The 72,089-nt window shown below is 38.1% G+C and overlaps 3 protein-coding genes and 1 pseudogene across 3 annotated transcripts; 2 read left to right on the top strand and 2 right to left on the bottom strand.

Moving 5' to 3' along the window:
- Positions 1–299: 299 nt before the first annotated feature.
- On the bottom strand, positions 300–2,000 carry LOC121766480 (annotated as a pseudogene).
- Positions 2,001–28,257: 26,257 nt separating this feature from the next.
- Positions 28,258–29,830, top strand: LOC121766445 (ferruginol synthase-like). The gene is made up of 2 exons (XM_042162728.1): positions 28,258–29,052; positions 29,115–29,830. The coding sequence occupies exons 1-2, from the start codon at positions 28,630–28,632 to the stop codon at positions 29,715–29,717; spliced, it is 1,026 nt and encodes a 341-aa protein (XP_042018662.1). The 5' UTR covers positions 28,258–28,629; the 3' UTR covers positions 29,718–29,830.
- An 8,502-nt stretch (positions 29,831–38,332) lies between these two features.
- On the bottom strand, positions 38,333–40,023 carry LOC121766433 (ferruginol synthase-like). Its single transcript, XM_042162719.1, has 2 exons — positions 39,111–40,023; positions 38,333–39,048 (listed from the first exon to the last, which is right to left on the bottom strand). The coding sequence occupies exons 1-2, from the start codon at positions 39,975–39,977 to the stop codon at positions 38,446–38,448; spliced, it is 1,470 nt and encodes a 489-aa protein (XP_042018653.1). The 5' UTR covers positions 39,978–40,023; the 3' UTR covers positions 38,333–38,445.
- Positions 40,024–68,543: 28,520 nt separating this feature from the next.
- LOC121766435 (ferruginol synthase-like) lies at positions 68,544–70,290 on the top strand. The gene is made up of 2 exons (XM_042162722.1): positions 68,544–69,539; positions 69,602–70,290. The coding sequence occupies exons 1-2, from the start codon at positions 68,673–68,675 to the stop codon at positions 70,175–70,177; spliced, it is 1,443 nt and encodes a 480-aa protein (XP_042018656.1). The 5' UTR covers positions 68,544–68,672; the 3' UTR covers positions 70,178–70,290.
- Positions 70,291–72,089: the final 1,799 nt, after the last annotated feature.

Here is a 72,089-nt window from a genome sequence, read left to right as displayed (position 1 = left end):
TAATTTTATTTATTTAAACTGTTAACAAAGTAATTAAAGCTCCGATTTCATTCATGCGAAAGAATGACATTAATCTCTGTAAGTGAGATATAAAATTAAGATAGGTGCATAATTCTTGGGAAAATGTACAATATTTTTCGAAATGTCTCAATTTAGTTGAGTAGTATTTCTTTTTTGACAAAAAACAAAATATCTAATTACTCTTATTTTATCCTCTCTCTTATATTATTTCTTTATTCTTTCTCCTGTTTTAGCTTATCTCCATGTCCAAAAGATATATTTCAGCTAATTGGGATGGATGAAGTACCAAATAGTAATATGATTGATAATTTTCAATATACATAATACACAACATGGGTTACATTATTGGAAGCATGGGCTATTATTGTCCATTTATAAAGATGAGAAAATCTTAAATTTTAAACGGAAAAGCTCTAAGTGGAGTTGCTTTGCTCAAATTTATCCGAAACATGGCTTCTTTATGGTCCGGGTGATCCTTGTCTTTCTGAAGTTTCCAGTCAAAATTATGAACCAAAACAGCGGTGGTCATCTGCAGAATACGAGTTGCCAAGGGTATTCCGGGGCATATTCTCCGGCCCGCCCCGAAGGGTATGAGCTGGAAATGCTGGCCTTTGAAGTCCAGTTTGTTGTCAAGGAATCGTTCTGGCTCAAAAGATTCCGGATCAGTCCAGATGCTCGGATCTTTTGCCATTGACCACGTATTGACGACTATCTGCGTCCCTTTTGGAATCATATAACCATTCACCTCTTGATCGGCTTCTGACATCCGGGTAACCGCAAGAGGCCCTGGCGGGTGATAACGAAAGGTTTCTTTTATCACTGCCTGCAGATACGGGAGGGACGCGATGTCCGCCTCCTGGATTTTCCCATTCTCTCCCACTGCGCTCTTTATCTCTCGTTTTAGCCTCTCGAGTTTGTCCGGGTTGAATAGTAGCTCAGTCATGATCCACTCGACCATGTTCGAGTTGGAGTCTATTCCTCCCACGATTAATTCCTAGTATATTTATAGATTTTTTTAGAAAAAAGGTAGACCAAATCAATGAAAATAGAACTTACGAGAAGTAAATAAGGGATATCTTGTGTGGTAATGTTGTAGTCGTTTGCTTGGGTGATATCGATGATTGCCTCGAGCAGATCCTGCTTCTTGTTGTTGGGGTTGTTCCTTCTGTGGTCCAACCTGTGGTTAAGAAAATCACGGAATTTGGCCAAGAGTTTACCCAAGCTTAACTCAGCCTTGCGCTTCATCCCCTGCGGATCCAAGACTTTTAGAATGGGGAAGTAGTCGGTGATATTGGGAGGTGATGGAGAAGATGGTGGTGAGCAAGAGGTTGAGGTTGGCCATGAATACCACATTGTGGAGGTTGACCACATCCCTTCGGTCGCAGTGGCCCCCGACGTGATCCACCAGCTTCTGCAGCATCTCCTAGCGGAGGGCCTCACTTTCTTCGAGGCACCGCTCCGAGAACAGAATCTCCTTGCACATCTTGCGCTTGTCGCGCCACTCCTTCCCTGCCGGAACGAAGAAAATACTGAACTTGTTGAACCCGCCTACATCAATCGCATGGGGGACGGTCCGACCGGAGAAGACCTGGCCGTGGCGTTGGAGGAGCTCCATGGCCATCTCCGGTGTGGACACCACCACCGTGTACACGCTGCCTATGCGGATTGACATCAGAGGGCCGTACGTTTTCGCCAGCTGTCTCAGTGTTTCGGTCTGATTTTTACCTAGTTGGTGAATGTTTCCGATGATCGGGAGGGGTCTGGGTCCCGGAGGAAGCCGTTTCCGTGGACCCTGGAGGTATACAAACCACCTTAAACCCAACAACATTACACCCCTCACAACACCAATCAAAACGCAATCCATTTTCCACTGCTTTTTCTTCTCCCTTGCAACCTTGTATGCTAATATGCCTCCTTTTATAACCCAATTCAACTACTACTAATATTTTTATATTTTAATATAATGCTAGTATACTAAAATCAAAATATACAATATGGGACCTGGAATTAATTAATGATCATATGGTATATATATATATATATATATATAGCAAATTTACGATATTTATTTCAATTTATCATAAGAAATAAACGTGGAATATAGGACTTCTTTTTTCTCAAGTAGACAAATTAAAAAAATAACAAAATACTGGGAGTATTATTGAGTAGAGGAGGTTGTGGACCAAATTAGTAAAAATTAATACACTCAAGGCTAAAATATTGATTGGTCCTTTATCGTATATGTAATCAAGAATGCTTGCATGATTTTTTAATTTTATAACTATTTCAATTTCCCTTTGGGGGTAGACTAAATAATAAAATACTAACGTGGCGGGAGAAATTGGAGGTGTATTATCCACTAATGTAAATGCTCTTACACATTTTGGAAATGCGTTGACTCCTTTGGTAGAATTTTAAAAAAAATTGTCACATTTAGGGACATGATTTTTTAAATACGATTACTTACACATTTTGAGAATACGTAACTCTTTCTGTAGAAGTAAAAAATGTCATATTTAGGGATATGATTTTCTAAATACGATTACTTCAAGAATTTCGCCCAAAATTTATACATCAAGATATATTGATTTCACTTCATCAAAAAAAGACACTTGGGTTGGTACAATGCTGTTTTGTGAAATAAATTACCATTGAGTGGAGGCTGTGGACCAAATTAGTGAATATAATGTAGTTAATTAACAAGGAATTTTGTCACTCACATGCCTTGTCCAATACGGCAAAATCGACAACTATTAATTATTAGACGAAAATATTTGTTGATACTAACTAAATTAGTGAATGTAATGTAGTTAATTAATAAGGAATTTTGTAACTCACATGCCCTATCCTATACGGCAAAATCGGCAACTATTAATTATCAGACGAAAATATTTGTTGATATACTATCCAAATTAGTGACTGTAATGGAGTTAATTAACAAGAAATTTTGTCACCCATGCCTTTTCCTTTACGGAAAAATCGGAATACTACTAATTATCTGGCGGAAATATTTGTTGATACTATATTCACCCTTCATCCTATACAAGTATCGCCATATTTTTTTGTCCTTCCATAAAAAATGGTCTATATCCATTAATAATAATCCTTTTTTTAATTTTCTTTTAGAGTGAACTACATAAATGGTACTTGATCTTTCACTTTCGCACATAAATGGTACGTGATCTTTATTTTATTTCGTTTTTGGTACCATATAACAAAAATAACTCTGGCTACCAAACATGTGATTTTTTAGTTATGGATGATATTTTTGGAAATTTTAATTAAATAGTACCAAACATGTGATTTTTTTCTTCCTTTCTTATTTCTTTTTTCCTTCTTTAGTTTCTTCATTTTCTTCTTTCTTTTTAGTATTTTACCTTCCTTTCTTCTTACTTTTTTTCCTTAGTTTATGTTTCCTCTTTTTACTTTTCTCTTCTTTTTCTTCTTTCTTTTTAGTGTTTTATACATACATCTAATTGCATTCATAATATAAATCAAGAAAAAAAATACCTAATCAAATTAATTATTTAAAGTAATTAAATCAATTGAATTATTTATATTAAATTATTTCATACTCATTTTAGGGTTGAAACACCTAACTAAAAATATTCAAATTTTTACCATTATGAATATAATTAACAATTTTAAATTTTTACGAAGACTATATTGATTAGTTATTAATTTAATATTAAATAATAATAAAAGTAATAATTATTATATAATTTATAATTTAAATAATTATACTATTGGTATTTATTTATTAATTATATTATTGGTAATGTAAGATAGAAAGAGAACAAAAAATTATTACACTTTAATTTTGTTATTTTTATTAATTAAAAAATATTATAGTTTGATTTTAAGTAACTAAAAAAATATTATATTTAGTTTTGTTAATTTTAAAAATAGTACTAGTAATTAATTTTTTATAAATTAAAAAAATATTATACTTTAATTTTATTTAAAAAATAATTATTTTAATTATTTAATTTTGTATAGATATAATATTATTGTACTTCAATATTATACATTAATTTTATTATTTTGATTTAAGAAAATAATTTTTCTAATTTTGTAACATCTCATTTAATCGTGTAATATCATGTTTAGTCGTTATCGTGTCGTGTCAAGTTATATTGTATAGTAACTTACTATCATTAATAGAGTGTTAACTTTTTTTTTGGATACACGATAATCCACACGAATCCGACATGAACCCGTTGGGTTAGAGCAACCACAACCGTGCTCTTGCCAATGAGCACGATTGTGGGCCCGGCCCCACTTTTTCTGCCTGCTCTTAGGCAAGAGCACAACAACCACAGCCGTGCTCTTCCGCAAGAACGAGCACAAGAGTCCCATTTAATCGTGTAATATCATGTTTTAGTCGTTATCATGCCGTGTCAAGCTATATTGTATAGTAACTTACTATCATTAATAGAGTGTTAACTTTTTTTTTGGATACACGATAATCCACACGAATCCAACATGAACCCGTTGGGTTAGAGCAACCACAACCGTGCTCTTGCCAACGAGCACGATTGTGGGCCCGACCCCATCTTCATCAAAGAATCTAGTATTCGTGAAGATTATAGAACCTGTACCTTTTCTATCATTTGGGACAACCTTAAAACATACCTCAGTACACAACTCCAATTACTTGGATACCTTTTCCAAAACATGTGTTGGAATAACTCCACACCTTGTGATGTGCTGGACTAGACTTGCCTCTAGTCCACAACTCGCGTGTTGTAGAAGGTACTGATGTTATAGTAGTTTCTTTAAGGTATAACTCATTGTTTCCAACGTATATCCCATCAATGATAAGGTGTTATTGAGTAAAACTGTTCACTTATCGAACTTGTCTTCGAGAGACTTCGATATCTTCTTATATGACTATCCCATTCTTTAGAAGAATGCTTGGAGTAGTAAACTAGGATTTAACTCCCACTACTGATCTTAACTCATTGCTCGTCTCCTATGGTATAAACCATTAAGACTTGCTAGTCTTTCTATTTCGTACCTATATAACTATTCTGAATCCCCTGAACCACCAAAAGATTCTAACTTGTTGTGCATCAACCAGACTTACCTGACTTTCAAGCTATTTAACAAGTAAGCTGTTAAAATCTCGATAGTCACTTGAGTTAGACAAAATCAGTTTGAACAATTACTAAGTACTTTCTTGGCCTTATGATTAAGTACCATAAAAACTTTATCATTCATTATTTAAGAAGTTGAACTGTGGTGTTAAACTCAATCTTTTTGCAATTATATTGTTTAGATACTATGATGTATAATTTGTTTTTCTATGGCACTATGATAGATATTCGATGAACATTTCTCAATAATGCACGCATTATCAAATGACATCGAACATCATTTAATCATTAACTAGTTTAGAAACTGAAACTGAATTCTTTCCAAACTAAACTGTACCAATAAAACAAAGTCTTATACATCAAAACAAAACAATAAAGTGAGCATAAATAAATAGCTCCAAGTGCAACAACTGCCCAACTAGATGTAGATCTCTTCTTTAGAAGTTGCATTGTTTTCTAAGCCATTGTCCTTCTATATAAGAGGTCAATCCGACTTAAAATGCATCTTCTCTTTGCCTTTTTCACCAAATTTTTCTTGCCTTTCTTGCTTTCAGCAGGCATTGATGACAATTCAGCTCTTCCCTCTTTCCATTGCTAGTCTTCTGTTCGATTGAACTAAGACATAAGAAAGATACAACCTTAATGAATTCGTCAAGTATCATGTTATCTTCCTCCAATAGTAATAAAGTGAATATAATGCCAAAGGTTTCCAACTTTTCAGTAACAACCTTCATATAATCACTTCCTATTACATTTGGCGATGAACTGAGTGTAGAAACTATTTGAGTAACTGAATCAGAAGATTCATGAAAACTTTCTATCTCTTTTGGATGTTCCAATAGAATCTGGACAACGTCCTCATTGGATATTCCTTTATCATCGGTATAAACCAAGACTTGTCTCACTACTTAAAAGAAAGTAGTTTGACCTTCTTCCTCAAAGAACTTATCGAGTACATGCATAAAATGCATTCTCAAACTTTCTTTGTAGAATTTTGTCGAGGAAATGGAGGACATGAATTAGTGAGTACAAACTTTAAGTTTTCAGCAATGAGAATCTTATCCATTTAATATTTCCAGTCTACATAATTTTGGCCTTCGAGTTTGATTTCTTTAAGGTTCGCAGACATTATTAAGAATTTGGCTGAGAAGAAATAAAACTATTTATCACATACTATGCTTAACACATAATCGCAAACAACCATAAAACAATTTATGTATCTCACAACCGTAAAAACCAAAATAAGTACGCCTTTAGAGAGGTCATACAAATTCGGATTCCAACAATTTCCTGGTCACAATACCGACGGATAGTCCAGAGACCACTAAGGTGGCATGGCCGCCAAATATTGCCTAAGCATTTACCATAAAGGGTTTTTTTTTTTATTTTTTTTTCCAATTAACTTTATATATTTATATCATATATATGAAGGAGGAAATTACAAATCAACTCCTATAACAAGGAGGAAATACAAATTGCGCCTCCCAGGGTTCGAACTCGAGACCTCCAGGATGGACGCGGTATCCAACGCCCTTTACCGCTAGGCCAAGGGGCTTTTTTTTTTTTTTTCCTCAAGCACCATCACGGCGGGGGGTTAAGGCGGACCCCCAACCTGTATATATCAAAAATCACCAAAAGAACATACATCAGACGAGCCCAAAAGTGACTCGGTCCGCACGAGAGATACAAAACACAAGAGCTAGCAAAGCTACTATGGTATCCCCACAGACCGGGTACTAACCATCTAACTAAAGAGAGAATAAACATAACAAAGCTATACACCATAAAAAGGACAAGGATGATGGCCAAAAGCGGGCCAAATCCAAAGGAAATCAAAAAACCATAAATCAAAACCACGAACCAAGTGAAGTAGTCATCCATCTCGATATCTGAATCTGAAGTTTGGATAGCCCAACTGGTCCATCCTGACGAGCGACTTCAAATACCGAGGCGCTGAATCCGCATCAAAGAAGGTGATGGCAGGGGTCTGGACCCCCCTACATGCAAAAAAGTCTGCTGGCCGGTTGCCCTCTCGATAGATGTGAGAGAACATAAACTGTATCTGAGCGAGCAAAGTGCGAATGCGAGCCATGTGATGTCTCACATCCGCTGCTCCTCCGCGTCCTGAAGTGAACACCGTGACCACTGCTGCCGCATCCATCTCGACCCAGACATGCGAGGAGAACTGCATAGCCAGTGTGAGCCCGTGAAGAAGAGCTAAAAGCTCCGCCTCGAAGGCCGACCCAGTTGTGAGAGGCGTACAAAAGGCCCCAAGAGAGAACCGTCTGAGCCCCGAACCACTCCCCCAACACCTGCCTGTCCCGTCGAGCTAGTAAAGGCCCCGTCGGTGTTCAGCTTCACCAAGGATCGTCGGGTGGATGCCAAAGCACTTGCAGGGACCTCAGAACTCGCCGGCGAGGAGGAGCCAAAGGCATGAAGTCAACGGCAGGGGTGCAACCGCGCCAATGAAGGGGGACTAGCTCACCCGCTGCCACCAAGATCCGCAAATGCTGAACAACCTGCCAAATAACATGTGAAGAACGAAAAGAAATGCCGCGGTGCTTGCAGCTATTCCTCTCCGTCCAAATGAACCAATATACCAAGCAAGGAATGATAAAACTGATGTGCAAGGTGGGAGCCCTGTGAGAGGACCTCCACCAAAAACCTAATCTACGTGCAATATCAATGCACGTGTGAATGTGTGTGCTAATATAGGGGAACCAGCCATCGAAGTAGTCCCAAACAGATCTCGCCAATGGACTCGACACAAACAAATGCTGAAAAGACTCGACTGAAAAAGAAGAGACACAACACAGACACTTGGATGCGAGAGAGATACCGCGGGTCTGAACATAGCACTCAACAGGGACCCTCTGGAGGAGGAGGTTCGAACTCGAAACCTCCAGGATGGACGCAATATCCAGCGCCCTTTACCGCTAGGCCAAGGGGCTTGGATTTAAGGGTTTAGGGTTTAGGGTTTTTTTTTTTTTTTTATAAATTAACTTCATATATTTATATCATATATATGAAGGAGGAAATTACAAATCAACTCCTATAACAAGGAGGAAATACAAATTGCGCCTCCCAGGGTTTGAACTCGAGACCTCTAGGATGGACGCGGTATCCAGCGCCCTTTACCCCTAGGCCAAGGGGCTTGGATGGTTTTTTTTTTTTTTTTTTTAAATTAACTTCATATATTTATATCATATATATGAAGGAGGAAATTACAAATCAACTCCTATAACAAGGAGGAAAGACAAATTACGCCACCCAGGGTTCGAACTCGAGACCTCCAGAATGGACGCGGTATCCAGCACCCTTTACCGCTAGGCCAAGGGGCTTGGATCAAGGGGCTTGGATGGTTTTTTTTTTTTTTTTTTTTTCCTCAAACACCATCACGGCGGGGGGTTAAGGCGGACCCCCAACCTGTATATATCAAAAATCACCAAAAGAACATACATCAGACGAGCCCAAAAGTGACTCGGTCCGCACGAGAGATACAAAACACAAGAGCTATCAAAGCTACTATGGTATCCCCACAGACCGGGTACTAACCATCTAACTAAAGAGAAAATAAACATAACAAAGCAATACATCAAAAAAAGAACAAGGAGGATGGCCAAAAGCGGGCCAAATCCAAAGGAAATCAAAAAACCATAAATCAAAACCACGAACCAAGTGAAGTAGTCATCCATCTCGATGTCTGAATCTGAAGTTTGGATAGCCCAATTGGTCCATCCTGACGAGCGACTTCAAATACCGAGGCGCTGAATCCGCATCAAAGAAGGTAATGGCAGGGGTCTGGACTCCCCTACCTGCCAGAAAGTCAGCTGGCCGGTTGCCCTCTCGATAGATGTGAGAGAACATGAACTGTATCTGTGCGAGCAAAGTACGAATGCGAGCCATGCGAGCAAAGTACAAAGCAATCTCACATTCGCTGCTCCTCCGCGTCCTGAAGTGAACACCGCGACCACTGCTGCCGCATCCATCTCGACCCAGACATGCGAGGAGAACTGCATAGCCAGTGGCAGCCCGTGAAGAAGAGCTAAAAGCTCCGCCTCGAAGGCCGACCCAGCTACGAGAGGCGTACAAAAGGCCCCCAAGAGAGAACCGTCTGAGCCACGAACCACTCCCCCACCGCCTGCCTGTCCCGTCGAGCTAGTAAAGGCCTCGTCGGTGTTCAGCTTCACCCAAGGATCGTCGGGTGGATGCCAAAGCACTTGCAGGGACCTCAGAACTCGCCGGCGAGGAGGAATCGAAGGCATGAAGTCAACAGCCGGAGAGCAACCACGCCAATGAGTGGGGACGAGAACGCCTGCCGCCACCAAGATCCGCAGGTGCCGAACAACCTGCCAAATAACATGCGAAGAATGAAAAGAAATGCCGCGATGCTTGCAGCTATTCCTCTCCGTCCAGATAAACCAGTAGACCAAACATGGAATGATGAAGCTGATGTGCAAGGCGGTGGCCCTGTGAGAGGACCTCCACCAAAAACCTAATCTATGTGCAATGTCAGTGCACGTGTGAATGTGTGTGCTGATGTAAGGGAACCAGCCATCAAAGTAATCCCAAACCGATCTCGCCAGAGGACTCGACACAAACAAATGTTGAAACGACTCGACTGAAATAGAAGAGACACAATAGAGACACTTGGATGCAAGAGAGATACCACGGGCCTGAACATAACACTCAACAGGGAGCCTGTGGAGGAGGAGGCGCCAGATGAAGACAGAGATGGTAGGGGTCAGCCCAGCATTCCAAACCATGCGAAGTCCGAAATGTCTAGGGGACCGTGTCCGGATGAGCTCCCAAGCTGAGGCCGTCGAGAACTCGCCATCGCCTAGTGAGGCTCCATCGCATCACATCCCGCCTGCCCACCTCAATCGGGAACAGCCCTGATAAGATCCAACACATGCAAAGGCACACCATACAAAGCCAGATAATCATGCAGTTTTTCAACATGCCAAGTATGATCATGCCAAAATCTAGAGACCTCAGCGGCAGGAAGATCAGTCCCGGGCGAACAATAGGTCCTAAGGGGGAGATCCCCGACCCACACGTCATCCCAGAAACTAATCCGCCCTTCGCCTAGGGACCACCTAATGAGACCATGAACCTGACCCCTAATGTCCGTGAGACGATGCCAGATAGGACTATCATGCACCGAGTAAGGAGAAATGAAAGCGCGACCAGCATGGAAACAATACTTGCGCATGGTGAACTGCGCCCAAAGTGAATCCTACGCGAGAAATCTCCACCAGAGCTTGATGCTGAAAGCTTTGACGACCTCGCGGAAACGACGGATGCCGAGGCCTCCCTCATCCAACGGCAGGCAAATCTTCTTCTTCCAGCTAACCCAGTGAATCTTCCTCTGCTCCCCAACCGTACCCCAAAAGAACCGGGCCAAGATCTGCTCCAACTCTCTCATCCAGTACTGATACGGCTTCAGGACCTGGAAGATGTGAAGAGGGATGGTGACAAGGGTGCTCTTGATCAGAGCGAGGCGCCCTCCAAGAGAAAGATGTCTGTGAGACCAGCTGTGAATCCGGTCTACCATCTTCTGTCGGATATCTAAAAGGTAGCCGGCCTTCAGCCCCCCCTTATAGATAGGGACACCAAGGTAAGTGAAAGGGAGGAATCCCTGCTGGAATCCACTCGCCTCTGCCACCTCAGCCGCCCAAGCGTCGAACTTCTCAAAGAGGTAGAAATGACTCTTTCCCATGTTCACCATCTGACCCGACACGGCAGAATAGTGCTCGAGACAATGAACCAGCCTCTCCACGGACTGTCTGTGCGCCCTGACAAAAATGATAACGTCATCGGCATAAGACAAATGGGATATGGCCGGTGCGCGCCTTGCACATCTATACTCCATATCGGGATGTGCGTCAACCAGCCTGTTCAAGCTCCTCGAAAGATAATCCGCAGCAAGCACGAACAGCGACGGCGATAACGGATCTCCCTGGCGAAGTCCCCTCGTAGACTGAAAGAAACCTGCCGGAACCCCGTTCACGAGCACTGAGAACCAGCAAGAGGAGATGCAACGATCGACCATACTCACCCACCCCGGCGGGAATCCCATCCTCTCAAGCACCAGAAGGAGGAAAGACCACTGCACTCGATCATAGGCCTTAGCCATATCTAGCTTGAGGGCCATATTAGGCGACTTTGCCTTCTGAATGAGTGACCTGCCGATATCGTGAATCAATTCCTGAGCCAAGAGCACATTATCACTGAGCAAGCGACCCTTTACAAAACCGCTCTGGTTCGGCGCCACAACCTGAGGAAGCAGCGGCGCCAAACGCGATGTCAAGATCTTGGAGATGATCTTGTTGGTCACGTTGCAAAGCTGATCGGCCTGTACTCTGCCCAGGTCGCCGGGCTTGCCTTCTTCGGCAAGAGAATGATGGTCGTGGCCGTGAAGCTGCGGGGCATGGGAGCTCCTAAGAAGAAGTCTGCCACTGCTGCCACCACCTCTGCTCCTACGATGTCCCAACAGTGCTGGAAGAAAAGAGACGAGAAGCCATCTGGTCCCGAGGCGCTGTCCCCACTGATGCCAAAGACCGCCGCCCTCACCTCATCAGAGTCGGGAACTGCACAGAGGCCTTCGCGGTCTACGGAGTCTGGGAGACCGCGCAAGAGATCAAGGTCTGGCTGCTCCAAGTGCTCAACGTCTGACGTGAGAAGCCGCTGGAAGTAGTCAACCGCCGACTGTCTGATGTCCTCCTCCGACGTGAGAGTCTGTCCTCCTGCCTGAATGGCGTGAATCCGGGACTTCACCCGCTTCTGTCGCACCCACCCGTGGAAGAATTTGGAGTTCCTTTCGCCTTCTGCCGCCCACCGAATGGCAGCCTTCTGCTTCCAGAAATCCTCCTCCATCCTAGTGCGGAGTACGTAGAGGGCGGTGCAATGGCTAAGCTCACTCCTGTGGGCTCCTATCGGGTCCCCGTCGTAAGCCGCCTGCGCAGCGGCAACCGCCTCCTCTGCCTCCCTCAGCTTTTCAAAGATGTTCCCAAAGACCTTCCTGTTCCATCCCTTGAGAAAACCCTTAACTCTGCTGAGTTTGAACTGAAGATTAAGCATGCCGAAGAAGCCCGTCTCCGCCGTCCACACTCTGGCAATCTCATCCCTGAAAGTGTGATGCCGAACCCACATGTTCTGAAACCTAAACGAAGGCCTCGGAATCTGAGCCATCAGCTGGCACCGCACTAGCAAAGGGGCATGATCTGAGGAGATCCTAGGCAAATGAGTCACCCTAGTAGCCGCAAAGGCGGTCGTCCAGTGCTCCCCAAGAAGAACTCTGTCCAATCTCTCCCAGAGCCCACTCCTCGTCCATGTGAACGGTGGACCATCAAAGCCTGGGTCCAGTAGCTGGCAGTCTGCTACGGCGTCGGCGAAGTCCATCATTTCTCCGTGCCTGTCTGTCGAGCTGCCCTGTCTCTCTTCCTCCAACAAGAAGATGTTGAAGTCACCACTAACAAGCCAGGGGGCCCCGTCAGTGGCTAGAGAGATGTCCCTGAGCTTATTCCACATATCCTATCTTCCCTCCCTCGAGCACTTAGCGTACACTACGGAGAGATAGATTGAAAAAGAGAAAATCGCAGCAAAAACTCGGACTTGAAGGACCTGCTCAGAGTCGTCAATGACCTCGACCTGCCAGTCCCTGTGAGAGAAGATCCAAATCTTACCGTTTGTGTTCGAACACCTAAACTGCAACCCAAATCGCCTACTAAAGAAAGAAGGCCGGGGATCCGTCTGGGGCTCAAGCACCGCGGCAAACAAAACACTATACATATCGATCATATTTTTGAAAGTGCCCTGGGTAGCATTGTTCGCTATCCCCTGGGCATTCCAGATCATGAAGTGAGAAGACATGGGAAACTCAGTAGGCTCCCGAGGCCGAAAGCCTCGCCTTCTTCGATGAACCCTCTGCGGGAGGAGAAGTGGGTCCAATGTACTGTAGCACCGGCTCGTTGGGTTCAAGCCTCATGTTCGGAACCTCACAAATCATATGATCATGGTGGTCATCGCTGTCCACCTCAACCTCGGCCTCATCCGAGGGAAAATCCTTCAAAGCCCCGAACATGTTATCACCATGCAAAACCATCGCAAGAGGCCCATAACCGAATCCACGTGTAATAGAAGGCGATCGGGATCTAGAGCCCCGCTCATTCCCTGACGAGGACTCATCCGCCTCTATGCCCTGCTGTCCCTCTCCCTCTGACACTGTCCTCGCCAAGGTGGTGTTCGCCTGTTTCTTCTTGCCCTTATTCTTCTTCTTAGGTGTGAAGAAGCCGTCGTCCCCTGCAGCCTGTGAACCCTCTGCGACTGCTGAAGACGGCCCATGGTGTGAGATGGGGCCAGGGGCCGGGTCTCTGATCACCACGCCCTGGTTGCGCCTCTCCTGACGCCGTGGCTGTCCAACCTCCGGGGGTGGCCTCTCTGAAGGCTGGTACCTCGGGCCCTGAGGCTGTCTACTAGGGCCTGCCTGATGCGATTCTCCCTCTCTGTTGGGAGGAGGTCTGTTCTATGGGGTCGGCTTTTGGGAGTAGTCCCTCTTGGGAGGCATCGGCCGCCTCCCAGATGCATAGCATGTCGACGCCGAGTGACCAACGTGCTTGCATTCGGAGCAATAAAGAGGGATCTTGTCCCATTTCACCTTCAATGTGACATGTTGTCCCGCAATGTTGACGTCTATCTCCTCAGGGATGGGACGTGACAAATCGACCTCGACACAAATTCGTGCAAAAGAAACACGAGATCTAGGGATTGTGGCTCTATCTACTTGCACAGGTTTACCGAGCATCTCACCAATAGCAATTAGGGACGACTCTTCAAATAGATGCACATGCAGAGCAAGTATGTTACACCAAATAGCAACAATGGGGATTTCAAAGAAAGGGTCAAAGTCAGGGGTCCATTTAAAAACACGCATCGGATGGTGCTCGACATACCAAACAGGAGAGTTATTCGGTCCATTAAGCAACTTAACATAATCACGCATATCCGACAATTGAATGAAAATATGCTTCGCATTTAGGAAATTCCAAGACATAGCACCAACAAGTTTTAAATTACCTAATGCTTTCTGAATTTGGTGGGCAGGGGGGATGGAGTGTGAGAATTTGCCGACGATGGCAGGTCCAATACGGCCTGCATGAAGAGAAGTCTCATTAGCCGAAAAAAATAAACAAGGTTTACCTTCGACAATACGGACTTCGCCTCTTTTATCCGCCTTTTCTCGGTCCAAAAGAATCGGACCCTCTGCCGGCTGCCCCTTCTTTAGTACATCACCCATAGACCTCCCAAAAAAAATGTTTGATTGGTCTCCATTAATTTCAGTCGATGGAGGTGGCTGCCCCTTTGAAATTTCCCCATGTATTCCTTTCTCCATGTGAGTTTGTTCATCCATTAAATCAGCCCAAGTTTGAGGAGGAGTAGGAGTACTCGTGGCTGCGAAAACTAGCGTCTGTGTGTGCTGGACCACCGGTAGAGGAGCAGCAGCTGGAGTGGCTGTCCGGTTGCTCTCGGCGACTGACGGAGCTGCTAGAGTCAGTATGGCGGCCCTGATCGGAGGGAAATCTGACATGTTTGGGCTCGAAAAACCAGGGGTGGGTTGGGGAGGTGAAGGTGAAGTGTTTTTGGGTTGGCTGGGATGTTGTCGGCCGGTGAAGAGAGCAGCGGCGAGATCGTTACCTGCGGCAGTTGCAGACTGAGTTGGACGACGCAGGAGGGGGTAGATTTTTTTAGATTGGGCTGCTTCATTGGATTTGGGTTGTTTGTTTTTGGGCCGAGGGGGATTAGCATTAGGAAGTTTTTTTGGCTGGGAGTAAATAGGAAAGGAAGTGGGCTGGGAGGAAAATGAGGAGTGATTGGGCTGTGGGTTAATTGGAAGAGAGGAAGGAAAAAAAGAGTGATCCAGTAAGGGAGGTACCTGGGCCGAGAAGGGAGAATTTGAGAAAATAGGCGGCCCGCTTGCAGGGCCCAAATTCGTCTGCTGAACGACGAGGGATCGAGACTCCGTCAGATCAAAAAGGAGGCTTTCTTCTACAGAGGCAGCTGGCATGAGATCCTGGGATCGATTCTCAAAAGGGGCGAGGCACCCATCAGGCAGCTGCTGCTCCTTCTCCAAAATAGAATTCACGCGCCCATGATTCTCGGAATTTACTAATGATGGGGAAGTCAGCTTTGCATTTAATTTTTGCCCACTTCCCATGCAAGCATGCATGCTTGTCTCAGAAGCCATACACTTCTCAAAAAGCGGCTGAGCAATCACGTCTGGAACATGGCTGCCTTCTCCATGAAACGATGAAGCGACGCCTCCCATACCCGAATTCACGTGATTTTTCACCTTACCCAAGCATGGGTTCTCACCCAAAAGCCTGTTCTGATACAGAGGAGTTGCAGTGAGAGAGTTTGCAATGTACGAGACCACCTCCTCCACCGACGCCGTCGTCCTGATCGGCGGCTGTCGTTCTTCCTCAAAATGACCATTTTTTTCATCGTACAAGCGTTGATCTTCCATCTCCTTTTGGTATTCCTCTTCATCATCAAGCAAGTCATCCTCTTCAAGCTCTTCCTCTGTCATGGAGCGATCGGAAGCTTCCGAAAAAAACTCGTCGGCGACTTCCGAAATCGGCTGGGGATTCAAACATCGCGTCTGATTTCTTCCAGGAATAAGGTCAGCATCCATTTCACAGTCTGATTCGTTGACATGCCGCTGACAAGAGGGGGGGACGCGGCGAGCCGGCGGATCCGCCATTGCCGGCCGAGCTCAAGGTTTTCCGACCTCGACGAAATCGAGATCTGAATCCGCGAAACGACTCCTTTCACCTCACCAACACCACGACAAGACACGACACGACGAAAAGGCGGCCTGACCCGCCGGAAAAGAGGGAAGAAGACGACGGAATAAAAGAGAGAGAAAGAGACGAAAATAAAAGTGGCCGGAAAACGGCCAAAAACACGACGACGACTAAAACAAAAACGGTAGAACAAATTCTAAGACTCCAACGAAGAAGATGAACGTAAAAAACTAGAACAAAAAACGAAAAAACGAGACGAAATCGGATTTTGGAATTTCAAAGGGCTAGAGAGCATTGTGTGATTTTAGTGTGTGTGATTTGCATGCAAGGGCATGAATCAAGGGGCTTGGATGGTTTAGGGCTTAGGGTTTAGGGTTTAAAGTATAGGGTTTTTTTTAAAAAAAAAATTAACTTCATATATTTAGGGTTTTTTTTTTTTTTTTTTCAAACACCATTACGGCGGGGGGTTAGGCGGACCCCCAACCTGTCCATATCAAAACAAACGATAAAGTGTCGTACATTTACCAAGCCCAAAAGTGACTTGGTCCACAAAAGAGATACATATCAAAAAACTCTATCTAAGCTACTAGGATATCCCCACAAGCCGGGTACTATCCATCTAGCAAACGAACTAATAATATACATAATAACTTGGGTGATGACCAAAGAGTGGCCAAGCCCAAAGAAAATACAAAACATACAAATCAAAATCCATAACAACAAAAAATACTCATCCATCTCGATATCTGAATATGAAGTTCGGATAGCCCAACTGGTCCATCCTGACGAGCGACTTCAAATACCGAGGCGTTGAATCCGCGTCAAAGAAGGTGATGGCAGGGGTCTGGACCCCACTACCTGCCAAAAAGTCTGCTGGTCGGTTGCCCTCTCGAAAGATGTGAGAGAACATGAACTGTATCTGTGCGAGCAAAGTACGAATGCGAGCCATGTGATGTCTCACATCCGCTGCTCCTCCGTGTCCTGAAGTGAACACCGCAACCACTGCTGCCGTATCCATCTCGACCCAAACATGCGATGAGAACTGCATAGCCAGTGTCAGCCCGTGAAGAAGAGCTAAAAGCTCCGCCTCGAAGGCCGACATAGCTGCGAGAGGCGTACAAAAGGCTCCCAAGAGAGAACCGTCTGAGCCACGAACCACTCCCCCACCGCCTGCCTGTCCCGTCGAGCTATTAAAGGCCCCGTCAGTGTTCAGCTTCACCCAAGGATCATCGGGTGGATGCCAAAGCACTTGCAGGGACCTCAGAACTCGCCGACGAGGAGGAATCGAAGGCATGAAGTCAACAGCCGGAGAGCAACCACGCCAATGAGTGTGGACGAGCACGCCTGCCGCCACCAAGATCCGCAGGTGCCGAACAACCTGCCAAATAACATGCGAAGAACGAAAAGAAATACCGCGATGCTTGCAGCTATTCCTCTCCGTCCAGATAAACCAGTATACCAAACAGGGAATGATGAAACTAATGTGCAAGGCGGTGGCCCTGTGAGAGGACCTCCACCACAAACCTAATCTATGTGTAATGTCAGTGCACGTGTGAATGTGTGTGCTGATGTAAGGGAACCAGCCATCAAAGTAATCCCAAACCGATCTCACCAGAGGACTCGACACAAACAAATGCTGAAACGACTCGACTGAACTAGAAGAGACACAACAGAGACACTTGGATGCAAGAGAGATACCACGGGCCTGAACATAACACTCAACAGGGAGCCTGTGGAGGAGGAGGCGCCAGATGAAGACAGAGATGGTAGGGGTCAGCCCAGCATTCCAAACCATGCGAAGTCCGAAATGTCTAGGGGACCGTGTCCGGATGAGCTCCCAAGCTGAGGCCGTCGAGAACTCGCCATCGCTAGTGAGGCTCCATCGCATCACATCCCGCCTGCCCACCTCAATCGGAACAGCCCTGATAAGATCCAACAAATGCAAAGGCACACCATACAAAGCCAGATAATCATGCAGTTGTTCAACATGCCAAGTATGATCATGCCAAAATCTAGAGACCTCAGCGGCAGGAAGATCAGTCCCGGGCGGACAATAGGTCCTAAGGGGGCGATCCCTGACCCACACGTCGTCCCAGAAACTAATCCGCCCTTCCCCCAGGGACCACCTAATGAGACCATGAACCTGACCCCTAATGTCCGTGAGACGATGCCAGATAGGACTATCACGCACAGAGTAAGGAGAAATGAAAGCGCGACCAGCATGGAAACAATACTTGCGCATGGTGAACTGCGCCCAAAGTGAATCCTGTGCGAGAAATCTCCACCAGAGCTTGATGCTGAAAGCTTTGACGACCTCGCGGAAACGACGGATGCCGAGGCCTCCCTCATCCAACGGCAGGCAAATCTTCTTCTTCCAGCTAACCCAGTGAATCTTCCTCTGCTCCCCAACCGTGAGACCAGCTGTGAGATCTGCTCCAACTCTCTCATCCAGTACTGATACGGCTTCAGGACCTGGAAGATGTGAAGAGGGATGGTGACAAGGGTGCTCTTGATCAGAGCGAGGCGCCCTCCAAGAGAGGGAGGCCTCGGCATCCGTCGTTTCCGCGAGGTCGTCAAAGCTTTCAGCATCAAGCTCTGGTGGAGATTTCTCGCGCAGGATTCACTTTGGGCGCAGTTCACCATGCGCAAGTATTGTTTCCATGCTGGTCGCGCTTTCATTTCTCCTTACTCTGTGCATGATAGTCCTATCTGGCATCGTCTCACGGACATTAGGGGTCAGGTTCATGGTCTCATTAGGTGGTCCCTAGGCGAAGGGCGGATTAGTTTCTGGGATGACGTGTGGGTCGGGGATCTCCCCCTTAGGACCTATTGTTCGCCCGGGACTGATCTTCCTGCCGCTGAGGTCTCTAGATTTTGGCATGATCATACTTGGCATGTTGAAAAACTGCATGATTATCTGGCTTTGTATGGTGTGCCTTTGCATGTGTTGGATCTTATCAGGGCTGTCCCGATTGAGGTGGGCAGGCGGGATGTGATGTGATGGAGCCTCACTGGCGATGGCGAGTTCTCGACGGCCTCAGCTTGGGAGCTCATCCGGACACGGTCCCCTAGACATTTCGGACTTCGCATGGTTTGGAATGCTGGGCTGACCCCTACCATCTCTGTCTTCATCTGGCGCCTCCTCCTCCACAGGCTCCCTGTTGAGTGTTATGTTCAGGCCCGTTGTATCTCTCTTGCATCCAAGTGTCTCTGTTGTGTCTCTTCTTTCTCAGTCGAGTCGTTTCAGCATTTGTTTGTGTCGAGTCCTCTGGCGAGATTGGTTTGGGATTACTTTGATGGCTGGTTCCCTTACATCAGCACACACATTCACACGTGCACTGACATTGCACATAGATTAGGTTTTTGGTGGAGGTCCTCTCACAGGGCCACCGCCTTGCACATCAGCTTCATCATTCCATGTTTTGTCTACTGGTTTATCTGGACGGAGAGGAATAGCTGCAAGCATCGCGGCATTTCTTTTCGTTCTTTGCATGTTATTTGGCAGGTTGTTCGGCACCTGCGGATCTTGGTGGCGGCAGGCGTGCTCGTCCCCACTCATTGGCGTGGTTGCTCTCCGGCTGTTGACTTCATGCCTTCGATTCCTCCTCGCCGGCGAGTTCTGAGATCCCTGCAAGTGCTTTGGCATCCACCCGACGATCCTTGGGTGAAGCTGAACACCGACGGGGCCTTTACTAGCTCGACGGGACAGGCAGGCGGTGGGGGAGTGGTTCGTGGCTCAGACGGTTCTCTCTTGGGGGCCTTTTGTACGCCTCTCGTAGCTGGGTCGGCCTTCGAGGCGGAGCTTTTAGCTCTTCTTCACGGGCTGCCACTGGCTATGCAGTTCTCCTGGCATGTCTGGGTCGAGATGGATGCAGCAGTGGTCGCGGTGTTCACTTCAGGACGCAGAGGAGCAGCGGATGTGAGACATCACATGGCTCGCATTCGTACTTTGCTCGCACAGATACAGTTCATGTTCTCTCACATCTATCGAGAGGGCAACCGGCCAGCTGACTTTCTGGCAGGTAGGGGAGTCCAGACCCCTGCCATTACCTTCTTTGATGCGGATTCAGCGCCTCGGTATTTGAAGTCGCTCGTCAGGATGGACCAATTGGGCTATCCAAACTTCAGATTCAGACATCGAGATGGATGACTACTTCACTTGGTTCGTGGTTTTGATTTATGGTTTTTTGATTTCCTTTGGATTTGCCCCGCTTTTGGCCATCCTCCTTGTTCTTTTTTTGATGTATTGCTTTGTTATGTTTATTTTCTCTTTAGTTAGATGGTTAGTACCCGGTCTGTGGGGATACCATAGTAGCTTTGATAGCTCTTGTGTTTTGTATCTCTCGTGCGGACCGAGTCACTTTTGGGCTCGTCTGATGTATGTTCTTTTGGTGATTTTTGATATATACAGGTTGGGGGTCCGCCTTAACCCCCCGCCGTGATGGTGTTTGAGGAAAAAAAAAAAAAAAAAAAAAAAAAAACATCCAAGCCCCTTGATCCAAGCCCCTTGGCCTAGCGGTAAAGGGTGCTGGATACCGCGTCCATTCTGGAGGTCTCGAGTTCGAACCCTGGGTGGCGTAATTTGTCTTTCCTCCTTGTTATAGGAGTTGATTTGTAATTTCCTCCTTCATATATATGATATAAATATATGAAGTTAATTTAAAAAAAAAAAAAAAACCATCCAAGCCCCTTGGCCTAGCGGTAAAGGGCGCTGGATACCGCGTCCATCCTAGAAGTCTCGAGTTCGAACCCTGGGAGGCGCAATTTGTATTTCCTCCTTGTTATAGGAGTTGATTTGTAATTTCCTCCTTCATATATATGATATAAATATATGAAGTTAATTTAAAAAAAAAAAAAAACGCCTAAACCCTAAACCCTTTATGATCCAAGCCCCTTGGCCTAGCGGTAAAGGGCGCTGGATACCGCGTCCATCCTGGAGGTTTCGAGTTCGAACCTCCTCCTCCAGAGGGTCCCTGTTGAGTGCTATGTTCAGACCCGCGGTATCTCTCTCGTATCCAAGTGTCTGTGTTGCGTCTCTTCTTTTTCAGTCGAGTCTTTTCAGCATTTGTTTGTGTCGAGTCCGTTGGCGAGATCTGTTTGGGACTACTTCGATGGCTGGTTCCCCTATATTAGCACACACATTCACACGTGCATTGATATTGCACGTAGATTAGGTTTTTGGTGGAGGTCCTCTCACAGGGCTCCCACCTTGCACATCAGTTTTATCATTCCTTGCTTGGTATATTGGTTCATTTGGACGGAGAGGAATAGCTGCAAGCACCGCGGCATTTCTTTTCGTTCTTCACATGTTATTTGGCAGGTTGTTCAGCATTTGCGGATCTTGGTGGCAGCGGGTGTGCTAGTCCCCCTTCATTGGCGCGGTTGCACCCCTGCCGTTGACTTCATGCCTTTGGCTCCTCCTCGCCGGCGAGTTCTGAGGTCCCTGCAAGTGCTTTGGCATCCACCCGACGATCCTTGGGTGAAGCTGAACACCGACGGGGCCTTTACTAGCTCGACGGGACAGGCAGGTGGTGGGGGAGTGGTTCGGGGCTCAGACGGTTCTCTCTTGGGGGCCTTTTGTACGCCTCTCGCAGCTGGGTCGGCCTTCGAGGCGGAGCTTTTAGCTCTTCTTCACGGGCTCACACTGGCTATGCAGTTCTCCTCGCATGTCTGGGTCGAGATGGATGCGGCAGCAGTGGTCGCGGTGTTCACTTCAGGACGCGGAGGAGCAGCGGATGTGAGACATCACATGACTCGCATTCGCACTTTGCTCGCTCAGATACAGTTTATGTTCTCTCACATCTATCGAGAGGGCAACCGGCCAGCAGACTTTTTTGCATGTAGGGGGGTCCAGACCCCTGCCATCACCTTCTTTGATGCGGATTCAGCGCCTCGGTATTTGAAGTCGCTCGTCAGGATGGACCAGTTGGGCTATCCAAACTTCAGATTCAGATATCGAGATGGATGACTACTTCACTTGGTTCGTGGTTTTGATTTATGGTTTTTTGATTTCCTTTGGATTTGGCCCGCTTTTGGCCATCATCCTTGTCCTTTTTATGATGTATAGCTTTGTTATGTTTATTCTCTCTTTAGTTAGATGGTTAGTACCCGGTCTGTGGGGATACCATAGTAGCTTTGCTAGCTCTTGTGTTTTGTATCTCTCGTGCGGACCGAGTCACTTTTGGGCTCGTCTGATGTATGTTCTTTTGGTGATTTTTGATATATACAGGTTGGGGGTCCGCCTTAACCCCCCGCCGTGATGGTGTTTGAGGAAAAAAAAAAAGCCCCTTGGCCTAGCGGTAAAGGCCGCTTGATACCGCGTCCATCCTGAAGGTCTCGAGTTCGAACCCTGGGAGGCGCAATTTGTATTTCCTCCTTGTTATAGGAGTTGATTTGTAATTTCCTCCTTCATATATATGATATAAATATATAAAGTTAATTAAAAAAAAATAAAATAAAAAAAAAAAAAAAAAACCCTTTATGGTAAATGCTTAGGCAATATTTGGCGGCCATGCCACCTTAGTGGTCTCTGGACTATCCGTCGGTATTGTGACCAGGAAATTGTTGGAATCCGAATTTGTATGACCTCCCTAAAGGGGTACTTATTTTGGTTTTTACGGTTGTGAGATACATAAATTGTTTTATGGTTGTTTGCGATTATGTATTAAGCATAGTATGTGATAAATAGTTTTATTTCTTCTCAGCCAAATTCTTAATAATGTCTGCGAACCTTAAAGAAATCAAACTCGAAGGCCAAAATTATGTAGACTAGAAATATTAAATGGATAAGATTCTCATTGCTGAAAACTTAAAGTTTGTACTCACTAATTCATGTCCTCCATTTCCTCGACAAAATTCTACAAAGAAAGTTTGAGAATGCATTTTATGCATGTACTCGATAAGTTCTTTGAGGAAGAAGGTCAAACTACTTTCTTTTAAGTAGTGAGACAAGTCTTGGTTTATACCGATGATAAAGGAATATCCAATGAGGACGTTGTCCAGATTCTATTGGAACATCCAAAAGAGATAGAAAGTTTTCATGAATCTTCTGATTCAGTTACTCAAATAGTTTCTACACTCAGTTCATCGCCAAATGTAATAGGAAGTGATTATATGAAGGTTGTTACTGAAAAGTTGGAAACCTTTGGCATTATATTCACTTTATTACTATTGGAGGAAGATAACATGATACTTGACGAATTCATTAAGGTTGTATCTTTCCTATGTCTTAGTTCAATCGAACAGAAGACTAGCAATGGAAAGAGGGAAGAGCTGAATTGTCATCAATGCCTGCTGAAAGCAAGAAAGGCAAGAAAAATTTGGTGAAAAAGGCAAAGAGAAGATGCATTGTAAGTCGGATTGACCTCTTATATAGAAGGACAATGGCTTAGAAAACAATGCAACTTCTAAAGGAGAGATCTACATCTAGTTGGGCAGTTGTTGCACTTGGAGCTATTTATTTATGCTCACTTTATTGTTTTGTTTTGATGTATAAGACTTTGTTTTATTGGTACAGTTTAGTTTGGAAAGAATTCAGTTTCAGTTTCTAAACTAGTTAATGATTAAATGATGTTCGATGTCATTTGATAATGCGTGCATTATTGAGAAATGTTCATCGAATATCTATCATAGTGCCATAGAAAAACAAATTATACATCATAGTATCTAAACAGTATAATTGCAAAAAGATTGAGTTTAACACCACAGTTCAACTTCTTAAACAATGAATGATAAAGTTTTTATGGTACTTAATCATAAGGCCAAGAAAGTACTTAGTAATTGTTCAAACTGATTTTGTCTAACTCAAGTGACTATCGAGATTTTAACAGCTTACTTGTTAAATAGCTTGAAAGTCAGGTAAGTCTGGTTGATGCACAACAAGTTAGAATCTTTTGGTGGTTAGGGGATTCAGAATACTTATATAGGTACGACATAGAAAGACTAGCAAGTCTTAATGGTTTATACCATAGGAGACGAGCAATGAGTTAAGATCAGTAGTGGGAGTTAAATCCTAGTTGACTACTCCAAGCATTCTTCTAAAGAATGGGATAGTCATATAAGAAGATATCGAAGTCTCTCGAAGACAAGTTCGATAAGTGAACAGTTTTACTCAATAACACCTTATCATTGATGGGATATACGTTGGAAACAATGAGTTATACCTTAAAGAAACTACTATAACATCAGTACCTTCTACAACACGTGAGTTTGTGACTAGAGGCAAGTCTAGTCCAGCACATCACAAGGTGTGGAGTTATTCCAACACATGTTTTGGAAAAGGTATCCAAGTAATTGGAGTTGTGTACTGAGGTATGTTTTAAGGTTGTCCCAAATGATAGAAAAGGTACAGGTTCTATAATCTTCACGGCAAGATATGTGTTTCTTTACACGAATACTAGATTCTTTGATGAAAATGGGGTCGGGCCCACAATCGTGCTCGTTGGCAAGAGCACGGTTGTGGTTGCTCTAACCCAACGGGTTCATGTTGGATTCGTGTGGATTATCGTGTATCCAAAAAAAGTTAACACTCTATTAATGATAGTAAGTTACTATACAATATAGCTTGACACTGCATGATAACGACTAAAACATGATATTACACGATTAAATGGGACTCTTGTGCTCGTTCTTGCGGAAGAGCACGGCTGTGGTTGTTGTGCTCTTACCTAAGAGCAGGCAGAAAAAGTGGGGCCGGACCCACAATCGTGCTCGTTGGCAAGAGCACGGTTGTGGTTGCTCTAACCCAAAGGGTTCATGTCGGATTCGTGTGGATTATCGTGTATCCAAAAAAAAAGTTAACACTCTATTAATGATAGTAAGTTACTATACAATATAACTTGACACGACACGATAACGACTAAAACATGATATTACACGATTAAATGAGATGTTACAAAATTAGAAAAATTATTTTCTTAAATCAAAATAATAAATTAATGTATAATATTGAAGTACAATAATATTATATCTATACAAAATTAAATAATTAAAATAATTATTTTTTAAATAAAATTAAAGTATAATATTTTTTTAATTTATAAAAAATTAATTACTAGTACTATTTTTAAAATTAACAAAACTAAATATAATATTTTTTCAGTTACTTAAAATCAAACTATAATATTTTTTAATTAATAAAAATAACAAAATTAAAGTGTAATAATTTTTTGTTCTCTTTCTATCTTACATTACCAATAATATAATTAATAAATAAATACCAATAGTATAATTATTTAAATTATAAATTATATAATAATTATTACTATTATTATTATTTAATATTAAATTAATAACTAATCAATATAGTCTTCGTAAAAATTTAAAATTGTTAATTATATTCATAATGGTAAAAATTTGAATATTTTTAGTTAGGTGTTTCAACCCTAAAATGAGTATGAAATAATTTAATATAAATAATTCAATTGATTTAATTACTTTAAATAATTAATTTGATTAGGTATTTTTTTTCTTGATTTATATTATGAATGCAATTAGATGTATGTATAAAACACTAAAAAGAAAGAAGAAAAAGAAGAGAAAAGTAAAAAGAGGAAACATAAACTAAGGAAAAAAAGTAAGAAGAAAGGAAGGTAAAATACTAAAAAGAAAGAAGAAAATGAAGAAACTAAAGAAGGAAAAAAGAAATAAGAAAGGAAGAAAAAAATCACATGTTTGGTACTATTTAATTAAAATTTCCAAAAATATCATCCATAACTAAAAAATCACATGTTTGGTAGCCAGAGTTATTTTTGTTATATGGTACCAAAAATGAAATAAAATAAAGATCACGTACCATTTATGTGCGAAAGTGAAAGATCAAGTACCATTTATGTAGTTCACTCTAAAAGAAAATTAAAAAAAGGATTATTATTAATGGATATAGACCATTTCTATGGAAGGACAAAAAAATATGGCGATACTTGTATAGGATGAAGGGTGAATATAGCATCAACAAATATTTCCGCCAGATAATTAGTAGTATTCCGATTTTTCCATAAAGGAAAAGGCATGGGTGACAAAATTTCTTGTTAATTAACTCCATTACAGTCACTAATTTGGATAGTATATCAACAAATATTTTCGTCTGATAATTAATAGTTGCCGATTTTGCCGTATAGGATAGGGCATGTGAGTTACAAAATTCCTTATTAATTAACTACATTACATTCACTAATTTAGTTAGTATCAACAAATATTTTCGTCTAATAATTAATAGTTGTCGATTTTGCCGTATTGGACAAGGCATGTGAGTGACAAAATTCCTTGTTAATTAACTACATTATATTCACTAATTTGGTCCACAGCCTCCACTCAATGGTAATTTATTTCACAAAACAGCATTGTACCAACCCAAGTGTCTTTCTTTTGATGAAGTGAAATCAATATATCTTGATGTATAAATTTTGGGCGAAATTCTTGAAGTAATCGTATTTAGAAAATCATATCCCTAAATATGACATTTTTTACTTCTACAGAAAGAGTTACGTATTCTCAAAATGTGTAAGTAATCGTATTTAGAAAATCATGTCCCTAAATGTGACAATTTTTTTTAAAATTCTACCAAAGGAGTCAACGCATTTCCGAAATGTGTAAGAGCATTTACATTAGTGGATAATACACCTCCAATTTCTCCCGCCACGTTAGTATTTTATTATTTAGTCTACCCCCAAAGGGAAATTGAAATAGTTATAAAATTAAAAAATCATGCAAGCATTCTTGATTACATATACGATAAAGGACCAATCAATATTTTAGCCTTGAGTGTATTAATTTTTACTAATTTGGTCCACAACCTCCTCTACTCAATAATACTCCCAGTATTTTGTTATTTTTTTAATTTGTCTACTTGAGAAAAAAGAAGTCCTATATTCCACGTTTATTTCTTATGATAAATTGAAATAAATATCGTAAATTTGCTATATATATATATATATATATATATATATATATATATATATATATATATATATACCATATGATCATTAATTAATTCCAGGTCCCATATTGTATATTGAGTAAAGGCCAAAATTGGTCCTGAACATATAGCCATTTTACGATTTTGGTCCTAAACATTATCTTTTGGATTTTTTGGTCCTGCACATATGGACATTTGATCATTTTGGTCCTGCACATATGGAAATTTGATCATTTTGGTCCCCCGTCAACATTTTCGTTAAAAACTAACGGTCAACATTATCTTTTGGATTTTTTGGTCCTGCACATATGGATATTTGATCATTTTGGTCCTGCACATATAGAATTTTGATCATTTTGGTCCTCCGTCAACATTTTCGTTAAAAACTAACGGTCAACGGCCGATTTTTGACTAAAACAATGGGTTGGGTCGGGTCGTGTTTGGGTCGGGTTTGGGTTACACGTTAAGAAAAAAAATAATTATTTTTTATTAATTAAAAAATTATAAAACTTTAATTTTTAGTTATTTTTGTTGATTAAAAATATTATAACGACTAAAACATGATGTTATTATACGATTTAAACATGATATTACACAATAAAATAAAATATTACCAAATTAAAATAATCATTTTTTAATCAAAATAATAAAATTAAAGTATATTAATATTAAATCTATATAATAAAATTAAATAATTAAAAAATTATTTTTAATAAAATCTAAGCATAATATTTTCTTCAAATTCATGAAAAAATTAATTAAAAAATACTATACTTTAATTTTATTAATTAAAAAATATTAATTAATTTTTTAAGAATATTATGCTTAGATTTTAACGAAAATATTATGCTTAGATTTTAAGAAAATATTATTTTTTTTCTTAACGTATAACCTAAACCCGACCTAAACACGACCCGACCCAACCCATTGTTTTAGTCAAAAATCGGCCGTTGACCGTTAGTTTTTAACGAAAATGTTGACGGAGGACCAAAATGATCAAAATTCCATATGTGCAGGACCAAAATGATCAAATGTCCATATGTGCAGGACCAAAAAATCCAAAATATAATGTTGACCGTTAGTTTTTAACGGAAATATTGACGGATGACCAAAATGATCAAATGTCCATATGTGCAGGACCAAAAAATCCAAAAGATAATGTTTAGGACCAAAATCGTAAAATGACTATATGTTTAGGACCAATTTTGGCCTTTACTCTTGTATATTTTGATTTTAGTATACTAGCATTATATTAAAATATAAAAATATTAGTAGTAGTTGAATTGGGTTATAAAAGGAGGCATATTAGCATACAAGGTTGCAAGGGAGAAGAAAAAGCAGTGGAAAATGGATTGCGTTTTGATTGGTGTTGTGATGGGTGTAATGTTGTTGGGTTTATGGTGGTTTGTATACCTCCAGGGGCCACGGAAACGGCTTCCTCCGGGACCCAGACCCCTCCCAATCATCGGAAACATTCACCAACTAGGTAAAAATCAGACCGAAACACTGAGACAGCTGGCGAAAACGTACGACCCTCTGATGTCAATCCGCATAGGCAGCGTACACGGTGGTGGTGTCCACACCGGAGATGGCCATGGAGCTCCTCCAACGCCACGGCCAGGTCTTCTCCGGTCGGACCGTCCCCCATGCGATGGATGTAGGCGGGTTCAACAAGTTCAGTATTTTCTTCGGTCCGGCAGGGAAGGAGTGGCGCGACAAGCGCAAGATGTGCAAGGAGATTCTTTTCTCGGAGCGGTGCCTCGAAGAAATTGAGGCCCTCCGCTAGGAGATGCTGCAGAAGCTGGTGGATCACGTCGGGGGCCACTGCGACCGAAGGGATGTGGTCAACCTCCACAATGTGGTATTCATGGCCAACCTCAACCTCTTGCTCACCACCATCTTCTCCATCACCTCCCCGGACACCGCCATGGAATTGATGAATATCATGGAAGATTTTTTCACCTTATTTGCTCCCAATATCACCGACTACTTCCCCATTCTAAAAGTCTTGGATCCGCAGGGGATGAAGCGCAAGGCTGAGTTAAGCTTGGGTAAACTCTTGGCCAAATTCCGTGATTTTCTTAACCACAAGTTGGACCACAGAAGGAACAACCCCAACAACAAGAAGCAGGATCTGCTCGAGGCAATCATCGATATCACCCAAGCAAACGACTACAACATTACCACACAAGATATCCCTTATTTACTTCTCGTAAGTTCTATTTTCATTCATTTGGTCTACCTTTTTTCTAAAAAAATCTATAAATATACTAGGAATTAATCGTGGGAGGAATAGACTCCAACTCGAACATGGTCGAGTGGATCATGACTGAGCTACTATTCAACCTGGACAAACTCGAGAGGCTAAAACGAGAGATAAAGAGCGCAGTGGGAGAGAATGGGAAAATCCAGGAGGCGGACATCGCGTCCCTCCCGTATCTGCAGGCAGTGATCAAAGAAACCTTTCGTTATCACCCGCCAGGGCCTCTTGCGGTTACCCGGATGTCAGAAGCCGATCAAGAGGTGAATGGTTATATGATTCCAAAAGGGACGCAGATAGTCGTAAATACGTGGTCAATGGCAAAAGATCCGAGCATCTGGACTGATTCGGAATCTTTTGAGCCAGAACGATTCCTTGACAACAAACTGGACTTCAAAGGCCAGCATTTCCAGCTCATACCCTTCGGGGCTGGCCGGAGAATATGCCCCGGAATACCCTTGGCAACTCGTATTCTGCAGATGACCACCGCTGTTTTGGTTCATAATTTTGACTGGAAACTTCAGAAAGACAAGGATCACCCGGACCATAAAGAAGCCATGTTTCGGATAAATTTGAGCAAAGCAACTCCACTTAGAGCTTTTCCGTTTAAAATTTAAGATTTTCTCATCTTAATAAATGGACAATAATAGCCCATGCTTCCAATAATGTAACCCATGTTGTGTATTATGTATATTGAAAATTATCAATCATATTACTATTTGGTACTTCATCCATCCCAATTAGCTGAAATATATCTTTTGGACATGGAGATAAGCTAAAACAGGAGAAAGAATAAAGAAATAATATAAGAGAGAGGATAAAATAAGAGTAATTAGATATTTTGTTTTTAGTCAAAAAGAAATACTACTCAACTAAATTGAGACATTTCGAAAAATATTGTATATTTTCCCAAGAATTATGCACCTATCTTAATTTTATATCTCACTTACAGAGATTAATGTCATTCTTTCGCATGAATGAAATCGGAGCTTTAATTACTTTGTGAACAGTTTAAATAAAAAAAATTAATTACTTTAGAATAATTAAATTACTTGGAATAAATTAGATCCGAGTTTAAACAATTTACTAAAAGAAATAAAAAAACATAAATTGAGTCCCAATTCCAAAACTTAAATAATATCATGCCCACTAACTCAATAAATAAGGCCTAATTATTAATTTATTTCCAGCCCAACTCAGTTTTAACGAAACAGAGCCAAAACTTAAACCTTGGCCTAATTGTATTATGTCCCTATAATGTGTATTATGCGTGAAATAATGTAGCTCGGGTAATTTAAATCATATCTATCCAATCCATCTATCTAATGGCTATAATTTGTTTTATGTTTAAGACTAAAAGGTGTTAGGACCTTAATACACCCATATATATACTATTTACATTTACGCTACTTCATTTGGCGGAATTGAATATTATTAAGAGTAAAGGCCAAAATTGGTCCTGAACATATAGTCATTTTACGTTTTTGGTCCTAAACATTATCATTTGGATTTTTTGGTCCTGCAAATATGGAAATTTGATCATTTTGGTCCTCCGTCAACATTTCCGTTAAAAACTAATGGTCAACGGCCAATTTTGACCAAATTAAACTTTTAATTCTGATTTTTTACTCCCTAATTAATTCCCTAATTATTTTTACATTTCAATTTCATCTTCTTTCCTTCCACTTATCATCATCCAAAAAACAAAAAATCAAAGAGAGAAATTTAAAGGAAAGATCCAAATTTGGAACTAAAAAGAGTGAAATACGAGAAGGAAAACTTAGATCCAACAATTAAGTGATATCACCCATCTAGAGAAGAAAGAGTGAACTACTGAGATTGCACAGCAAAAAAATCCATGGTCATCTCCCTCATCCTCACTCTCTCTCTCTAATAATCTAACCTCATTCAGTCATGTTAAAGGGGTAAATCTGAAACACACCCTTTCATTTCATCATCAAACAATAGAAAGGCGGAGAGAGAAGAGAAATCCACTATGGGCAGTAACCAAGCATAGTTGAAGTTTGACTAAGGTAAGGTAAATCAACGGCTGGCATCAATGAAAGAAGGAATCTTGACCGTAAAAGGGCAATGTGTCTCTTTTTCTCTAGTTTCGATGTGGGCAATCCAGCTCTGCGAACTCCGCCCCCTTCCTCGACACCCTCCTCTCCGACTACGTCGTCCTCATCTGCAAATTCCGCGACGTCCACGTCTCCACGGATCGGGCCTCCATCGGCCTCATCGTCGACGGTGTCCGGGTCGCCCACCCCGATCTCTTGGTCGGATCTAGAATGGCGGTTCACGAAATTGACGGAATTCATATAACTAGGGTTTGAGGGGAAGAGGAAGGAAGAAGATGAAAGATGAGAGGAAGGAAGAAGATGAAATTGAAGTGTAAAAATAATTAGGGAGTAAAAAATCAGAATTAAAACTTTAATTTGGTCAAAATCGGCCGTTGACCGTTAGTTTTTAACGGAAATATTGACGGAGGACCAAAATGATCAAATTCCCATATGTGCAGGACCAAAAAATCCAAAAGATAATGTTTAGGACCAAAAACGTAAAATGACTATATGTTCATGACCAATTTTGGCCTTTACTCTATTATTAATAATAAAGTAATATCTCTACGTTATATTCTGTTTGGACATGAATAGCCGTATTAATATATTATCATTTCTCTTGCAATTCTTATTTTAAAAAAGATTAAAATACTTAATAGTAATAAAATTTCCAAAACTTATCTTTTATATATTGATAGATTATAAATCGTTGGAGTGGTTTGATTGCTTTATAATTCTCTGAAAGATTAATACCCTAATTAAATTATACCTAATTAAATTATACTAGTAATATATTAATATGGGTTATGAAATTTCATATTTATACTAGTCCATTTATGTGCACTAGTCCAATTCTAGTCTTAATTCATTTCTTCTTCAGTAGTATACTGTTGGTGTGAGCAGAAAACTTAAATATTTTATGGTTGATTCAATCCCACATTTAAAAAAATTTCCTATTGCGTTCCATTACATTAGTTTCACTACTTTAATATTACTAATTATTTAATTATAAATGGAAAATTCTAAACTATACTGTAATTGGACTAATGAACACCAAAACGAACTAGTATTTTATAATTAGATTAAATTACCCTAGCGATTGAAAATTGAAGAAAAAAAGAGAACATAACATGATATATGCAGTCACACACATTCACACGTGCACTGATATTGCACTTAGACTAGGATTCTGGTGGAGGTCCTCTCACAGGGCCACCGCCTTGCACATTAGTTTCATTATTCCCTGTTTGGTGTACTGGTTTATCTAGACGAAGAGGAATAGCTGCAAGCATCGCGGCATTTCTTTTCGTTCTTCACATGTTATTTGGCAGGTTGTTCGGCACCTGCGGATCTTGGTGGCGGCGGGTGTGCTAGTCCCCCTACATTGGCGCGGTTGCACCCCGGCCGTTGACTTCATGCCTTTGGCTCCTCCTCGCCGGCGAGTTCTACGGTCCCTGCAAGTGCTTTGGCATCCACCCGACGATCCTTGGGTGAAGCTGAACACCGACGGGGCCTTTATCACCTCGACGGGACAGGCAGGCGGTGGGGGAGTGGTTCGGGGCTCAGACGGTTCTCTCTTGGGAGCCTTTTGTACGCCTCTCGTAGCTGGGTCGGCCTTCGAGGCGGAGCTTTTAGCTCTTCTTCATGGGTTGACACTGGCTATGCAGTTCTCCTCGCAGGTTTGGGTCGAGATGGATGCGGCAGCAGTGGTTGCGGTGTTCACTTCAGGACGCGGAGGAGCGGCGGATGTGAGACACCACATGGCTCGCATTCGCACTTTGATCTCACAGCTGCAGGTCATGTTCTCTCACATCTATCGAGAGGGCAACCGAGCAGCCGATTTTTTGGCAGGTAGGGGGGTCCAGACCCCTGCCATCACCTTCTTTGATGCAGATTCAGCGCCTCGGTATTTGAAGTCGCTCGTGAGGATGGACCAGTTGGGCTATCCGAACTTCAGATTCAGATATCGAGATGGATGACTACTTCACATGGTTCGTGGTTTTGATTTATGGTTTTTTGTTTTCCTTGGGATTTTGCCAACTTTTGGCCATCATCCTTGTTTTATTTTGATGTATTGCTTTGTTATGTTTGTTTTCTCGTTAGTTAGATGGTTAGTACCCGGTCTGTGGGGATACCATAATAGCTTTGTTAGCTCTTGTGATTTGTATCTCTCGTGCGGACCGAGTCACTTTTGGGCTTGGTTGATGTATGTTCTTTTGGTGTTTTTGATATAGACAGGTTGGGGGTCCGCCTTAACCCCTCGCCGTGATGGTGTTTGAGAAAAAAAAAAAAAAAAAAAAAAAAAAACATGATATATGCAGTATTAGTACATGACAATATTAATTATGAACAAATCAAATTGTATAGGATAAAACCGGATTAAAAGTGATGAAAGTTGATAACAAAAGTCTTCAACGGCATATATTTGGTTCATAATGAATGAATCATACTAATATTTTATAATTATAATTATATACGTATTATATATTATATTAAAAATTGAATAAAATTTATAAGAGAAAAGGCCAAAACTGATCCTGAACATATACCCATTTTACGATTTTGGTCCTATGCTTTATCTTTCGAATTTTCTCATCCTGAACATTTCAACTCGGATCACAATTGGTTCTACACTAACAGTTCCGTCAATTTTTAAACGGTTTTGACCCAATTTTGACGGTTTTAATTGTCCCATTCGGGTTAAAACCGTTTAAAAATCAGTCAAAATCGGGTTAAAACCGTTTAAAAATTGACGGAAATGTTAGTGTAGGACCAATTGTGATCCGAATTGAAATGTTCAGGATGTCAAAATTCAAAAGATAAAGTATATGACCAAAATTATAAAATGGACATATATTCATGAACAGTTTTTACATTTACTCTTTTAAAATTTCATTGTGGCTTTATTAATTAATTATTAATTTCAAATAGTAATAATATTTTATTAATAATAATAATAATTTTAAATGATAGTACGTAATTTAAATAATTACTCCATTCATCCCATTCAAGATGACCACATTTCCTTTTTATTTGTACCAATCAAGATTACCACTTTCCAATTTTGGAAATAACCTCATCTGTCTTCTCTCCTCATTAAAATAATCAACTACCATTTTTCTCTCTACTTTATTCCACCTATCAACACTTCCTTTCGTGCCACTCAAGAATGTGGCCATCTTGAGTGCGACGGGGGAGTATATTATAATTATTTAATAAGAATAATTATAATAAAATTTTAAATATTATAATATAATATAATTGTTATTGCTATAATTATAGTGTAATTATAGTTTTGATTATAATAAAATTAACTAGAGTATGATTCATAATTTTAAATTATTATGTTAATAACAACAATAATAATAATAATATAAAATTATACTCCACACCATTAAATACATAAATATGTAAGAATCCAAAAATTGGGAATAAGAATACCTATTAAAAACTAGGATTTAGAATCCTTGAAAGTTGTACTATTTTTCTTGTTTTCAGGATTTTGATTCATGGCCAACCTCAACCTCTCCTGAAAACAAGAAAAATAGTACAACTTTCAAGGATTCTAAATCCTAGTTTTTAATAGGTATTCTTATTTCCAAATTTTGGATTCTTACATATTTATGTATTTAATGGTGTGGAGTATAATCTTATATTATTATTATTATTGTTGTTATTAACATAATAATTTAAAATTATGAATCATACTCTAGTTAATTTTATTATAATCAAAACTATAATTACACTATAATTATAGCAATAACAATTATATTATATTATAATATTTAAAATTTTATTATAATTATTCTTATTAAATAATTATAATATACTCCCCCGTCGCACTCAAGATGGCCACATTCTTGAGTGGCACGAAAGGAAGTGTTGATAGGTGGAATAAAGTAGAGAGAAAAATGGTAGTTGATTATTTTAATGAGGAGAGAAGACAGATGAGGTTATTTCCAAAATTGGAAAGTGGTAATCTTGATTGGTACAAACAAAAAGGAAATGTGGTCATCTTGAATGGGATGAATGGAGTAATTATTTAAATTACGTACTATCATTTAAAATTATTATTATTATTAATAAAATATTATTACTATTTGAAATTAATAATTAATTAATAAAGCCTCAATGAAATTTTAAAAGAGTAAATGTAAAAACTGTTCATGAATATATGTCCATTTTATAATTTTGGTCATATACTTTATCTTTTGAATTTTGACATTCTGAACATTTCAATTCGGATCACAATTGGTCCTACACTAACATTTCCGTCAATTTTTAAACGGTTTTAACCCGATTTTGACTGATTTTTAAACGGTTTTAACCCGAATGGGACAATTAAAACCGTCAAAATTGGGTCAAAACCGTTTAAAAATTGACAGAACTGTTAGTGTAGAACCAATTGTGATCCGGGTTGAAATGTTCAGGATGAGAAAATTCAAAAGATAAAGCATAGGACCAAAATCGTAAAATGGGTATATGTTCAGGATCAGTTTTGGCCTTTTCTCTTATAAATTTTATTCAATTTTTAATATAATATATAATACGTATATAAATATAATTATAAAATATTAGTATGATTCATTCATTATGAACCAAATATATGCCGTTGAAGACTTTTGTTATCAACTTTCATCACTTTTAATCCGGTTTTATCCTATACAATTTGATTTGTTCATAATTAATATTGTCATGTACTAATACTGCATATATCATGTTTTGTTCTCTTTTTTTCTTCAATTTTCAATCGCTAGGGTAATTTAATCTAATTATAAAATACTAGTTCTTTTTGGTGTTCATTAGTCCAATTACAGTATAGTTTAGAATTTTCCTTTTATAATTAAATAATTAGTAATATTAAAGTAGTGAAACTAATGTAATGGAACGCAATAGGAAATTTTTTTAAATGTGGGATTGAATCAACCGTAAAATATTTAAGTTTTCTGCTCACACCAACAGTATACTACTGAAGAAGAAATGAATTAAGACTAGAATTGGACTAGTGCACATAAATGGACTAGTATAAATATGAAATTTCATAACCCATATTAATATATTACTAGTATAATTTAATTAGGGTATTAATCTTTCAGAGAATTATAAAGCAATCAAACCACTCCAACGCTTTATAATCTATCAATATATAAAAGATAAGTTTTGGAAATTTTATTACTATTAAGTATTTTAATCTTTTTTAAAATAAGAATTGCAAGAGAAATGATAATATATTAATACGGCTATTCATGTCCAAACAGAATATAACGTAAAGATATTACTTTATTATTAATAATAGAGTAAAGGCCAAAATTGGTCATGAACATATAGTCATTTTACGTTTTTGGTCCTAAACATTATCTTTTGGATTTTTTGGTCCTGCACATATGGGAATTTGATCATTTTGGTCCTCCGTCAACATTTCCGTTAAAAACTAACGGTCAACGGCCGATTTTGACCAAATTAAAGTTTTAATTCTGATTTTTTACCCCCTAATTATTTTTACACTTCAATTTCATCTTCTTCCTTCCTCTCATCTTTCATCTTCTTCCTTCCTCTTCCCCTCAAACCCTAGTTATATGAATTCCATCAATTTCGTGAACCGCCATTCTATATCCGACCAAGAGATCGGGGTGGGCGACCCGGACACCGTCGACGATGAGGCCGATGGAGGCCCGATCCGTGGAGACATGGACGTCGCGGAATTTGCCGATGAGGACGACGTAGTCGGAGAGGAGGGTGTCGAGGAAGGGGGCGGAGTTCGCAGAGCTGGATTGCCCACATCGAAACTAGAGAAAAAGAGACACATTGCCCTTTTACGGTCAAGATTCCTTCTTTCATTGATGTCAGCCGTTGATTTACCTTACCTTAGTCAAACTTCAACTATGCTTGGTTACTGCCCATAGTGGATTTTCCTTCTCTCTCTCCGCCTTTCTATTGTTTGATGATGAAATGAGAGGGTGTGTTTCAGATTTACCCCTTTAACATGACTGAATGAGGTTAGATTATTAGAGAGAGAGAGTGAGGATGAGGGAGATGACCATGGATTTTTTTGCTGTGCAATCTCAGTAGTTCACTCTTTCTTCTCTAGATGGGTGATATCACTTAATTGTTGGATCTAAGTTTTCCTTCTCGTATTTCACTCTTTTTAGTTCCAAATTTGGATCTTTCCTTTAAATTTCTCTTTTTGATTTTTTGTTTTTTGGATGATGATAAGTGGAAGGAAAGAAGATGAAATTGAAATGTAAAAATAATTAGGGAATTAATTAGGGAGTAAAAAATCAGAATTAAAAGTTTAATTTGGTCAAAATTGGCCGTTGACCATTAGTTTTTAATGGAAATGTTGATGGATGACCAAAATGATCAAATTTCCATATTTGCAGGACCAAAAAATCCAAATGATAATGTTTAGGACCAAAAACGCAAAATGGCTATATGTTCAGGACCAATTTTGGCCTTTACTCTTAATAATATTCAATTACGCCAAATGAAGTAGCGTAAATGTAAATAGTATATATATGGGTGTATTAAGGTCCTAACACCTTTTAGTCTTAAACATAAAACAAATTGTAGCCATTAGATAGATGGATTGGATAGATATGATTTAAATTACCCGAGCTACATTATTTCACGCATAATACACATTATAGGGACATAATACAATTGGGCCAAGGTTTAAGTTTTGGCTCTGTTTCGTTAAAACTGAATTGGGCTGGAAATAAATTAATAATTAGGCCTTATTTATTGAGTTAGTGGGCGTGATATTATTTAAGTTTTGGACTTGGGACTCAATTTATGTTTTTTTATTTCTTTTAGTAAATTGTTTAAACTCGGATCTAATTTATTCCAAGTAATTTAATTATTCTAAAGTAATTAATTTTTTTTATTTAAACTGTTACAAAGTAATTAAAGCTCCGATTTCATTCATGCGAAAGAATGACATTAATCTCTGTAAGTGAGATATAAAATTAAGATAGGTGCATAATTCTTGGAAAAATATACAATATTTTTCGAAATGTCTCAATTTAGTTGAGTAGTATTTCTTTTTTGACAAAAAACAAAATATCTAATTACTCTTATTTTATCCTCTCTCTTATATTATTTCTTTATTCTTTCTCCTGTTTTAGCTTATCTCCGTGTCCGGAAGATATATTTCAGCTAATTGGGATGGATGAAGTACCAAATAGTAATATGATTGATAATTTTCAATATACATAATACACAACATGGGTTACATTATTGGAAGCATGGGCTATTATTGTCCATTTATTAAGATGAGAAAATCTTAAATTTTAAACGGAAAAGCTCTAAGTGGAGTTGCTTTGCTCAAATTTATCCGAAACATGGCTTCTTTATGGTCCGGGTGATCCTTGTCTTTCTCAAGTTTCCAGTCAAAATTATGAACCAAAACAGCGGTGGTCATCTGCAGAATACGAGTTGCCAAGGGTATTCCGGGGCATATTCTTCGGCCCGCCCCGAAGGGTATGAGCTGGAAATGCTGGCCTTTGAAGTCCAGTTTGTTGTCAAGGAATCGTTCTGGCTCAAAAGATTCCGGATCAGTCCAGATGCTCGGATCTTTTGCCATTGACCACGTATTGACGACTATCTGCGTCCCTTTTGGAATCATGTAACCATTCACCTCTTGATCGGCTTCTGACATCTGGGTAACCGCAAGAGGCCCTGGCGGGTGATAACGAAAGGTTTCTTTGATCACTGCCTGCAGATACGGGAGGGACGCGATGTCCGCCTCCTGAATTTTCCCATTCTCTCCCACTGCGCTCTTTATCTCACGTTTTAGCCTCTCGAGTTTGTCCGGGTTGAATAGTAGCTCAGTCATGATCCACTCGACCATGTTCGAGTTGGAGTCTATTCCTCCCACGATTAATTCCTAGTATATTTATAGATTTTTTTAGAAAAAAGGTAGACCAAATGAATTAAAATAGAACTTACGAGAAGTAAATAAGGGATATCTTGTGTGGTAATGTTGTAGTCGTTTGCTTGGGTGATATCGATGATTGCCTCGAGCAGATCCTGCTTCTTGTTGTTGGGGTTGTTCCTTCTGTGGTCCAACCTGTGGTTAAGAAAATCACGGAATTTGGCCAAGAGTTTACCCAAGCTTAACTTAGCCTTGCGCTTCATCCCCTGCGGATCCAAGACTTTTAGAATGGGGAAGTAGTCGGTGATATTGGGAGCAAATAAGGAGAAAAAATCTTTCATAATCTTCATCAACTCCATGGCGGTGTCCGGGGAGGTGATGGAGAAGATGGTGGTGAGCAAGAGGTTGAGGTTGGCCATGAATACCACATCGTGGATGTTGACCACATCCCTTCGGTCGCAGTGGCCCTCGACGTGATCCACCAGCTTCTGCAGCATCTCCTGGCGGAGGCCCTCGCTTTCTTCGAGGCACCGCTCCGAGAACAGAATCTCCTTGCACACCTTGCGCTTGTCGCACCACTCCTTCCCGGCCGGACCGAAGAAAATACTGAACTTGCTGAACCCGCCTACATCCATCGCATGGGGGACGGTCCGACCGGAGAAGACCTGACCGTGGCGTTGGAGGAGCTCCATGGCCATCTCCGGTGTGGACGCCACCACCGTGTACACGCTGCCTATGCGGATCGACATCAGAGGGCCGTACGTTTTCGCCTGCTGTCTCAGTGTTTCGGTCTGATTTTTACCTAGTTGGTAAATGTTTCCGATGATCGGGAGGGGTCTGGGTCCCGGAGGGAGCCGTTTCTGTGGCCCCTGGAGGTATACAAACCACCTTAAACCCAACAACATTACACCCATCACAACACCAATCAAAACACAATCCATTTTCCACTGCTTTTTCTTCTCCCTTGCAACCTTGTATGCTAATATGCCTCCTTTTATAACCCAATTCAACTACAAAATCCAGACCAAATCCTGACCATGAGATTTGACGATCCAATGGTCAATAATTAAACAAAAACACGGAGGGTCATTGTAAAGCAGTTTTAGGTCATATTATAAACTTTGGGTTTGAGGTCATGTTAAGATCATTTCATGTCATCCTTACTATAATGACGTAAAAATAAGCTTACAATGACCTAAAAATGACTTTTGTATGCTTGGTTCTGCATTTTTGTATTAAGAATGGTTTTGCATGGATCAAAACCCTATATATATATATATATATATATATATATATATAGCAAATTTACGATATTTATTTCAATTTATCATAAGAAATAAACGTGGAATATAGGACTTCTTTTTTCTCAAGTAGACAAATTAAAAAAATAACAAAATACTGGGAGTATTATTGAGTAGAGGAGGTTGTGGACCAAATTAGTAAAAATTAATACACTTAGGGCTAAAATATTGATTGGTCCTTTATCGTATATGTAATCAAGAATGCTTGCATGATTTTTTAATTTTATAACTATTTCAATTTCCCTTTGGGGATAGACTAAATAATAAAATACTAACGTGGCAGGAGAAATTGGAGGTGTATTATCCACTAATGTAAATGCTCTTACACATTTTGGAAATGTGTTGACTCCTTTAGTAGAATTTTAAAAAAAATTGTCTCATTTAGGGACATGATTTTCTAAATACGATTACTTACACATTTTGAGAATACGTAACTCTTTCTGTAGAAGTAAAAAATGTCACATTTAGGGATATGATTTTCTAAATACGATTACTTCAAGAATTTCGCCCAAAATTTATACATCAAGATATATTGATTTCACTTCATCAAAAGAAAGCCACTTGGGTTGGTACAATGCTGTTTTGTGAAATAAATTACCATTGAGTGGAGGTTGTGGACCAAATTAGTGAATATAATGTAGTTAATTAACAAGGAATTTTGTCACTCACATGCCTTGTCCAATACGGCAAAATCGACAACTATTAATTATTAGACGAAAATATTTGTTGATATTAACTAAATTAGTGAATGTAATGTAGTTAATTAATAAGGAATTTTGTAACTCACATGCCCTATCCTATATGGCAAAATCGGCAACTATTAATTATCAGACGAAAATATTTGTTGATATACTATCCAAATTAGTGACCGTAATGGAGTTAATTAACAAGAAATTTTGTCACCCATGCCTTTTCCTTTACGGAAAAATCGGAATACTACTAATTATCTGGCGGAAATATTTGTTGATACTATATTCACCCTTCATCATATACAAGTATCGCCATATTTTTTTGTCCTTCCATAAAAAATGGTCTATATCCATTAATAATAATCCTTTTTTTAATTTTCTTTTAGAGTGAACTACATAAATGATACTTGATCTTTCACTTTCGCACATAAATGGTACGTGATCTTTATTTTATATCGTTTTTGGTACCATATAACAAAAATAACTCTGGCTACCAAACATGTGATTTTTTAGTTATGGATGATATTTTTGGAAATTTTAATTAAATAGGACCAAACATGTGATTTTTTTCTTCCTTTCTTATTTCTTTTTTCCTTCTTTAGTTTCTTCATTTTCTTCTTTCTTTTTAGTATTTTACCTTCCTTTCTTTTTACTTTTTTTCCTTAGTTTATGTTTCCTCTTTTTACTTTTCTCTTCTTTTTCTTCTTTCTTTTTAGTGTTTTATACATACATCTAATTGCATTCATAATATAAATCAAGAAAAAAAATACCTAATTAAATTAATTATTTAAAGTAATTAAATCAATTGAATTATTTATATTAAATTATTTCATACTCATTTTAGGGTTGAAACACCTAACTAAAAATATTCAAATTTTTACCATTATGAATATAAACAATTTTAAATTTTTACGAAGACTATATTGATTAGTTATTAATTTAATATTAAATAATAATAATAGTAATAATTATTATATAATTTATAATTTAAATAATTATACTATTGGTATTTATTTATTAATTATATTATTGGTAATGTAAGATAGAAAGAGAACAAAAAATTATTACACTTTAATTTTGTTATTTTTATTAATTAAAAAATATTATAGTTTGATTTTAAGTAACTAAAAAATATTATATTTAGTTTTGTTAATTTTAAAAATAGTACTAGTAATTAATTTTTTATAAATTAAAAAATATTATACTTTAATTTTATTTAAAAATAATTATTTTAATTATTTAATTTTGTATAGATATAATATTATTGTACTTCAATATTATACATTAATTTTATTATTTTGATTTAAGAAAATAATTTTTCTAATTTTGTAACATCTCATTTAATCGTGTAATATCATGTTTTAGTCGTTATCGTGTCGTGTCAAGTTATATTGTATAGTAACTTACTATCATTAATAGAGTGTTAACTTTTTTTTTGGATACACGATAATCCACACGAATCCGACATGAACCCGTTGGGTTAGAGCAACCACAACCGTGCTCTTGCCAACGAGCACGATTGTGGGCCCGGCCCCACTTTTTCTGCCTGCTCTTAGGCAAGAGCACAACAACCACAGCCGTGCTCTTCCGCAAGAATGAGCACAAGAGTCCCATTTAATCATGTAATATCATGTTTTAGTCGTTATCGTGTCGTGTCAAGCTATATTGTATAGTAACTTACTATAATTAATAGAGTGTTAACTTTTTTTTTTGGATACACGATAATCCACACGAATCCGACATGAACCCGTTGGGTTAGAGCAACCACAACCGTGCTCTTGCCAACGAGCACGATTGTGGGCCCGACCCCATCTTCATCAAAGAATCTAGTATTCGTGTAAAGAAACACATATCTTGCCTTGAAGATTATAGAACCTGTACCTTTTCTATCATTTGGGACAACCTTAAAACATACCTCAGTACACAACTCCAATTACTTGGATACCTTTTCCAAAACATGTGTTGGAATAACTCCACACCTTGTGATGTGCTGGACTAGACTTGCCTCTAGTCCACAACTCGCGTGTTGTAGAAGGTACTGATGTTATAGTAGTTTCTTTAAGGTATAACTCATTGTTTCCAACGTATATCCCATCAATGATAAGGTGTTATTGAGTAAAACTATTCACTTATCGAACTTGTCTTCGAGAGACTTCGATATCTTCTTATATGACTATCCCATTCTTTAGAAGAATGCTTGGAGTAGTCAACTAGGATTTAACTCCCACTACTGATCTTATCTCATTGCTCGTCTCCTATGGTATAAACCATTAAGACTTGCTAGTCTTTCTATTTCGTACCTCTATAAGTATTCTGAATCCCTTGAACCACCAAAAGATTCTAACTTGTTGTGCATCAACCAGACTTACCTGACTTTCAAGCTATTTAACAAGTAAGCTGTTAAAATCTCGATAGTCACTTGAGTTAGACAAAATCAGTTTGAACAATTACTAAGTACTTTCTTGGCCTTATGATTAAGTACCATAAATACTTTATCATTCATTGTTTAAGAAGTTGAACTGTGGTGTTAAACTCAATCTTTTTGCAATTATATTATTTAGATACTATGATGTATAATTTGTTTTTCTATGGCACTATGATAGATATTCGATGAACATTTCTCAATAATGCACGCATTATCAAATGACATCGAACATCATTTAATCATTAACAAGTTTAGAAACTGAAACTGAATTCTTTCCAAACTAAACTGTACCAATAAAACAAAGTCTTATACATCAAAACAAAACAATAAAGTGAGCATAAATAAATAGCTCCAAGTGCAACAACTGCCCAACTAGATGTAGATCTCTCCTTTAGAAGTTGCATTGTTTTCTAAGCCATTGTCCTTCTATATAAGAGGTCAATCCGACTTACAATGCATCTTCTCTTTGCCTTTTTCACCAAATTTTTCTTGCCTTTCTTGCTTTCAGCAGGCATTGATGACAGTTCAGCTCTTCCCCCTTTCCATTGCTAGTCTTCTGTTCGATTGAACTAAGACATAGGAAAGATACAACCTTAATGAATTCGTCAAGTATCATGTTATCTTCCTCCAATAGTAATAAAGTGAATATAATGCCAAAGGTTTCCAACTTTTCAGTAACAACCTTCATATAATCACTTCCTATTACATTTGGCGATGAACTGAGTGTAGAAACTATTTGAGTAACTGAATCAGAAGATTCATGAAAACTTTCTATCTCTTTTGGATGTTCCAATAGAATCTGGACAACGTCCTCATTGGATACTCCTTTATCATCGGTATAAACCAAGACTTGTCTCACTACTTAAAAGAAAGTAGTTTGACCTTCTTCCTCAAAGAACTTATCGAGTACATACATAAAATGCATTCTCAAACTTTCTTTGTAGAATTTTGTCGAGGAAATGGAGGACATGAATTAGTGAGTACAAACTTTAAGTTTTCAGCAATGAGAATCTTATCCATTTAATATTTCCAGTCTACATAATTTTGGCCTTCGAGTTTGATTTCTTTAAGGTTCGCAGACATTATTAAGAATTTGGCTGAGAAGAAATAAAACTATTTATCACATACTATGCTTAATACATAATCGCAAACAACCATAAAACAATTTATGTATCTCACAACCGTAAAAACCAAAATAAGTACGCCTCTAGGGAGGTCATACAAAATCGGATTCCAACAATTTCCTGGTCACAATACCGACGGATAGTCCAGAGACCACTAAGGTGGCATGGCCGCCAAATATTGCCTAAGCATTTACCATAAATATTTGCATCTAGGAATTTCATTTCTGTTTTGATACTCCTTCTAGGGAAGGTCGTACGCCACTAACAAAATTCCATAGCTATCTTATAAATATGCTTAAACATACGAACTTGCAATTTCGTAGGATTATGGATCCCACTAGGGTGGGTCGCGATAATATTAGAAACACGCTTCTAGTTTAAACAATTTACTATTAAGAAGTCTAATCTTATGAACTTGCTATTTCGTAGGATTATTGCTCCCACTAAGGTGGGTTGCGATAATATTAGAAACTGCTTCATATATAGACCAATTTATGGAGACCATATACAACACACTATCGTAATTATCGATTAGTCATTTTAAATATGACTTTTGCAAAATTATCACATAAGTAGATAAGGCAGATAATCCACTTAAAACATATTAACACCAAATAAATAGATAAATCCATTTAATTCATGGTGATTAATCACACTGGATAATTATTGAAATTATTTAATAAATCTAGGGAGATTTAATTAAATAATTAATTCCTTATCTTATCCAAAATAGGAATTTCAGATTTGATACGATTTATTTGGATAATGACTATCCAATCAATTTAGGATTTATCTAGATAGAATGGAATCTATCTAAATCCTCTTAGGATTATTCTAGATTTTACATGGATAAAATCAAATCCTAAAATTCAAGATAAGACTGATCTTGGATTATCATTATCAAAATTGTACTATGATATTTCAGGATAGAAACAAATCTATCTAAATCCATAAGATAAAATCCAATCACTCTAAGATTTAAGAAAATCTTAAATTATTTAGAATAAGAAACTAGAATATATCATATCTATTAGGATTTATTCTAGATAAAATTAACTTTATCAAAATCCAATTAGATTAGAATTATCTTGTATTATCTTTATCCAAATTTATCTAGGATATTTTCTAAATAGAAATAAATCTATTTATATCCATAAAATTAGGATAAACTAGAATTAATATTTATTAATTTAACTAGGATTTAACTAGATAGAACTAAATCTATCTTAAATCCAAAAGATAATTACAATACTGGATTAACAATTATCTAAATCTTCTAAGATATATTCTAGATAGATATAAATCTATCAATATCTATAAGATAGAGATACATTTAATTATCTAAATCTACTAGGATATATTCTAAATAGAATTAATTCTATAAAAATCCACAAGATAAAGATATATATGGATTTTAATTATCCAAATCTACTAAGATATATTCTAGATAGATATAGATCTATCAATATCTACAAGATATGGATAAACTTAATTAATATTTATCTTAGTCAATTAAGGATTCAACAAGATAGAATAAAATCTATCTAAATCGATATGACAGAAATAAATTTAATTATTCATCCAAATTTATCTAGGATTTCTCTAGATATAATTAAATATATCTAAATCCATAAAATAAGGATAAAATCCAAATTTAATTAATTATTTATCTAGTCTATCTAGGATTCATTTTCATAAAATTAATCTATATAAATCCATAAGACAAAAGAAAATAAATTAATTGTTATTATCCAAGTTTATCTAGGATTTATCAGGATATCTATCCAAATCCATAAAATAAGGATAAATTTCAACTAATCTATAATTTAATTAAAATTAAATTTAGATAATCCATTTAAGATATGTCAAATCTTATTCTAAATTATATCTTGAAATATATTCAAAACTAATTCCTAGGTTATGGAAATTCTAACTAATTTTGAATATTTCTCCGAAGTTAGTTCCTAGGGTTTAGGAAACCCTAACTAATTTCAGAAAGTTGCGCCGCCCACACGAGCCCGGGAGACGCCACCAATGAGCTCCCACTCGGACCGCAACTGCTGCTTGAGTGCTCGACGTCGCATATCGGAACGTCGCTGCTGTAGGTTGTAGCAATCTGCCCGGCACCGCAACTTGTCCAGTTTCTCGGCCTGCCCAGCGTCCCTACACTCTGATCCAAATCGCTCTCGCACAAAGCCGTTAGAGGCTCCCACTCGCCTGCTATGATTTTTACGCAGCCGTGGGTGTGCAAATTGACGATTTGATTATCACGCTTTAAAACAACGTACAAGAATCATACAAGAATTGATTCAAACATCCCGTACATACATATAACCAATTAATCAAAACATGCAAGTAATGATTACTCTATCGATTAAAAATCACGTACATACACATAACCAATTAATCAAAACAGGCAAGTAATGATTACTCTATTGATTAAAAATCACGTACATACACAAGAGATATACGCGCAGCGCCGAGGCTTGAATTCACAGCCACGAGCAGCCCCGACGCAAGCGCCGGCTGCTCTTGCCAGCCGAGTACTCCCTCGCCATTGGTTCTCATTCTTCGTCGTTCGTTCAAACAAAATTAAACAACACAAAACGAAGAAAATCATGCGTTCAAGCAATTTACATAACATGAAATTAATCCACATAATCAGAGCCAAAAATTGGCTCTGATACTAGTTGTTGGGGTTTGGAGCCCTTTGCACAGTGGAAGACATGCATAAAAAATAAATCATGCATACAGATCTATTTGACCGATTATGGGATTAATTGATTCACATGTTAAACAATCAAAAAAGAATGCTAGAACGCACATAAATCATGTAAAAGGAATTAAAACCTAAAACATGAATTTCCTACGGATTAGAATTACCGATCTGATTCTCCAAAGAATCATCGATTGCTTGCGGCTTCTCCACGTGATGTTCTTCGTACTCAACCACGAACCTCCTAATCTGTATCCCGAACTCAGAATCTGACCTTTGGGTGGGCAAAGCTTGTCAGAATCGAAAGGACTTAACTAGGCAGAAGACTGAACTTCAGTTCCGTGAAACTGAAAATTTCGTCCACTCCCCGGAGAGAGGGAGCATGAATTTTTATAATAAAAATCAATTAATTTAGTCTTCTATCTAGTCTCCTTTATATAGAGTTATGATGGGCCAGATTAGGGATCCATGGAGGTTGGACTTGGGCCAAACCTGTTGGACTTTTACTAATTAAATTGAGCCCCAATTTAATACAAGTCCAATAGAATATTATTATCATCCACTATAGTATAATAATATTGACTACCCGTCCAATCCCAAATTACGAGTAATCTGGCCTTTACCTCTTTAATTTATTATTTCCCGTGTTTAAGATATAAATATCCATTAATTAATTTAAGCCTGCTATTTGACTTTAATTAATTAATATCTTTTTCCAAGAGTTGTCTAGTTCAAAATCTTTATTTATTATTCTGGAATAAATTCCAACTGGCCGGGTTTCTGAATAATAAAACCTTTTTCGAACACCTCTTGAGGATATTATCAAACTGGACTCACCCAGCACACGATTCGTTGCAATAACAATACTAGCACCTCTATACATTAATCACCACTACCCAAGATATCAGGATTCTTGGATTGCAAAAAATCCGCACCATTTGATAAATCAAAGTAGTGCATAATCAATGTCGTATTCTCAATGTTATATCAACAATGATTAAGAAATAACAATCACCGAGACCTCGTCTATCTTGTGTCTTTCAGTAAATAGCAAGAAAGACTTGTCTCAACTGTTAGATCCTTCAGTGCTATACCACACCAGTGTCATTTATTTCCTAAGGTAAGGAAACATGCGGACTGACACTGCAACCTTTCACGATAGGTAGCCAAAGCCTATCTAGGTTGTGAAACATTTCTCTTCTACATAGGACCGACTGCGTCACCTTCTGTGAACGTCGTTCACGACCAGTCTACTATGCAGAAGAATTAGACTTATTTGTTTCTTATACATTTAAATGTTTAAGAAACATCTTATAAATGCATAAGCAAACACCAATGCGATAAAATTAATTCTTCTCGCCTTGGGTTAAAAGTGGATTGTAGAGTTTATTGTATACAAGCAATTCTATCTGTGCAACATGCTCGAAATATGCTTTTTAGTATACCAATCCTAACAGGTTGTACTTGGCTTTTCGAGATCAAGAAACTTGTTGACGGTTGCATTGCTAGATACAAAGAAAGGTTAGTTGCTTAAGGAAATTCTCCAAACAAGTTAGCTTTGACTCCAATGAGACATTTAGTCCAGTTGTTAAACCAACTTTACTCTTGAGCTTGGTTGTCTCCAAAGGTTGGACTGTTACTCACCTAGATGTCAACAATGCATTCCTCAAAGGACAGAGCTTTCACAATTATGGTTTACACAAAACATAGTTATGGTCCCCTAGCACAGTTCTTACTTCACTAGAACGAGTCACATAAGTTTTGTCCATGCGGCACAAGTGTAGATTACATACACTAGGGGCGTCAATCCTAGATTTGTAACTCCCAAAAGCTACTAAGACCCTCAAGATGTCCTCACTCTCAATTAACAGTGTCGATTTAAGGGAAGCTAATTGTAGTGTCAACTAAGCTCTTCTAACTCGCCAACCTCCTCTCACGATTATGTAGCAACTCAATAGATCATCACGGAATGTGTCGCGGCTACCCTTTTTGGGTTTAATAAATGTGGGTGGTCACAACTAATGGGACTTGAAGGGAGAATCAGAGTATTGACTTGACATTTAATCAAAAGATAACGGCTAACAGATTTTATAATCCAAGAGCAAAAGGGATTCAAAACATAATTGAAAAAGATAGTAATAATATAGTGGGAGCGTTCAAGAGGAGGTGACACCATGTATGAAGACACGACGACCCTCAAAGTTCAAAATTAAGAAGCAACAAGATATTCAAGTTCGACTCAACACCACCCAAGCTCCTCGTCGCTCAACCTGCACATAAGGAAAACACATGCAGGGCTGAGTACTATAAAATACTCAGTGGACTTATGCCGAAAACAGTTTATCAAAAATATTCATATTCATCATGTCAATTTCAAGTGATCATCGGGGTTTTAGCTTTAGAAAGGCCCGAGGCACCAAAATATTTCATTGTTCAAAAATCACGACTGGCCAGCGATTATCCCATAGACGTGAACAATATCTGCTCATACATGACTTGGAATGTGGCCACAAACCAAGTCACTAGACCGGCCAACCCGTATGCTGGCACACAATCTACCATAGATGTACACTAATCCAAGTAGGGATTGCGGCCCTACAAGGACCCGAATTCGATTTAAATAATAAATGGCAAAGCCATTTCAGATAGGCACGTTAAAACCAAAAAATACGGCATGATAATCATATTCACATTTTCATTCCCATTGATAAAAATAGTTAGGACATTGTCCTTATTTAAAAGAAAGCCCACCTCGAGTGCTTAATCCACAAATATATATTCTTTCCCTTGCCATCACCATTCACTTGCGAGATAGCACCTTTAGAATTTAAAGTAACACATAGATTAACACAAGTAATCAAGTAAATAAATAAGATGCATGCATCTTAAGGCTTCGATTATTTTTATTGATATGATTACAATTTTTACTAATTAGAAGCTTAGGTATTTCGATTAATTCCGGTCGCTCACGTCCCCAACAATCTTTGCAAGAGATAATTCGACCCGCGATGACTTTATTAACTCTAAAACCCAAAACAAATTAAAGCAGCAGCCCATTAAGAATTAAAATATACTCTTTGATCCTGAACCAAAATATATTAATCCATAAAGAAAGGAATGATTTAGTATACTCATATTTTTTGAAAGAAACATAAAGTACAAAACACCAAAATGAACCCCCATTCAAAATCCAAATTCGTTGAACAAAACAAAATCCTTGAATTCATCTCTCTCCTGTATTTTTTTTTTCAAAAGAACACACCCAAGACTGCATTTGTTGAATTAATATTAACCGTAGCCCACTCTCTCTAAAGTTCTCTCCGCCTTCTCTCTAACTTCTCTCTAGTTTTTCGGCGGTTTTAGCCGGCGATTTCCTTCGAGCTCTTGTTTCCACCGATTATTCTCAGTACTAAAGAGATCTATCGGTGTAGTTTGTGAGTTAGGTCACTTCTTCGGTTTCCTTCTCATAACTAGGGTTTCGGTCTTTCTCCTGTGACCGATTCCAGAGTGCTTGAAATGTTGAGTGAGAGGTTCTTGTGTGCAAGGCTGTGTCCGAGAGGTTGTTGTGGATCCGTGTGTTGGGAAGGTCGTGGTGTACGAGAATCGGTGAGATCTAGGGTTTCACAGATCTCTGATTGGGTGGTCCGTTCAACGGTGTTCATCATTGTGACTTGCTGTGAGAATTGGGGAGGTCCGAGGCCTAGTGCAGTCACTGCTGTGACCTGAGCCATTTGTTTCTAAATTCTCTGATTCTGTTCTGTTTTTCTTGGTAGTTGATTAGATCCTTCAGGATCCTTTCTTGTTATACTGACTATTCTTCTTAGTGCATAGGTTGGGAAGTCAAGGTAAGCTTGGAGCCTGGAACTGACGAGGATCCAGTCTTAAGCTAAGGTTTCTTGATTGTAACCTATTAACTAGATAGGTAGATTGTACCTAGGGTTCATCAGTGTAACCATCTTTTGTATTGCGGCTTGTTCCTCTGAGTCTAGCCAACTCAGTAAGCGGTGTAATAGCAAAAGAGGTCCTAGTAACAATGTAATGGTGGTATGATCCCTACAGTGGTATCAGAGCCACGGGGGGAACACCGTGGCACGTTAGGTCGTTAAAAAATAAAGGAGGTGGGCTCGTCAGAGTAAAGCTCAACCTCCGGTATAGGCTCTGAGGTAAGTCGGGTGTTCCTGATCTAGGACCCCGCTCTGGTAAATTGGCTAAAAACCCTAAAACTTTTACAGCTTTCTAGTTTTTGGTATGGGAAGTTGTTTCTGGTAGTCACCGCTGGCTGCGGTTTAGGATTACTTGCTCTTATTTTCTGCATGATCTTGTTGTTTACAGCTTTCCTGCTTCTGTTGCTTTCTTACTTTTCTTTGACTGTTTCACAAAGTGTGTATCTCAGAACTCTAGCTCTATGCCTTGAGTGAATTACCTATCCACCCTGTGCCTTAACCGCCTTGAGTGACCCCCTGCGCCCCCATACATTGGGTGATTGAGAACTGAGAAATCCTCTTGCCGGGGTACACGTGACAGATAGAGAGGAACTCCTTCTGTTCTTGGTGGACCCTTTGACTGTTCTGTGTTTAAGTTCACCTTCTGTGAAAGCAGGGTTGCTTGATGTGCCTTCTGTGTGTTGGGCTCTTTGGTGTGGGTAAAACCTCTTTTCAAAATGTCTCAATCTGTGGGCATAGTCCCTTTTAATGGGAAAAATGATTTTGTTATTTGGAAACAAAAGGTAAAATGTATTTTAATTAAACAGAAATTTTTCAAAGCTGTAGAGGGGACTATCCCTGATACAGAGTCTGCTGAGAAAGTGGCTGAAATGAATGAATTAGCCAGGTCAACAATAATCCTAAATCTCCCTGACTCTGTGATAAGAATGGTTGGGTCTGTGGAATCTGCCTCTGAGATGTGGATGCTAGATACTCTTTTCACAGAAACTTCTATGTCTTCTAGGATGTACCTTCTTGAAAAAAAAATTTAAGTTTAAATTGGATCTTTCAAAAGACATAGATGATAACATTGACCGTTTCAGAAACTTGTCCAAAATATTAAAAGATCTGGGGACAAAAATATTGATGAGTATACTAGCATTGCTCTCATGAATGCCATCCGTGGTACTTAAGGTGATGTTAAGGCTGCCATTAAGTATGGCAGGGATGATACCCCTCTAGACCTCATTATTAGTTCTTTAAAATCTAAGGAATTGGAAATTAAAGAAAAGAACAACTCCAAATCTTCTCAAACCAAGGCTTTGAATGTAAGAGGGAGGTCTCAATCTAGAGGGGATGACATCAGTTCAAATGGAAATGGTAAGAAGCAAGGCAAAGGTGGATCTAGGTCTAAAAGTAAAGACCCTAAAGATAAAAGAAAATGTTTTAACTGTGGAGAAGTAGGCCATTACAAGGCTGAATGTACTAAACCTAAGAAAGGTAAGAAACACAATAATAACAATCAGCTTGAGTCTGTTGCTAATTTGCCCAAAGATGATGCTTCTCATGGAGTGTGTTTTAGGAATCATGATGTGTTTTCTGTAAACTCTGCCTCTGAGTGCTTCTTCACAAAATATGACTGGCTAATTGATTCAGGATGCATCATTCACATATGTCCTTTCAAAGACTTTTTCACCTTTCTCAAACCTGTTGAAAATGTTTTTGTGTCAAATGACAAGAAGTGTAAAATTCTTGGAATTGATTCTGTGTGTTTGAAGTTTGAGAATGATTATTTGTTGACTTTGAATAATGTGAGATATGTGTGTGATCTAAGCTATAATTTTCTTTCTTGTTACTGTCTTGAAGTTGATGGTTTTGAGGGTAAATGGGGACATGGAATTATGAGGATCATGAAGGGTGTGTTATGCCTGTTTAAAGCTGTTAAGAAATGTAATTTGTATGTGTGTACTGCTAAGCTTCTGACTAGTTATGATCACAGTGTAAATGTAGTTAAAATGGATAGAACTCTATTGTTGCATAATAGACTTGGGCGTATGAGTCAAAAGAGGTTAAAACTTTTGAAAAACTCTGAGATTTTGAGTGAGTTGGATTTCAAAAATGAGCTTCCCTTTTGTGAAACTTGTGTGTTGGGAAACAACATAGGGTTTCTTTCCCTACCCCAGTGACTGAAATTATTAGTCATTCTGTCTTAGAGTACCTTCATATGGATGTTTGGGGCAGTCTATTTCCTATCCATTGTGGATGACTTTTCAAGAAAAGTTTGGTGTTTTCTTTTAAAACATAAGTCTGATGTCTTTCATACCTTTTCAAACTGGAGAGTTTTAATTGAAAATCAAATTGGAAATAGGATCAAGGCTGTTAGGACAAATAATGGCCTTGAGTTTTGCAATACTCAAATGGATTCTTTGTGTCAAAAACATGGGATTAAGAGGCATAGGAGTACTCCTTATACCCCTCAGCAAAATGGTATTGCTGAGAGGATGAATAAGACTTTACTTGAAAAAGTAAGATGTATTTTATCCCAAAGTAGTTTGTCAAAGAAATTTTGGGGTGAAGCTCTGTATGTTGGGGTGTGGTGCCCCTTGCACAGCGGAAGTCATGCATAAACAAATAAATCAGATCTACAGATCTATTTGACCGATGATGGGATTAATTAACTATATGTTAAATAATCAAATTGCATGCTAGAACACGTATTAATTCATGCTTATGGAATTTAAACCCTAATTCATGAATTCCTACGGTTTAGAACTACCGATCTGATTCTCCAAAGAATCGACGATTGCTTGCGCCTTCTCCACATGAAGATCTTCGTACTCAACCACGAATCTTCTAATGTCTATCCCGAACTCAGAATCTGACCTTTGGGTGGGCAAAGCTTATCAAAGCTTAACAATGTAAATCCATTCCCTAGTCTTCAATCTTCTTCGTTCCACGGGATGAGCTTTGGCCATAATCTTTATCATAAGCTTTAAATCAACTTTCTAAAATGTGAAATACAAAATAATTCCATAAGTTATTAACAATGAAGCATAGAATATATGAATGTATAAGAAAATGCTACTGAGGTTGAGAAAATAAGAATAAAAAGAAAAATGAATCTGGGGCAGCAGATTTGGACGATTAGGGGAGCATCCAATTTTAAAATATCATAACACTTAATTTAAGCATATGAATTCATCTTCAATACTAGCAATAATCATTTTTAAATATCAAAGATTATGTGTCTTATCTTCTTTTATGGTTCCTAAAAGAACATATCCAAATACTTATCATTTGAAGAACACATTAATGCCTAAACACAATAACATTAGAAGTATTATATTTTTTAACACTAATTTGAGAGCTGTGAAGAAAATAGATAAGTTTGAGATTTTACCTTCTTCTGAAGATGGCGTGGATGGCTGAAGCACAGTTGCACTCCTAGAGGGCGGAGACGACGTGGATGGCTGGAGGCGATGGGCTGGAACAGAGATAGGTGACGGGTTGGAGGCTTAGAGCTCGTGAGATTTAGCCTTTAGGGTTAGAGACTTAGAGTGGAAACCGGAATTGAGAATGGAGGCAGAATGGGAATAGAGGCAGAAATATTTTTAGTGTTAGAGTTATATATATATTTTATTATATTTATATTAAATATAATTCGGTTTTTTGGTTTTTCGGTTTTTTTTGTCCGAACCGAAAAACTGAAAAAATCGAACCGAATTTCAAAATTTTGGTTTGGTTCGGTTCGGATATTCGGTTTTCGGTTTTTTTGCTCACCCCTACTTTCATTCACTCTAAGAATGATAAGCTTGATCCAAGGTCTAAAAAGGGTGTGTTCCTTGGGTATCCAGAGGGTGTTAAGGGGTATAGAGTTCGGGTTAGGGATGAGCCTGGCTATAGGGTGGTTATTGAAGGGGTTGGCAGTGGAAGCGTGCATGAAATAAATTGCATGAAACATAGATCTATTTAGTAGATTATTTAGATGAATTCTATTCGCGTAATTCTCACATGTATCATGCACATAACTTGAATTTAAACATGTTTTATTGCAATTAATTCCAAAAACATGATTTCTACTGAGTTAGCCAATTTACCTCGTTGATTCTCCAAAGAATCGAAGTTGGCTCGCACCTTCTCCTCGTGAAGATCTTGAGTACTAAACCATAGATCTTCTGACTGGTTCTTGGATTGTACGTTGATATCAGTGTGGGTTGATCTCACCAAGGTAATAGGACTTAAATAAGGAAGACAGAAAAACTGCTCACGGACGAGAGCTGAGGGACGAAATTTCGTCCTCTACTCCTATATGGGGGGGTTGTTAGAGTTTGTATACTGGAAATCACCTTTCGAGTGATTGAATACTGTAAAACTCTATATTTCATTTTCCAATGAATGCAACAGACTATTTTTGTCGTAATGTTGTTATGTCTTACATTTAATGGATGTTTATTGCATGTTTAAATGTATAAGTAAACTTAACAATGTTTAAGTCTTTGTTTTAGTAGATAGGTTGTGGGCGTCGTCCACTTTAAGGTAACACGGTCAGTTCTGAACAAAGAAAAATAAAGAATTTCACAACCCAGATAGGCCTAGACTACCTATCATGAAAGCTTGCAATGTCAATCCGCATATTTCTAAGCCTTACTGAAATAAGATGACATTGGTGTGGTAGAGCACTGGATTGGATATAACAGCGAGACAAGTCTTTATGCTATCTACTGAAAGACGAGGTCTTGATAATAATTTATTTCTTAATCAATGTACGTTAGTATTGAGCATACGGTATTGATTATGCACTACTTTGACTTGTCAAATGGTGATTAATATCTAGCGGTACTCAAGAGGTGAGTCTCGTTTGATAACGTCCTCAAGAGGAGCTTGAAACAAGGCTTTATTATTCGGAACCTAGCTAGTTGGAGTTTGATTACTCTATGAATAATAAATAAGCATTTCTTGCTAAGTCCACTCTTGGAATTAATAAGATGTTAATTAATTAAGTTCATAGCAGACACTAATTAATTAATAGACGTTTCTATATTAAGCACGGGAAATGAATGACAATTAATGGAAACCCGGAATACTTATAATTTTGGATTTGGATGGGCAGTGCAATATTACTTCTGTAGTGGCTGCTCGTAATATTCCAATATAAGCTTGTATTAAATTGTGGGTTCAATTTAATTAGTAAAAAGCTAATTGGGGGAGGCCATATCCAAATTTTTCCATAGATCCCTGACTAGGCCCAATATGTGACTTAATATAAATTGGAGAAAAAGGAGACAGAAAATACACTTAATTATTTCTCCAAATTTTCGTCCCCCCCTAGAGAAGAAGTAGACGAGAATTTTCTCTTCAGCTCTCCTCCGTGGGATAAAATTTATGCCTTCTTTATTTAAGTCCTAGTACTTTGGTGAGATTAGCCCATACTGATATCAACGTACAAGTCTGGGAACCAGTTAGAAGATCTGTGGTTTAGTACTCAAGATCATCACGTGGAGGATGCGCTAGCCATCGTTAATTCTTTGGAGAATTATCAAGGTATATTGGCAAATCAGTAGTAAGCATGTTTTAGGTTTTAATTATGCTTAAAGCATGATTTAATTCAAGTTATGAGCATGATACATGTGATAATTGCGCGAATAGAATTTGTCTGAATAGTCTGCTAAATAGATCAGGATTATTATGTAATCGATTTATGTATGCTTCCGCTGCCAACCCCTTCAATTGGTATCAGAGCTAGGTTTTGGTTGTGATTAGGAACACCCGACTTACCTCAGAGCCTATACCGGAGGTTGAGCTTTACTCTGACGAGCCCACCTCCTTTATTTTTTAGCGACCTAACGTGCCACGGTGTTCCCCCGTGGCTCTAATACCACTGTAGGGATCATACCACCATTACATTGTTACTAGGACCTCTTTTGCTATTACACCGCTTACTGAGTTGGCTAGACTCAGAGGAACAAGCCGCAATACAAAAGATGGTTACACTGATGAACCCTAGGTACAATCTACCTATCTAGTTAATAGGTTACAATCAAGAAACCTTAGCTTAAGACTGGATCCTCGTCAGGTTCCAGGCTCCAAGCTTACCTTGACTTCCCAACCTATGCACTAAGAAGAATAGTCAGTATAACAAGAAAGGATCCTGAAGGATCTAATCAACTACCAAGAAAAACAGAATAGAATCAGAGAATTTAGAAACAAATGGCTCAGGTCACTGCAGTGACTGCACTAGGCCTCGGACCTCCCCAATTCTCACAGCAAGTCACAATGATGAACACCGTTGAACGAACCACCCAATCAGAGATCTGTGAAACCCTAGATCTCACCGATTCTCGTACACCATGACCTTCTCAACACACGGATCCACAACAACCTCTTGGACACAGCCTTGCACACAAGAACCTCTCACTCAACATTTCAAGCACTCTGGAATCGGTCACAGGAGAATGACCGAAACCCTAGTTATGAGAAGGAAACCGAAGAAGTGACCTAACTCACTCACAAACTACACCGATAGATCTCTTTAGTACTGAGAATAATCGGTGGAAACAAGAGCTCGAAGGAAATCGCCGGCTAAAACCGCCGGAAAACTAGAGAGAAGTTGAGAGAAGGCGGAGAGAACTTTAGAGAGAGTGGGCTACGGTTAATATTAATCCAGCCAAACAAGTCGGACGGCTCAGATGATGGATACGGGTGGTGCCAGTTGTCGGCTATCCGGCGCATCAGGTAAGTGAGACGCGTATTCTTGGGCCACCAGGGATTGGGCCCTGAATTAATCCAGTTGGGCCCCAAATAATATTGGCCCAGGCAAATATTAACCGTGGCCCATATCTTGAAGTGGTTCAACTTCAACAGGGGTGAAATCGGGGCTGCCGGAGCAGTGACGCAGCGGCTGCTGTGGCACCGAGCTACAACGGTGGAGTGAATCGAAGCTACTGAGCCGACAGTTGGGTCAGGTCAGCAGCTACTCGATCTGGACTACAACTGAACGACAAACCGATGACGCGATGGCTTCAGCGACGATCCTGTAGCGGTGAATTGGGGATTTGTTCTCTTTCTATTTTGTGTGAGAAAAATCAGGAGGGAGAGAGAGATGAATTCAAGGATTTTGTTTTGTTCAACAAATGCAGTCTTCTGTGTGTTCTTTTGAAAAAAAAATACAGGAGAGAGATGAATTCAAGGATTTTGTTTTGTTCAACGAATTTGGATTTTGAATGGGGGTTCATTTTGGTGTTTTGTACTTTATGTTTCTTTCAAAAAATGTGAGTATACTAAATCATTCCTTTCTTTATGGATTAATGTATTTTGGTTCTGGATCAAAGAGTATATTTTTATTCTTAATGGGCTGCTGCTTTAATTTGTTTTGGGTTTTAGAGTTAATAAAGTCATCGCGGGTCGAATTATCTCTTGCAAAGATTGTTGGGGACGTGAGCGACCGGAATTAATCGAAATACCTAAGCTTCTAATTAGTAAAAATTGTAATCATATCAATAAAAATAATCGAAGCCTTAAGATGCATGCATCTTATTTATTTACTTGATTACTTGTGTTAATCTATGTGTTACTTTAAATTCTAAAGGTGCTATCTCGCAAGTGAATGGTGATGGCAAGGGAAAGAATATATATTTGTGGATTAAGTACTCGAGGTGGGCTTTCTTTTAAATAAGGACAATGTCCTAACTATTTTTATCAATGTGAATGAAAATGTGAATATGATTATCATGCCGTATTTTTTGGTTTTAACGTGCTTATCTGAATTGGCTTTGCCATTTATTATTTAAATCGAATTCGGGTCCTTGTAGGGCCGCAATCCCTACTTGGATTAGTGTACACCTATGGTAGATTGTGTGCCAGCATACGGGTTGGCCGGTCTAGTGACTTGGTTTGTGGCCACATTCCAAGTCATGTATGAGCAGATATGGTTCACGTCTATGGGATAATCACTGGCCAGTCGTGATTTTTGAACGATGAAATATTTTGGTGCCTCGGGCCTTTCTAAAGCTAAAACCCCGATGGTCACTTGAAATTGACATGATGAATATGAATATTTTTGATAAACTGTTTTCGGCATAAGTCCAATGAGTATTTTATAGTACTCAGCCCTGCATGTGTTTTCCTTATGTGCAGGTTGAGCGACGAGGAGCTTGGGTGGTGTTGAGTCGAACTTGAATATCTTGTTGCTTCTTAATTTTGAACTTTGAGGGTCGTCGTGTCTTCATACATGGTGTCACCTTCTCTTGAACGCTCCCACTAAATTATTACTATCTTTTTCAATTATGTTTTGAATCCCTTTTGCTCTTGGATTATAAAATCTGTTAGCCGTTATCTTTTGATTAAATGTCAAATCAATACTCTGATTCTCCCTTCAAGTCCCATTAGTCGTGACCACCCACATTTATTAAACCCCAAAAGGGTGGTCGCGACACATTCCGTGATGATCTATTGAGTTGCTACATAATCGTGAGAGGAGGTTGGCGAGTTAGAAGAGCTTAGTTGACACTACAATTAGCTTCCCATAAATCGACACTGTTAATTGAGAGTGAGGACATCTTGAGGGTCTTAGTAGCTTTTGGGAGTTACAAATCTAGGATTGACGCCCCTAGTGTATGTAATCTACACTTGTGCCGCATGGACAAAACTTATGTGACTCGTTCTAGTGAAGTAAGAACTGTGCTAGGGGACCATAACTATGTTTTGTGTAAACCATAATTGTGAAAGCTCTATCCTTGGAATTCCACTCTTTGCCTAATTTACCCCAAAACTCTTGTTTCTTTAGATAGTATTTGACACTTAGTACATTATAGACAGTTGCAATTATATTCTCTGTGTTCGATATCCCGGTACTGACCTTTAGCTATACTATTTCTGCCTTGTATACTGATCTTGAAAAGCCAAGTACAACCTGTTAGGATTGGTATACTAAAAAGCATATTTCGAGCATGTTACACGGATAGAATTGCTTGTATACAATAAACTCTACAATCCACTTTTAACCCAAGACGAGAAGAATTAATTTTATCGCATTGGTGTTTGCTTATGCATTTATAAGATGTTTCTCAAACATTTAAATGTATAAGAAGCAAATAAGTCTAATTCTTCTGCATAGTAGACTGGTCGTGAACGACATTCACAGAAGGTGACGCAGTCGGTCCTATGTAGAAGAGAAATATTTCACAACCTAGATAGGCTTTGGCTACCTATCGTGAAAGGTTGCAGTGTCAGTCCGCATGTTTCCTTACCTTAGGAAATAAACGACACTGGTGTGGTATAGCACTGAAGGATCTAACAGTTGAGATAAGTCTTTCTTGCTATTTACTGAAAGACGAGGTCTCGGTGATTGTTATTTCTTAATCATTGTTGATATAACAATGAGAATACGACATTGATTATGCACTACTTTGATTTATCAAATGGTGCGGATTTTTTGCAATCCAAGAATCCTGATAACTTGGGTAGTGGTGATTAATGTATAGAGGTGCTAGTATTGTTATTGCAATGAATCGTGTGCTGGGTGAGTCCAGTTTGATAATATCCTCAAGAGGTGTTCGAAAAAGGTTTTATTATTCAGAAACCCGGCCGGTTGGAATTTATTCCCGAATAATAAATAAAGATTTTGAACTAGACAACTCTTGGAAAAAGATATTAATTAATTAAAGTCAACTAGCAGGCTTAAATTAATTAATGGATATTTATATCTTAAACACGGGAAATAATAAATTAAAGAGGTAAAGGCCAGATTACTCGTAATTTGGGATTGGACGAGTAGTCAATATTATTATACTATAGTGGATGATAATAATATTCTATTGGACTTGTATTAAATTTGGGGCTCAATTTAATTAGTAAAAGTCCAACAGGTTTGGCCCAAGTCCAACCTCCATGGATCCCTAATCTGGCCCATCATAACTCTATATAAAGGAGACTAGATAGAAGACTAAATTAATTGATTTTTATTATAAAAATTCGTACTCCCTCTCTCCGGGGAGTGGACGAAATTTTCAGTTTCACGGAACTGAAGTTCAGTCTTCTGCCTAGTTAAGTCCTTTTGATTCTGACAAGGTTTGCCCACTCAAAGGTCAGATTCTGAGTTCGGGATACAGATTAGGAGGTTCGTGGTTGAGTACGAAGAACATCACATGGAGAATCCGCAAGCAATCGATGATTCTTTGGAGGATCAGATCGGTAATTCTAATCCGTAGGAAATTCATGTTTTAGGTTTTAATTCCTTTTACATGATTTATGTGTGTTCTAGCATGCTTTTTTGATTGTTTAACATGTGAATCAATTAATCCCATAATCGGTCAAATAGATCTGTATGCATGATTTATTTTTTATGCATGTCTTCCGCTGTGCAAAGGGCTCCAAACCCCAACAACTGGTATCAGAGCTAATTTTTGGCTCTGATTATGTGGATTAATTTCATGTTATGTAAATTGCTTGAACGCATGATTTTCTTCGTTTTGTGTTGTTTAATTTTGTTTGATCGAACGACGAAGAATGAGAACCAATGGCGAGGGAGTACTCGGTTGGCACGAGCAGCCGGCGCTTGCGTCGGGGCTGCTCGTGGCTGTGAATTCAAGCCTCGGCGCTGCGCGTATATCTCTTGTGTATGTATGTGATTTTTAATCAATAGAGTAATCATTACTTGCCTGTTTTGATTAATTGGTTATGTGTATGTACGTGATTTTTAATCGATAGAGTAATCATTACTTGCCTGTTTTGATTAATTGGTTATGTGTATGTACGTGATGTTTGAATCAATTCTTGTATGATTCTTGTACGTTGTTTTAAAGCGTGATAATCAAATCGTCAATTTGCACACCCACGGCTGCGTAAAAATCGCAGCAGGCGAGTGGGAGCCTCTAACGGCTTTGTGCGAGAGCGATTTGGATCAGACTGTAGGGACGCTGGGCAGGCCGAGAAACTGGACAAGTTGCGGTGCCGGGCAGATTGCTACAACCTACAACAGCGACGTTCTGATAGGCGACGTCGAGCACTCCAGCAGCAGTTGCGGTCCGAGTGGGAGCTCATTGGTGGCGTCTCCCAGGCTCGTGTGGGCGGCGCAACTTTCTGAAATTAGTTATGGTTTCCTAAACCCTAGGAACTAACTTCGGAGAAATATTCAAAATTAGTTAGGATTTCCATAACCTAGGAATTAGTTTTGAATATATTTCAAGATATAATTTAGAATAAGATTTGACATATCTTAAATGGATTATCTAAAATTTAATTTTAATTAAATTATGGATTAGTTGAAATTTATCCTTATTTTATGGATTTGGATAGATATCCTGATAAATCCTAGATAAACTTGGATAATAACAATTAATTTATTTTCTTTTGTCTTATGGATTTATATAGATTAATTTTATGAAAATGAATCCTAGATAGACTAGATAAATAATTAATTAAATTTGGATTTTATCCTTATTTTATGGATTTAGATATATTTAATTATATCTAGAGAAATCCTAGATAAATTTGGATGAATAATTAAATTTATTTCTGTCATATCGATTTAGATAGATTTTATTCTATCTTGTTGAATCCTTAATTGACTAAGATAAATATTAATTAAGTTTATCCATATCTTGTAGATATTGATAGATCTATATCTATCTAGAATATATCTTAGTAGATTTGGATAATTAAAATCCATATTTATCTTTATCTTGTGGATATTTATAGAATTAATTCTATTTAGAAAATATCCTAGTATATTTAGATAATTAAATGTATCTCTATCTTATAGATATTGATAGATTTATATCTATCTAGAATATATCTTAGAAGATTTAGATAATTGTTAATCCAGTATTGTAATTATCTTTTGGGTTTAAGATAGATTTAGTTCTATCTAGTTAAATCCTAGTTGAATTAATTAATATTAATTCTAGTTTATCCTAATTTTATGGATATAAATAGATTTATTTCTATTTAGAAAATATCCTAGATAAATTTGGATAAAGATAATACAAGATAATCCTAATCTAATTGGATTTTGATATGATATATTCTAGTTTCTTATTCTAAATAATTTAAGATTTTCTTAAATCTTAGAGTGATTGGATTTTATCTTATGGATTTAGATAGATTTGTTTCTATCCTGAAATATCATAGTACAATTTTGATAATGATAATCCAAGATCAGTCTTATCTTGAATTTTAGGATTTGATTTTATCCATGTAAAATCTAGAATAATCCTAAGAGGATTTAGATAGATTCCATTCTATCTAGATAAATCCTAAATTGATTTGGATAGTCATTATCCAAATAAATCGTATCAAATCTGAAATTCCTATTTTGGATAAGATAAGGAATTAATTATTTAATTAAATCTCCCTAGATTTATTAAATAATTTCAATAATTATCCAGTGTGATTAATCACCATGAATTAAATGGATTTATCTATTTATTTGGTGTTAATATGTTTTAAGTGGATTATCTGCCTTATCTACTTATGTGATAATTTTGCAAAAGTCATATTTAAAATGACTAAGCGATAATTACGACAGTGTGTTGTATATGGTCTCCATAAATTGGTCTATATATGAAGCAGTTTCTAATATTATCGCAACCCACCTTAGTGGGAGCAATAATCCTACGAAATAGCAAGTTCATAAGATTAGACTTCTTAATAGTAAATTGTTTAAACTAGAAGCGTGTTTCTAATATTATCGCGACCCACCCTAGTAGGATCCATAATCCTACGAAATTGCAAGTTCGTATGTTTAAGCATATTTATAAGATAGCTATGGAATTTTGTTAGTGGCGTACGACCTTCCCTAGAAGGAGTATCAAAACAGAAATGAAATTCCTAGATGCAAATATTTATGGTAAATGCTTAGGCAATATTTGGCGGCCATGCCACGTTAGTGGTCTCTGGACTATTCGTCGGTATTGTGACCAGGAAATTGTTGGAATCCGAATTTGTATGACCTCCCTAGAGGCGTACTTATTTTGGTTTTTACGGTTGTGAGATACATAAATTGTTTTATGGTTGTTTGTGATTATGTATTAAGCATAGTATGTGATAAATAGTTTTATTTCTTCTCAGCCAAATTCTTAATAATGTCTGCGAACCTTAAAGAAATCAAACTCGAAGGCCAAAATTATGTAGACTGAAAATATTAAATGGATAAGATTCTCATTGCTGAAAACTTAAAGTTTGTACTCACTAATTCATGTCCTCCATTTCCTCGACAAAAATTCTACAAAGAAAGTTTGAGAATGCATTTTATGCATGTACTCGATAAGTTCTTTGAGGAAGAAGGTCAAACTACTTTCTTTTAAGTAGTGAGACAAGTCTTGGTTTATACCGATGATAAAGGAATATCCAATGAGGACGTTGTCCAGATTCTATTGGAACATCCAAAAGAGATAGAAAGTTTTCATGAATCTTCTGATTCAGTTACTCAAATAGTTTCTACACTCAGTTCATCGCCAAATGTAATAGGAAGTGATTATATGAAGGTTGTTACTGAAAAGTTGGAAACCTTTGGCATTATATTCACTTTATTACTATTGGAGGAAGATAACATGATACTTGACGAATTCATTAAGGTTGTATCTTTCCTATGTCTTAGTTTAATCGAACAGAAGACTAGCAATGGAAAGGGGGAAGAGCTGAATTGTCATCAATGCCTGCTGAAAGCAAGAAAGGCAAGAAAAATTTGGTGAAAAAGGCAAAGAGAAGATGCATTGTAAGTCGGATTGACCTCTTATATAGAAGGACAATGACTTAGAAAACAATGCAACTTCTAAAGGAGAGATCTACATCTAGTTGGGCAGTTGTTGCACTTGGAGCTATTTATTTATGCTCACTTTATTGTTTTGTTTTGATGTATAAGACTTTTTTTTATTGGTACAGTTTAGTTTGGAAAGAATTCAGTTTCAGTTTCTAAACTTGTTAATGATTAAATGATGTTCGATGTCATTTGATAATGCATGCATTATTGAGAAATGTTCATCGAATATCTATCATAGTGCCATAGAAAAACAAATTATACATCATAGTATCTAAACAATATAATTGCAAAAAGATTGAGTTTAACACCACAGTTCAACTTCTTAAACAATGAATGATAAAGTATTTATGGTACTTAATCATAAGGCCAAGAAAGTACTTAGTAATTGTTCAAACTGATTTTGTCTAACTCAAGTGACTATCGAGATTTTAACAGCTTACTTGTTAAATAGCTTGAAAGTCAGGTAAGTCTGGTTGATGCACAACAAGTTAGAATCTTTTGGTGGTTCAAGGGATTCAGAATACTTATAGAGGTACGACATAGAAAGACTAGCAAGTCTTAATGGTTTATACCATAAGAGAAGAGCAATGAGTTAAGATCAGTAGTGGGAGTTAAATCCTAGTTGACTACTCCAAGCATTCTTCTAAAGAATGGGATAGTCATATAAGAAGATATCGAAGTCTCTCGAAGACAAGTTCGATAAGTGAATAGTTTTACTCAATAACACCTTATCATTGATGGGATATACGTTGAAAACAATGAGTTATACCTTAAAGAAACTACTATAACATCAGTACCTTCTACAACACGCGAGTTGTGGACTAGAGGCAAGTCTAGTCCAGCACATCACAAGGTGTGGAGTTATTCCAACACATGTTTTGGAAAAGGTATCCAAGTAATTGGAGTTGTGTACTGAGGTATGTTTTAAGGTTGTCCCAAATGATAGAAAAGGTACATGTTCTATAATCTTCAAGGCAAGATATGTGTTTCTTTACACGAATACTAGATTCTTTGATGAAGATGGGGTCGGGCCCACAATCGTGCTCGTTGGCAAGAGCACGGTTGTGGTTGCTCTAACCCAACGGGTTCATGTCGGATTCGTGTGGATTATCGTGTATCCAAAAAAAAGTTAACACTCTATTAATGATAGTAAGTTACTATACAATATAGCTTGACACGACACGATAACGACTAAAACATGATATTACATGATTAAATGGGACTCTTGTGATCGTTCTTGCGGAAGAGCACGGCTGTGGTTGTTGTGCTCTTGCCTAAGAGCAGGCAGAAAAAGTGGAGCCGGGCCCACAATCGTGCTCGTTGGCAAGAGCACGGTTGTGGTTGCTCTAACCCAACGGGTTCATGTCGGATTCGTGTGGATTATCGTGTATCTAAAAAAAAGTTAACACTCTATTAATGATAGTAAGTTACTATACAATATAACTTGACACGACACGATAACGACTAAAACATGATATTACACGATTAAATGAGAAGTTACAAAATTAGAAAAATTATTTTCTTAAATCAAAATAATAAAATTAATGTATAATATTGAAGTACAATAATATTATATCTATACAAAATTAAATAATTAAAATAATTATTTTTAAATAAAATTAAAGTATAATATTTTTTTAATTTATAAAAAATTAATTACTAGTACTATTTTTAAAATTAACAAAACTAAATATAATATTTTTTTAGTTACTTAAAATCAAACTATAATATTTTTTAATTAATAAAAATAACAAAATTAAAGTGTAATAATTTTTTGTTCTCTTTCTATCTTACATTACCAATAATATAATTAATAAATAAATACCAATAGTATAATTATTTAAATTATAAATTATATAATAATTATTACTATTATTATTTAATATTAAATTAATAACTAATCAATATAGTCTTCGTAAAAATTTAAAATTGTTAATTACATTCATAATGGTAAAAATTTGAATATTTTTAGTTAGGTGTTTCAACCCTAACATGAGTATGAAATAATTTAATATAAATAATTCAATTGATTTAATTACTTTAAATAATTAATTTAATTAGGTATTTTTTTTCTTGATTTATATTATGAATGCAATTAGATGTATGTATAAAACACTAAAAAGAAAGAAGAAAAAGAAGAGAAAAGTAAAAAGAGGAAACATAAACTAAGGAAAAAAAGTAAAAAGAAAGGAAGGTAAAATACTAAAAAGAAAGAAGAAAATGAAGAAACTAAAGAAGGAAAAAAGAAATAAGAAAGGAAGAAAAAAATCACATGTTTGGTCCTATTTAATTAAAATTTCCAAAAATATCATCCATAACTAAAAAATCACATGTTTGGTAGCCAGAGTTATTTTTGTTATATGATACCAAAAACGATATAAAATAAAGATCACATACCATTTATGTGCGAAAGTGAAAGATCAAGTACCATTTATGTAGTTCACTCTAAAAGAAAATTAAAAAAAGGATTATTATTAATGGATATAGACCATTTTTTATGGAAGGACAAAAAATTATGGCGATACTTGTATAGGATGAAGGGTGAATATAGTATCAACAAATATTTCCGCCAGATAATTAGTAGTATTCCGATTTTTCCGTAAAGGAAAAGGCATGGGTGACAAAATTTCTTGTTAATTAACTCCATTACAGTCACTAATTTGGATAGTATATCAACAAATATTTTCGTCTGATAATTAATAGTTGCCGATTTTGCCGTATAGGATAGGGCATGTGAGTTACAAAATTCCTTATTAATTAACCACATTACATTCACTAATTTAGTTAGTATCAACAAATATTTTCGTCTAATAATTAATAGTTGTCGATTTTGCCGTATTGGACAAGGCATGTGAGTGACAAAATTCCTTGTTAATTAACTACATTATATTCACTAATTTGGTCCACAGCCTCCACTCAATGGTAATTTATTTCACAAAACAGCATTGTACCAACCCAAGTGGCTTTCTTTTGATGAAGTGAAATCAATATATCTTGATGTATAAATTTTGGGCGAAATTCTTGAAGTAATCGTATTTAGAAAATCATATCCCTAAATGTGACATTTTTTACTTCTACAGAAAGAGTTACGTATTCTCAAAATGTGTAAGTAATCGTATTTAGAAAATCATGTCCCTAAATGAGACAATTTTTTTTTAAATTCTACCAAAGGAGTCAACACATTTCCAAAATGTGTAAGAGCATTTACATTAGTGGATAATACACCTCCAATTTCTCCCGCCACGTTAGTATTTTATTATTTAGTCTATCCCCAAAGGGAAATTGAAATAGTTATAAAATTAAAAAATCATGCAAGCATTCTTGATTACATATACGATAAAGGACCAATAATTATTTTAGCCCTAAGTGTATTAATTTTTACTAATTTGGTCCACAACCTCCTCTACTCAATAATACTCCCAGTATTTTGTTATTTTTTTAATTTGTCTACTTGAGAAAAAAGAAGTCCTATATTCCACGTTTATTTCTTATGATAAATTGAAATAAATATCGTAAATTTGCTATATATATATATACATACCATATGATCATTAATTAATTCCAGGTCTCATATTGTATATTTTGATTTTAGTATACTAGCATTATATTAAAATATAAAAATATTAGTAGTAGTTGAATTGGGTTATAAAAGGAGGCATATTAGCATACGAGGTTACAAGGGAGAAGAAAAAGCAGTGGAAAATGGATTGCGTTTTGATTGGTGTTGTGATGGGTGTAATGTTGTTGGGTTTAAGGTGGTTTGTATACCTCCAGGGGCCAGGGAAACGGCTCCCTCCGGGACCCAGACCCCTCCCAATCATCGGAAACATTCACCAACTAGGTAAAAATCAGACCGAAACACTGAGACAGCTGGCGAAAACGTACGGCCCTCTGATGTCGATCCGCATAGGCAGCGTGTACACGGTGGTGGCGTCCACACCGGAGATGGCCATGGAGCTCCTCCAACGCCACGGTCAGGTCTTCTCCGGTCGGACCGTCCCCCATGCGATGGATGTAGGCGGGTTCAGCAAGTTCAGTATTTTCTTCGGTTCGGCCGGGAAGGAGTGGCGCGACAAGCGCAAGGTGTGCAAGGAGATTCTGTTCTCGGAGCGGTGCCTCGAAGAAAGCGAGGGCCTCCGCCAGGAGATGCTGCAGAAGCTGGTGGATCACGTCGGGGACCACTGCGACCGAAGGGATGTGGTCAACATCCACGATGTGGTATTCATGGCCAACCTCAACCTCTTGCTCACCACTATCTTCTCCATCACCTCCCCGGACACCGCCATGGAGTTGATGAAGATTATGAAAGATTTTTTCTCCTTATTTGCTCCCAATATCACCGACTACTTCCCCATTCTAAAAGTCTTGGATCCGCAGGGGATGAAGCGCAAGGCTGAGTTAAGCTTGGGTAAACTCTTGGCCAAATTCCGTGATTTTCTTAACTACAGGTTGGACCACAGAAGGAACAACCCCAACAACAAGAAGCAGGATCTGCTCGAGGCAATCATCGATATCACCCAAGCAAACGACTACAACATTACCACACAAGATATCCCTTATTTACTTCTCGTAAGTTCTATTTTCATTCATTTGGTCTACCTTTTTTCTAAAAAAATCTATAAATATACTAGGAATTAATCGTGGGAGGAATAGACTCCAACTCGAACATGGTCGAGTGGATCATGACTGAGCTACTATTCAACCCGGACAAACTCGAGAGGCTAAAACGAGAGATAAAGAGCGCAGTGGGAGAGAATGGGAAAATCCAGGAGGCAGACATCGCGTCCCTCCCGTATCTGCAGGCAGTGATCAAAGAAACCTTTCGTTATCACCCGCCAGGGCCTCTTGCGGTTACCCGGATGTCAGAAGCCGATCAAGAGGTGAATGGTTATATGATTCCAAAAGGGCCGCAGATAGTCGTCAATACGTGGTCAATGGCAAAAGATCCGAGCATCTGGACTGATCCGGAATCTTTTGAGCCAGAACGATTCCTTGACAACAAACTGGACTTCAAAGGCCAGCATTTCCAGCTCATACCCTTCGGGGCGGGCCGGAGAATATGCCCCGGAATGACCACCGCTGTTTTGGTTCATAATTTTGACTGGAAACTTGAGAAAGACAAGGATCACCCGGACCATAAAGAAGCCATGTTTCGGATAAATTTGAGCAAAGCAACTCCACTTAGAGCTTTTCCGTTTAAAATTTAAGATTTTCTCATCTTAATAAATGGACAATAATAGCCCATGCTTCCAATAATGTAACCCATGTTGTGTATTATGTATATTGAAAATTATCAATCATATTACTATTTGGTACTTCATCCATCCCAATTAGCTGAAATATATCTTTCAGACACGGAGATAAGCTAAAACAGGAGAAAGAATAAAGAAATAATATAAGAGAGAGGATAAAATAAGAGTAATTAGATATTTTGTTTTTTGTCAAAAAAGAAATACTACTCAACTAAATTGAGACATTTCGAAAAATATTGTATATTTTCCCAAGAATTATGCACCTATCTTAATTTTATATCTCACTTACAGAGATTAATGTCATTCTTTCGCATGAATGAAATCGGAGCTTTAATTACTTTGTAACAGTTTAAATAAAAAAAATTAATTACTTTAGAATAATTAAATTACTTGGAATAAATTAGATCCGAGTTTAAACAATTTACTAAAAGAAATAAAAAAACATAAATTGAGTCCCAAGTCCAAAACTTAAATAATACTCCCTCCGTCCCATGCTACTCGCACTTTTCATTTTAGGCCGTAAATTTGGGATTGATTTTTTTGTGTAATTAAAAAAGAATTTTAGGTGTAATGAGACATCACTTAATAAAAGAGCTCTTAATTAAATGCATTAATTCTAACTTAAATTATAAATAGTGTAAGGACTTTGTGACGAGCCGAAAAGCAAACGTGCGAGTAGCACGGGACGGAGGGAGTATCACGCCCACTAACTCAATAAATAAGGCCTAATTATTAATTTATTTCCAGCCCAACTCAGTTTTAACGAAACAGAGCCAAAACTTAAACCTTGGCCCAATTGTATTATGTCCCTATAATGTGTATTATGCGTGAAATAATGTAGCTCGGGTAATTTAAATCATATCTATCCAATCCATCTATCTAATGGCTATAATTTGTTTTATGTTTAAGACTAAAAAGTGTTAGGACCTTAATACACCCATATATATACTATTTACATTTACGCTACTTCATTTGGCGGAATTGAATATTATTAAGAGTAAAGGCCAAAATTGGTCCTGAACATATAGCCATTTTACGTTTTTGGTCCTAAACATTATCATTTGGATTTTTTGGTCCTGCAAATATGGAAATTTGATCATTTTGGTCCTCCGTCAACATTTCCGTTAAAAACTAATGGTCAACGGCTAATTTTGACCAAATTAAACTTTTAATTCTGATTTTTTACTCCCTAATTAATTCCCTAATTATTTTTACATTTCAATTTCATCTTCTTTCCTTCCACTTATCATCATCCAAAAAACAAAAAATCAAAGAGAGAAATTTAAAGGAAAGATCCAAATTTGGAACTAAAAAGAGTGAAATACGAGAAGGAAAACTTAGATCCAACAATTAAGTGATATCACCCATCTAGAGAAGAAAGAGTGAACTACTGAGATTGCACAGCAAAAAAATCCATGGTCATCTCCCTCATCCTCACTCTCTCTCTCTCTCTAATAATCTAACCTCATTCAGACATGTTAAAGGGGTAAATCTGAAACACACCCTCTCATTTCATCATCAAACAATAGAAAGGCGGAGAGAGAAGGGAAATCCACTATGGGCAGTAACCAAGCATAGTTGAAGTTTGACTAAGGTAAGGTAAATCAACGGCTGGCATCAATGAAAGAAGGAATCTTGACCGTAAAAGGGCAATGTGTCTCTTTTTCTCTAGTTTCGATGTGGGCAATCCAGCTCTGCGAACTCTGCCCCCTTCCTCGACACCCTCCTCTCCGACTACGTCGTCCTCATCTGCAAATTCCGCGACGTCCACGTCTCCACGGATCGGGCCTCCATCGGCCTCATCGTCGACGGTGTCCGGGTCGCCCACCCCGATCTCTTGGTCGGATCTAGAATGGCGGTTCACGAA

The sequence above is a fragment of the Salvia splendens genome, chromosome 15 (genome assembly GCF_004379255.2).
Source record: "Salvia splendens isolate huo1 chromosome 15, SspV2, whole genome shotgun sequence".
In the NCBI taxonomy this organism is placed as follows: domain Eukaryota; kingdom Viridiplantae; phylum Streptophyta; class Magnoliopsida; order Lamiales; family Lamiaceae; genus Salvia; species Salvia splendens.
This window is presented reverse-complemented; position numbering and strand designations above follow the sequence as displayed.

Bases quoted from the DNA above. Each gene is read 5' to 3' on its own strand.
- LOC121766445 (XM_042162728.1), top strand. From the start codon at position 28,630: ATGCTGCAGAAGCTGGTGGATCACGTCGGGGGCCACTGCGACCGAAGG. The intron at 29,053-29,114 runs GTAAGTTCTATT...TAAATATACTAG, and splicing joins ATATCCCTTATTTACTTCTC to GAATTAATCGTGGGAGGAAT.
- LOC121766433 (XM_042162719.1), bottom strand. From the start codon at position 39,977: ATGGATTGTGTTTTGATTGGTGTTGTGATGGGTGTAATGTTGTTGGGT. The intron at 39,049-39,110 runs GTAAGTTCTATT...TAAATATACTAG, and splicing joins ATATCCCTTATTTACTTCTC to GAATTAATCGTGGGAGGAAT.
- LOC121766435 (XM_042162722.1), top strand. From the start codon at position 68,673: ATGGATTGCGTTTTGATTGGTGTTGTGATGGGTGTAATGTTGTTGGGT. The intron at 69,540-69,601 runs GTAAGTTCTATT...TAAATATACTAG, and splicing joins ATATCCCTTATTTACTTCTC to GAATTAATCGTGGGAGGAAT.